Below are 72,089 nucleotides of genomic sequence, written 5' to 3' on the forward strand. Positions count from 1 at the left end.
AGATTACTCTATGGAAGAAATTGATGAAGTGCGTTCTGAATGGGCGGAATGCATACAAGTTTATATTTATGACTAGGTACGCAGAGTATTATTGTTTGAAAGTTGGGTTTTGGAGCTTGACTAGGTACCCTTAGTTTAAATAGAGTACTTTGAAGTTGCGACAACATGGGTGAACACCATAGATTAGCGAACCCATGGTCATTCATATCCAAGGCGAGAAGCCGCCAACAGTCTCATATTTCCAATCATTTAAACTTTTTTAACCCTTCTTGAGCTGTTCTATGGAACGAGGGTAAATTTTTGCTTGTGAATGGGGCAGCACTAGTTTGAAGTTCTTGAAGGATGTTTGAATCCGTGACCATGTCAGGCTGGGTTTGAGTGGTCATTTCGACAGTCATTACATCATTCTTGAGTTCAGAGCCCAATATCTTGACAGGAAATTCAGTGCAATTTGTTAAAGATCTATTCCCTTCAACGTTGTCTCGAGATTTCTCATTTTTTCGCAATGATTCTTTTGGAAGGTTTAATTTACACGGTTGGCTCCCATTTCATGGTATCCTGTTCGGAAAAATTCCATATACCTTGTTAATTTTCAGAACTTCTCTCTCCTTATCACTGATAGACGACTTAAAGTAGTAAAATAGAACTATTTTCAGGCTTACTTGCTTCGACTCGATGTTTCGGATAAGTTTGCTGGCAGTGATTTTCAAGAACTTGGCTTGAGAGGATATGTACAGCATGAATAATTAATGAGTCAAAGTATTTGTTCCAAAAGTTCAAAACAATTTTTAATAAAATAAATATCACCATTATTGATCTCCAAACCATAGCATATATCCTTGCATAACGGTGGCATTTTTTAATTGTTCGATCATTGCTAAAAAATTGATCTCCAAACCATAGCATATATCCTAGCATAACGGTGGCATTTTTTAATTGTTCGATCATTGCTAAAAAATTGATAATTTGTGCTAGTTGGTTATTAATGTAGTCTCTAGCAAATATGCACTTTATGTGAATTATTTAACATGCCAATTTATGTTTTAGGTGTCTGGACATTGTAATATTTGCTGATATGCCCTTTTTTGGACGTTAGACAGAGATGCAAGAAGGATTGGGCTTTGTTTCAAAATCGTCTTGCTAATGCGGAGAAGCCATATTGTGAACATCATGATCGAAAATATGTGATTTTATGGTTTGATACTACCAAGTTTGATCTGATGAGTGCAACTACTAATTTTTATTTTTTTTTTTTTGAAAATGAGTACAACTACTTTTGTATATCTTAGTTGGCATATTTTGGGTTTCATTTACATAGCTATATTATCTTCCAATTTAGACGCATGCAGTTAAATTTTAGAACTTGAAGATAACATTTCCAAGGATTGAATGTAGTAAATATTTTATTTTCGATTGGTTTGTTGATATTTAATTATTATCATAGATGTTATAAACAGACAACTCTTTTTTTTTTTTACAAAAAAATGATTTTTAACTATTGGAAAGATAAATTAAAGTCAAAGGTTTCGAAATATAGTGAAAAAAATTAATGACAATGGATTTTAACCGTTGTTTCCGTTGACAAATTTTTTTCTAACAATTGTTTTGAAACCATTGTGAAAGATAATTAACGACGATGGTTTTAAATTGTTCTTGAATCGACATCCAATGTTGAGGTCTTATGTAAGACAACGGTTTATAATTGTTGTAAAAATTAATTAAAAAAACAACAGTTTTAACATGTGGTCAAACAATGTATAAATTTTTGTGTTATGGTAAACCACAATGGATTTAAACTGTAGCAAAACTGTTGTCATATGCATAAAAAAACAATGGATTTAAAAGTGTTGTGTGCTTTAATTTTAGCATCGTCATCAGTTACAACAACGTTTGCTTCTTTTTTTTTTTTTTTTTTTTAATAGTGGAACAAAACAGTAATTGAAATTTATCAAGATTTAGACAAAGCATAGACAGAAGCCGAGAAAAGAAATGAAGATAAAAATTGTTTTCTGAAACGAGGACGACTTTATATATAGGAAAAAGAATTACCCTTTGAAACGTCAAGAATCGATCGACTTTCGAAATATTAAAAGGTTATTGGCCCTTTAAAAAACCGAAGGTCCGTGACTTTTCGAAATACCAAAGGTTATTGACCTTTCAGTACTAAGAAGTAACCGACATTTAAGAGAGCCAAAGGTTTAGTGATCTTTCATAAAGTCAGGGTTTTTTTTTCCTGTAAATAAAAAAATAAATTTCAAAAATACCGTAAAATTTAAAAAATGTCAGAAATAATGTATAATTTCAAATCTGACAGCGGGCGCTCAACCCACGTAGGCATAGGAACGGACGCTTCCCATTAGGTAGCGTCCTCCGCCACGAGGAGCGGACGCGGCCCAGTAGGCAGCGTCCTCCGCCACGAGACGCGGACGCTGCCTATTGAGCAGAGGACTCTGCCTACGTGGCCACGCGTTACTCATTTAATATTATTTTAAATTATTATAATATATATTTGGTGAGTATTAAATTATTTAAGCCATAAATGACTAAATAAAAACGTGTTGAGACGTAGTATTTACGCGTAAAATAAAATAATTTAACTCGTAAACAATTAAATAGAAATCTTATTCGGATATCACTTATAAAAATATATACTCTTTAAAATTTTCTCGTTCCTTTTATCTGTTTTTCATTTTTATTTAAAAAAATCATGTCGAGAATGGAAAACATCGATATATTTTTTCATTTTGGTGGTCATATTATTGTGGATAATGTATCGATTGTGTATAATATTCCTTATACTAGACCGATGCGAGTTCTACGTTCCATTACTTTGTCCGAGTTGGTTGAAGTTGTGCATCAAATATTGATGATTGATCCAACTATTTTTACTCTCAAATTGTCAACGAAATTGTGACGCCCGGGGCTGAGGAGGCAGGGAGTGATCGCCGGTGCCAAGAGGTTGCACGGACAATGAGCGGCTCCTGGTAGGCTTCTAGGCGGAGGGAGACATGAATGAACCGATTCCGTGCCGGAATGAGAGGGGATTCTGAGACTGTATAGGTATGGGACTACATAGTTGAAACGACCCTAACTTTATAATAAATAATTATGCGGAAAATTTTTTGTTTTTTTTTTATACTACTAAATAAAATATGTACATATATGCCCATACATATATGCACAGAATAAAATATTTAAAATAAATACATCTTTGAAATAAATAATTATCTGAGTCAACCCCTATAATTCAAAATATACTGCATAAATAAAATAAATAAAAATGTGCATGCACTAAAAATATTAAATAAAATATTCCAACACCTCAACCCTTAAAAATAATAAAAATGTTTCATAAGACATTAGCACGGTGACTCAGAAGCTGTCACGGTCACGGGGCTACTGCAGCGCTGCTCATACATCCTCACCACCGGTAGGAGTAACCTGTTCCTCTACGTACTCACCTGCACCATATCAGTGTAGTGAGCCTAGAGGCCCAACATGCATACTAACAAGGGTTTAAAATAATTTAAATCAATTTAATACTAATACATACATATACATGAATGAGCATGCTTAAAAATTACATAACTTAACTTGCATAAATAAACATACATAACATACATAATATCATACATACTAGAATTGTTGAGCATTTATTTTCTTAACATCGAATGGTCCTATCCGTAAGTGTGACCCATAGTGCGACTGATCAGTCTAAGAAACCATCGTACGAGGCTGGTGGCGAACCACCCATACATAAATGGCAGAAACTGCCCATACATAAATGGCCACACTACTTCAATTTCCACCTAAAATATTTTATTTGCTCAACCATAGAAAATTAAATCATAGCATAAAAATTGATTTCATGAATGCATGTACTCGAATAAATTGTGTGTCCTTCATTTATATTTAATTTAATTTCTAATATCATATAAATATTCAAATAACTTTTCATGCATAAAAATAATTAAATATAAACTTAGAACACATGCAATTTCTCATGGATGGTTCTGGACTGCTGGCCCTACACTCAAGCCCATTAACTTAAAACTGGCCCATTAACATATCAAAGCCCATTAAGACTAGCTTAGGCCCAATAACACTGTCCTTGGCCCAATGGGCCCAAAAGCCCATTAACAAGCCCAAAAATAAATAAAATAACCCAAAATAAATTAATGAAACCCAAATAAATTAAATGGTACTAATTAAATTTTTTGGAATTTAATTAGTTCATTTAAATTCCTAATTAACTTAAAAACTTAAAAATAAAAATACCCGAGCCCAAATAAAATAACCCGGACCCGGACCCACTTAACTTAACCCATATTATTTTAGACCCGACCCGGACCACTTGACCCGACCCGGATCCACCAACACCCAATCACCCGAAACCCTAGCCTTCCTTTTCCCTTGCCACGGCCGCCGCGTGCAGCAGTCCTTTAGGGACTGCTGCCGCCTCGCTCCGGCCGCCCCTGGCCGGAGCGCCGCCGCCCGGACGTAGCCCACGTCCGGGCGGACCGAACCTAGCCTAGCCCCTGTCCCCATGCAGCCTAGCCAAAGAAGCCGACGCCGCCTTCCACCAAGCCCTAAGCTGCGCAGAAAATCGGGCAGACATGGCATGGTTCGAACCAGACCAAACCTAGCCCGTTCCAGCCCGCGTCTGGCCCTACCCTTCGACCCTAGGGACCCCAAGGAACCCCTCTAACCATGGACCAGCAGCCCACCTAGCCATGGACATGAAAACGTGAGCATGCAATCACAAATATCAAAACCGAGAGCATTAGAGGAGGAAAAATCGAAAACTTGCTGTCAAATATGATCGATTCTAATGTTACACACCCACACGCATACATACACTGATATAGGTTTAAAAAGTGAATAGAAACATGCCTTAATACCGATTTGTAGAGTTAGAAGCGTGTACGACGGGTTTCGGGACGACGGGACGACGACGGAATGCCTTGGCTTGCTTGGAACCTTCGAAATAATGGCTATGGTGTTCTTGGAGATTGGTTTGGTGAAGAAGAAGATGGTGGTGACGGCTGATGGGGGAGGAGAGGATCGGCTAGTAGGGTTTGGTAGATTAGGTTTTATTTTTAGGTTAATTATAATATAGGTTAAATAATTAAATAAAAAGGTTTTAAATAATTAATATACAACTTAAACCCTTAATTAAACTTTAAAAATAAGATAACATAAAATAAATCTCGAATTATTAATTTAGGGGAATTTTAAAAATACTAAAAAGTCAATATTTTGACTAATTTTGGATAAAAATGACCCCTAAAATTAAATAAAATTAAATACTTAAAATTTTGGGATAATAAAACTCAAAATAATATTTTAAGGCTCCAAAAAGGCTCATAAAATAATTTGGCTAGAAAGTTGTCTTCTCGTCCGTCCACGGTCCCGTCTACGCGATTAAATAATAAAATACTAAAAATCATAAAAATCACTAATTATGGGTTAAATGCTTAAAAATAAATTAAATCATGCATAAATAATTCACATAATTATTTAACCCATAAATCATAAATTTAAATAATTAAATATCCTAATTATGCAGGCGGATTTAGGTAATTAAAAATACCGGGTGTTACAATTCTCCCCCCTTAAATTGAATTTCGTCCTCGAAATTAAAGTACTTACCCGAACAACTCCGGGTAGCGAGTCCTCATATCCTCCTCGGTCTCCCAAGTAGCTTCTTTCTCCGAGTGATTCAGCCACTGGACTCTGACCATCGGTATGACCCGCGTCCTAAGCCTCCGCTCCTCTCTAGCCAAGATCCGCACTGGTCTCTCCTCGTAAACAAGATCTGGCGGCAACTGTAAGGGCTCAAAATCCAACACATGCGACGGGTTGGAGACATATCTCCGAAGCATGGATACATGGAATACGTTGTGCACTGCCGCTAGCCCTGGAGGTAGAGCTAAACGATAGGCCAACGTGCCAACTCGCTCTAAGATCTCGAATGGCCCTATGTATCTCGGATTAAGCTTGCCTCTCCGCCCAAAACGCGCTACTCCCTTCATAGGTGACACCTTCAAAAATACGTGATCACCTACTGCAAACTCCAAATCGCGTCGTCTGGCATCCGCATAACTCTTCTGCCGACTCTGCGCTGTCCTCATCCTGTCTCGAATCTGCGTCACAATGTCAGCTGTCTGCTGCACAATATCCGGACCCAACAAAATCCGCTCACCAACCTCATCCCAATGCACCGGAGATCTGCATCTCCTCCCATACAGTGCTGCATATGGAGCCATACCTATAGACGACTGAAAGCTGTTGTTATAGGTAAACTCCACTAATGGCAGTCTAGTCTCCCAAGATCCTCGAAAATCGATGACACAAGCTCTCAGAAGATCCTTGAGAACCTGGATCACTCTCTCGGACTGACCATCTGTCTGGGGATGAAACGCTGTACTGAACAAAAGTCTAGTCCCCAAAGCTGTGTGCAGACTCTTCCAAAACGCTGAGGTGAACCTCGGATCTCTGTCTGACACGATAGACACTGGTATGCCATGCAGTCTAACAATCTCTCTGATGTAAAGCTCTGCATACTGTGTCAAAGTGTAAGTAGTCCTTACCGGCAAGAAATGAGCTGACTTGGTGAGTCTATCCACAATCACCCAAATCGCTGTACACCCTCTGGTACTCCTCGGTAAGCCAACTACAAAGTCCATCGTAATATTCTCCCACTTCCATTCCGGAATAGGGAGAGGTCTAAGAAGTCCCGCTGGACGCTGATGCTCTGCTTTGACTTGCTGACAAGTCAAGCACTCTGACACCACTCTCCCGATGTCACTCTTCATCCCGGGCCACCAATACAATAACTGTAAGTCTCGGTACATCTTTGTACTTCCGGGGTGAATGGAGTACGGAGATGCATGAGCCTCTGCTAAAATCTCGGATCTCAACTGATCAACGTTCGGTACCCACATCCTCCCATGGTACTGAACGATGCCATCCTCCACTGTATACAAGAGACTACCTCTGGCCTCATCTCTCTGTCTCCATCACTGTAGCTCCTCATCAGTGGACTGTCCCTCTCTAATCCGATCTCTCAAAACTGGCTGCACCGTCAACACTGAAAAACTCGGTGCATGGCCGCTCGGATAGCACTCCAAACCAAATCTCTGAATCTTGGTCTGTAGTGGTAACTGTACAGTCAAACATGATACCACTGACGACTTCCGACTCAAAGCATCTGCCACTACATTAGCCTTACCCGGATGGTAGCTAATGTCACAGTCATAGTCCTTAACAAGCTCAAGTCATCTGCGCTGCCTCATGTTCAACTCCTTCTGGGTGAAGAAGTACTTGAGGCTCTTGTGATCGGTGAAAATCTTGCACTTCTCGCCGTAAAGATAGTGCCTCCAGATTTTCAACGCAAAAACTACTGCTGCAAGCTCCAAATCATGCGTCGGATAGTTCTGCTCATGAATCTTCAACTGTCGCGACGCATAAGTGATAACTCTGCCACACTGCATAAGTACTGCGCCCAACCCAAGCTTGGACGCGTCGGTGTACACCACTAACTCCGCATGTGGCACTGTCATAGCTAACACCGGTGCTGAAGTAAGTGCATCCTTCAGCTGATCAAAGATCCTCTGACAATCTGGACTCCAACTATACTTCGCGTTCTTCTTGGTTAAGGAAGTCAAGGGTACTGCAATAGAGGAAAAACCCTTGATGAACTTCCTATAGTATCCTGCTAAACCCAAGAAGCTACGAATCTCCGAAAAGCATTCTTTGGAATCCCCCAATCCCTCACTGCCTGCACCTTGGACTGATCTACTGCAATCTCATCCCTAGAAATAATTTGGCCACCTGCTCCAACCAAAACTCACACTTACTGAACTTTGCAAACAGTCGATGCTCCCTCAAAGTCTGCAAGGCTGTATGCAATTGCTGTTTATGCTCCTCAATGCTCCTCGAGTAGATCAATATGTCATCAATGAATACAATGACAAACTGATCTAGATACGGCTGGAAGACACGATGCATGAGATCCATAAAAACTGCTGGAGCATTGGTCAACCCAAAGGGCATCACCAAGAACTCATAGTGTCCATATCGTGTCCTAAAGGCAGTCTTAGACACGTCTGAATCTCTGACCCTCAGCTGATGGTAACCAGATCGCAGATCGATCTTGGAGAATACCGAAGCTCCCTGCAACTGATCGAATAAATCCTCTATCCTCGGTAGCGGATACTTATTCTTCACTGTGACTCTGTTGAGCTCTCGGTAGTCAATGCACAATCTCATGCTGCCGTCCTTCTTCTTCACAAACAACACTGGAGCTCCCCATGGAGAAAAGCTAGGACGAACAAAACCCTTCTCCAACAGCTCCTGAATCTGCTCCTTCAACTCTCTCATCTCTGTAGGAGCAAGTCGATACGGTGCCTTAGAGATAGGCACAGTATCCGGCAACAACTCAATACTGAACTCCACCTCTCTCACTGGTGGAACTCCTGCAACATCGTCTGGAAAAACATCTGGGTAGTCACGTACCACCTCTATATCTGATAAAGATCTGCTAGAAACATCTGAGGTAATGACCACACTAGCAAGAAAACCCTGACATCCATTGCGCAACAGTTTCCTCGCACGAACAAGTGATATCATCTGAGGAATACTGCTAGACTGAGATGCAAAGAAAGTAAACATCTCACCTCCTGCTGGCTTCACTTTCACTGTCCTACGCCGGAAATCAATCGATGCTCCATTAACTGATAGCCAGTCCATACCCAAAATCAAGTCAAACCCAGTCAATGGCAGAACCACTAGATCTGCTCGAATGGAGTGTCCCTGCAACTCCAATTCCAGATCCCTGATAACACTAGTGGTAGTGATAACCTGTCCGGATGGCATGGTAACATCGTAACCACTGTCTACAACCTCCGGTGAAATGCCTATCCGTCTGATAAAGTCTCGGGAGATAAACGAGTGCGTGGCTCCTGAATCTAGCAACGCAAACGTGGAGTTGCCTCCAACTAGAATTCTCCCTGCACGCAGAAGATTCCCAACAATTCATACCACTATGCTCCCAAGGTTAAAACACTAAAATCCTTAATTCTAGTCACAAAGAAACAACATTCCTATTCTAGCATGCTGATAATTAAACTCATGTAACAGGCATTCAGATATGATCGCAATTAAACAAAAGCAAAGAATTGAAAAAGTTCTAGGGGTTAGATATACCGGTGATCAAGGAGGTATCTGGGTCTGCCTCCTCAGCCTGCATCACGCAAACTCGCCCACTGATATTCTGCCTCTGCGGGCAGTTGGCAATCTGATGCCCTGGCTCCTTGCAGCGATAACAGACTCCTGCTCCCAAAAGACACTGCCCGGAATGCATCTTCTGGCACTTCGGACACACTGGATATCTCCCTAGAGTAGGGGCCCCGCCCCTAGTCTGCTGCTGTGGCTTCCCCTGAGGCCTCTGCTGATTCGGGCCCTTAGATGGCCCTGTAGACTGCTTCTTCGCATGTGGCTGCGAAGATGGTCGCTGATACCCTGTCTGCGTAAACTGCCTCTTACCCTGCTGCTCTCTCTGTATCGCTCTCCGTCCCTCCTCGGAACGCAAAGCCCTGCTGACTGCAGACTCATATGTAAAGACGTCTGCCATACGCACGTCATGCCTGATCTCAGCCTTCAGGCCCTCAACAAACTGCCGCAGCTTCTCCTGCGGACTGTCAGCAATCATGGACACAAAACAACAGCCCCTCTCAAACTGGCTCACGTACTCCACAACAGACCTGTCCCCCTGACGGAGACTCATGAACTCTCGGATCATGCGACTGCGCACGTCCTCAGTGAAGTACTTGGCGTAGAAGATACGCCTGAACTCGGCCCACGTCAATGTAGGTAGATGGACTCCTCGAACTGCACCCTCCCACCAAAGGGCTGCATCGCCTCGCATCATATACGTAGCACAGCTCACCCTGTCGGCGTCTGTGATCCCCATATAGTCGAAAATGGACTCAAGAGAGCGAATCCATCCCTCAGCCACCAACGGATCGGTGGTCCCCAAAAACTCCTTAGGCCCCTTCTTCTGGAACCTCTCTGCGACGTCCTCCTCGTGGGACAGTCTGGGACGGGCCGCCTGCTGCTCCAGCAAGGCAGTAATACCCGCCATCATCGTGGTACTGGCCTGCTCCAGTGCTGTCATGGGGTGCTGCTGAGGTGGCGGTGGAGGTGGAGGTGGATGTGGAGGTCTCCCACGTCGATTCACTTGCCTGGGAGGCATTCTGCACCACCACATATTTATTTACGTAAATCGCCATGCATAAATAAGTGTTTTAAAATTAAGGCTAACTTAAATTCTAGAAATTAAATCATACTATAAACATTTAAAACTTACAGACCGGTAGCGTGGATTTCTGAGCTCGCATAGCAGTAGTGACCCCTCCAAGGACCGTGCTCTGATACCAACTGAAACGACCCTAACTCTATAATAAATAATTATGCGAAATTTTTTTTTTTATACTACTAAATAAAATAGGTACATATATGCCCATACATATATGCACAGAATAAAATATTTAAAATAAATACATCTTTGAAATAAATAATTATCTGAGTCAACCCCTATAATTCAAAATATACTGCATAAATAAAATAAATAAAAATGTGCATGCACTAAAAATATTAAATAAAATATTCCAACACCTCAACCCTTAAAAATAATAAAAATGTTTCATAAGACATTAGCACGGTGACTCAGAAGCTGTCACGGTCACGGGGCTACTGCAGCGCTGCTCATACATCCTCACCACCGGTAGGAGTAACCTGTTCCTCTACGTACTCACCTGCACCATATCAGTGTAGTGAGCCTAGAGGCCCAACATGCATACTAACAAGGGTTTAAAATAATTTAAATCAATTTAATACTAATACATACATATACATGAATGAGCATGCTTAAAAATTACATAACTTAACTTGCATAAATAAACATACATAACATACATAATATCATACATACTAGAATTGTTGAGCATTTATTTTCTTAACATCGAATGGTCCTATCCGTAAGTGTGACCCATAGTGCGACTGATCAGTCTAAGAAACCATCGTACGAAGCTGGTGGCGAACCACCCATACATAAATGGCAGAAACTGCCCATACATAAATGGCAGAAACTGCCCATACATAAATGGCCACACTACTTCAATTTCCACCTAAAATATTTTATTTGCTCAACCATAGAAAATTAAATCATAGCATAAAAATTGATTTCATGAATGCATGTACTTGAATAAATTGTGTGTCCTTCATTTATATTTAATTTAATTTCTAATATCATATAAATATTCAAATAACTTTTCATGCATAAAATAATTAAATATAAACTTAGGACACATGCAATTTCTCATGGATGGTTCTGGACTGCTGGCCCTACACTCAAGCCCATTAACTTAAAACTGGCCCATTAACATATCAAAGCCCATTAAGACTAGCTTAGGCCCAATAACACTGTCCCTGGCCCAATGGGCCCAAAAGCCCATTAACAAGCCCAAAAATAAATAAAATAACCCAAAATAAATTAATGGAACCCAAATAAATTAAATGGTACTAATTAAATTTTTGGGAATTTAATTAGTCCATTTAAATTCCTAATTAACTTAAAAACTTAAAAATAAAAATACCCGAGCCCAAATAAAATAACCCGGACCCGGACCCACTTAACTTAACCCATATTATTTTAGACCCGACCCGGACCACTTGACCCGACCCGGATCCACCAACACCCAATCACCCGAAACCCTAGCCTTCCTTTTCCCTTGCCACGGTCGCCGCGTGCAGCAGTCCTTTAGGGACTGCTGCCGCCTCGCTCCGGCCGCCCCTGGCCGGAGCGCCGCCGCCCGGACGTAGCCCACGTCCGGGCGGACCGAACCTAGCCTAGCCCCTGTCCCCATGCAGCCTAGCCAAAGAAGCCGACGCCGCCTTCCACCAAGCCCTAAGCTGCGCAGAAAATCGGGCAGACATGGCATGGTTCGAACCAGACCAAACCTAGCCCGTTCCAGCCCGCGTCTGGCCCTACCCTTCGACCCTAGGGACCCCAAAGAACCCCTCTAACCGTGGACCAGCAGCCCACCTAGCCATGGACATGAAAACGTGAGCATGCAATCACAAATGTCAATACCGAGAGCATTAGAGGAGGAAAAATCGAAAACTTGCTGTCAAATATGATCGATTCTAATGTTACACACCCACACGCATACATACACTGATATAGGTTTAAAAAGTGAATAGAAACATGCCTTAATACCGATTTGTAGAGTTAGAAGCGTGTACGACGGGTTTCGGGACGACGGGACGACGACGGAATGCCTTGGCTTGCTTGGAACCTTCGAAATAATGGCTATGGTGTTCTTGGAGATTGGTTTGGTGAAGAAGAAGATGGTGGTGACGGCTGATGGGGGAGGAGAGGATCGGCTAGTAGGGTTTGGTAGATTAGGTTTTATTTTTAGGTTAATTACAATATAGGTTAAATAATTAAATAAAAAGGTTTTAAATAATTAATATACAACTTAAACCCTTAATTAAACTTTAAAAATAAGATAACATAAAATAAATCTCGAATTATTAATTTAGGGGAATTTTAAAAATACTAAAAAGTCAATATTTTGACTAATTTTGGATAAAAATGACCCCTAAAATTAACTTAAAATTTTGGGATAATAAAACTCAAAATAATATTTTAAGGCTCCAAAAAGGCTCATAAAATAATTTGGCTAGAAAGTTGTCATCTCGTCCGTCCACGGTCCCGTCTACGCGATTAAATAATAAAATACTAAAAATCATAAAAATCACTAATTATGGGTTAAATGCTTAAAAATAAATTAAATCATGCATAAATAATTCACATAATTATTTAACCCATAAATCATAAATTTAAATAATTAAATATCCTAATTATGTAGGCGGATTTAGGTAATTAAAAATACCGGGTGTTACAATAGTTGAGGAGGGTTTAAAAGATTTCATATGTACTGCTCATATCAAAAAGGTGCATCTTCTTTTCGGGAGCTCATCACATAAGAACTCCAAAGTTAAGCGTGCTTGATTTGGGGCAATTATAGGATGGGTGACCCCCTGGGAAGTTTTCCAGGGTGCGTGTGAGTGAGGACATAAGCACGCTGAAAAGACACGTCTTGATACAGTGGGGCGTTACAAATGGTATCAGAGCCGACCTCTCTTAGTACGGTATGGTTCGGGGACGAACCAAGCGGAAGCTGGTGGGCATGTGACGCCCGGGGCTGAGGAGGCAGGGAGTGATCGCCGGTGCCAAGAGGTTGCACGGACAATGAGCGGCTCCTGGTAGGCTTCTAGGCGGAGGGAGACATGAATGAACCGATTCCGTGCCGGAATGAGAGGGGATTCTGAGACTGTGTAGGTATGGGACTACATAGTTGAGGAGGGTTTAAAACATTTCATATGTACTGCTCATATCAAGAAGATACATCTTCTTTTCGGGAGCTCATCAAATAAGAACTCCAAAGTTAAGCGTGCTTGACTTGGGGCAATTATAGGATGGGTGACCCCCTGGGAAGTTTTCCAGGGTGCGTGTGAGTGAGGACATAAGCACGTTGAAAAGACACGTCTTGATACAGTGGGGCGTTACAGAAATATTCTTTCATGGAAAATTCATCTTGACATGAAATTCAAGTCAATCTTGTCGATGACAACGCTTTAGAGTTTATAATGCAATCTCCCAATATACGTATATTGTATTTGTACGTGGAAGCAAACCAAATTGACCATCACGTTGGTCATGTCGACCAAGAATCGGATATTTTATACGTCACCGAAGGAATGGACAACATGTATCTTTATCCTGAAAGTGGATCGTGGGATCAATATATCGCCGACACATGCGAACCTGATCCTGAAAGTTGGCCGCAAAGTACGCGTGTTTGGGAACAAAATTGTGGTGAAGCAAATTGGAATCAGAAATTCAAAATTTTGTGCCATGTGTTGATGATCCTAGGAGTGAAAACAAAGATGTCCAAAGAAGCGATACAGAGTCAGAGATATCATACGAGGAGTCTGAGGAAGAAGATGATGCCGATGTTGAAGATGTGAATGATGATGTACATGTGAATATCCATGCAAATATTGATGAGGGAACATCATCTCGTCCACCACCTCGTCAGAAATTACAGATACAAGATGTTACATTCTTTTCTACCACTTCTGATACCATCTTTCTTCAATACATATTTTGGAGAAGATATTCCTGATTCTATTGGCGTACCTCATGACATGCGGACAAGATACTATAATGAGGAGAGAGGAAAACTATGTGTAAACATGGTTTTCAAGAATAAAAATGATCTGATTGCATCTGTGAAGGATTTTCGGTCAGAGTTTCTAGGCGTGAATATCTTGTTGTTGAGATCACATGCATTTTGTGGAAAATTCAATGCAAAAATGATTCTTCCACCGTCAGATGTCGTTGGTGTCTTCGCGCATCTTTCAAGGAGAAAACAGGTTATTGGAAAATAACCAGATATGGTGGGCCTCATACATGTATATCAACCAACGTCGGCGTAGATCATCACAACTTGAATAGCAATATGGTTGCACATACATTATTGGGCATTGTACGATGTGATCCTTCGTTTGAGATTAAATATATAACAGAGAGTGTGAAAGATAAATATGGATATCAAATCTCGTATACGAAGGCGTGGCGGAGTTTGAAACGTGCAGTGGAAATTGTTTATGAAAATTGGGAGAGCTCTGTTCAATTACTACCGAAATATATGCGTGCTCTTTGCAAATACAATCTTGGAACAATTGTCGACTGGAAGCATCTCAGAAACAATGAAGAAATAAAAACATTGAACTATTGTTTTTGGGCGTTCAAGCCGTGTACTAATGGTTTTCGACACTGTCGAAAAATCATTAGTGTCGATGGTACACATTTGTACACAAAGTTCAAACACAAAATGTTGATCGTTGTCACTTTGGATGCTAACAATCAAGTGCTACCACTGGCTTTTGCAATTGTGGATGAAGAAACGTCTGATTCCGGAAAATGGTTTTTGAAAAATGTTGGTCGGCATGTTATATGTGGTGAAAATGGTGTGTGTCTAATATATGATAGGCACAAGGGAATCGTGCGAGCCGTTGAAGATCTACCCTATTTCAAACCTCCACAAGGTATGCATCGTTTTTGTTTGAGGCGCGTGTGCTCAAATTTTAATTCCATGTTCAAAGATGTGCATTTGAAAGATTTATGCTGGGAAGCAGGGAGTCAACATCAAATTTGTAAATTTGATGCAACAAGAGACAATTAAAAACAAAAATATTTTGGCACACAGATATTTGGATGTAATATCAAAGGAATAATGGAGTATGGCCCATGGCAGAGGTTGGCGTCGTGGAGTGATGACGACCAACATGTCCGAGTGCTTAAACAGTGTGTTGAAGGGAGCTCGTAGACTGCCTATATCTGCAATAGTACACTTGACCCTTCTGAGATGTGTCCAATACTTCATTGAACGTGTGACGAAAGACCAACGTATGGTTCAGGAAAATCAACTGCGGTCGGATTATGCACGACGAAAGTATGAGGAATTGGCGAAGAAATCTAGTGAACACCGTGTTGTCAAATATGATGTACGATCACAAACTGCTCAGGTTGCGACCGGAGGAAGGCCAAGTCGCGGCCAACACATGCAAGTGGTGAGAATATCAACAATAGATTGTTCATGTGGTAAATGGACAATTTTCGGCATCCCGTGTTCTCATGTTATTTTCACCGCTAAATGACACTCGTTAGATCCCACGACACTTGTGCAGCCATGGTACAATATATATATCGGAGTACCTCACAACGTATGAAGGAAGATTTGAACCTCTTGCAGATGAAAGATATTGAAATTGTCCTACCTTTGAGTTGCAACACAACCCAGTTAGACGCAAAAGAAGAAAAGCAAGTAGGGATACAACGACTCGACTAAAAAACGAGATGGACAGGCCGATAGCGAGAGAGAGACAACAAGAAAAACGAACAGGTATAAACTTTGGAAATCTAATTTGTTGCTAAAAATATATTGTGTAATATATCTTAAATTGTATATGTCTATTTTTTGTATTTCAGGAGCATCAAATGAACGTGGACTATAGATTGCGTGACGAAAAATGTATAACAGATAAATGTTTGTAGGAAGCATATGCGTTTTATAATTTTGTCATATAACGTATGCATTTGAATAAGATATGTATTTGATATTGGTTTAAATGCATTTATCTATTACAATACTAGCATTCTTCTTCATATTGGTTTGAATCAACTTAATAAAGTATTTAAAATAATTGTGGTGTAATTAAACAAAACTCATATGGAAAGAAAAAAAACAAAAATCACATGCATAACTAATTATCAATTATTACAACACAAAAAAATATATCATGATTGTTCATGACAATTGCAGTTATACAAATGACCATCGGTACCATAAGCAGGTGGTCTACGTGACTACGTCTACGTTGTCCTCTACGCACAACAGGAGCATCAACAATTTCTTCACTCCTCTCTTGTTGCTCAATTGAATAACCAGGGAATATTACAGGTGACAGAACGTTTCTTTCAGGAGCCAGAGTATGCGTTGACCAGTATTAAAAAGATCTGTAAAACTTTGGATATTTTCACAAAGATTATTAAAATTATTACAAAATGAATTTGTAATTTATACAATGCTAATATTTTTCAAATATTACCGTGCACCATAAGGAGCATATGAAATATTTTTCTCGAATTCATTTTGAGGCACGATCAGAGATAATCCATTCATATCAAGATTAACAAATGTAATCCTGCTCCATACCCATACCTATCATCAGTAATAAAGTAAATTAGAAATTAATATAATGTGATTAGATGAACTTAAATTTATACCTGTAGGATAAATAGAGGCCCAGATATTATAGCTTTTTCTATCCGTGTTGCATTGCATAACTCACGATATAGGAATGCCAGAACTGCACTTCCCCAACTATAAGATCTGATGCGTTCAATATCCCGAAGTAGTTGCAAAAAAATTAATCTAACAGATTCTCCTTGATAATCTGGAACCATGATTCCTCCAATAATCATTAATGCTACACAATGGGTATATTTTACGACATCTATGTCTGGACTATTATCATCGATACGTGCAGCCATGCAATACTCATATAAAGCGGTTATCGATAAGTGACCACCTTTGAAATGCGACGTCAGTGGCGTAAATCCCAATAAATTCAAACATATATGCTGCCACTCTTCAACTCTGTGTGAAACATCTATACCAATTATAGGCTCACCATCAATAGGCAGACCCCAAATAATGGAAATATCCTGTAAAGTGATGGTTGCTTCACCACATCTAAAATGAAAGGTATGTGTTTCATGTCGCCATCGTTCAACCAAAGCAGTAATTAAATGATTATCATATCGTCGAGATCCACACATCAAAACACCATAAAACCCCATGTTATTTAAATATGCAATCACACGACTGTGCAGACCATGATCATTAAATAACTGCCAAATCAAATTATCTGATTGTTTGACTCGAACTATGTCATCAATTGTTTTTGTAGAAACTGCTGACGACATATGTGTTGCTTGTAAATATAGCACACTGAAATCTATTGACCCTCGATTTGTTGTCATCCTGACAAATATACTAACAATTATATAATGCAAACCAATAAACACATATTATAAAATTACAAAATAACAAAACATAAAAATAAAATAAAATATAATAAATTTTAATCTATGCATATAACAATATATGTCTATATGCATATATATCTAATATAATAACGATAACAATAAAGTATATATATATATATATATATATATATATTTCAATCTAATAATATATATTCTATATTTATATAGTATATCAATAATAAGGTAATATATATGCATATATATCTAATATAATAACAATAACAATAATAAAGTTTATATATATATATATAAAGTTTATATATATATATATATATATATATATATATATATATACTAGTGCACACCTATCATGCCACTACCATGCCCACCAATGATGTGGAACTATTCTATTGGATATGATAAAGATGTGGTCAAATAGAATAGTGCCACATCATTGGTGGGCATGGTAGTGGGCATGATAGGTGGGCACTTGAAAGAAACTCTATATATATATATATTAGTCTTTTAATATATATATATATAATTCTATATTTATATATATTATAAGATTAAAATAATAACAATACGTAACATAACTATCCTTTACAATACATAATACATTTAATTTTTATTATATTAATATAGTATATTTAATTATAAAAAAGAAGAAATTTGAAACATATACTAAAACATATTATTAAAATAAACCTAAAATTCAAAATAATGCTTAAAAAATAATTCTGAAAAATAATCCATACCTCCAAATGACTTTTTTTAGTATCTACAATCAATAATTAAACATATTTCAATTATAGGAACTCAATTGAACCAAAACACCCAAATTTCAAAACCTTAATCTCGAATTTACCTCCAAGTTTTGAAATAGAGCTTCAACCAACCTAAATATCTTCCTCCTAGCTTAAACAACGATCGGCTGCGGTGAACGACGGTGAAAAAACACGGTTGGTCGGACGATCTTTCCGAGAGGGCGAAAAAAACTCGAAAAATTTGTGTAAAAAAAACTCTCGTTGCAAGAATTCCGAAACTACTCTCGGATTTGCAATCTGACGAACGATGACGGAGAAATCTACGGTCAAAGAAACTAAAATGGAGAAGAAGAACGAATGCCGTGAAAGATAAATGGAGAAAGAAAAAGAAAGTTGTTTGTACATACACACATAAATTGAAGTAAACAAATAATAGAGCTGGGTGGGGCGGAACAAATAATACAGCCTCGCTCCTAATGGCAGCGGACGCTGCCGCAGAATCCGCTTCAAGTATAAGCAGACGTTGCCTACGTTTATATGAGCATTCGCCGTCAAATTTGAAGTTTTACGGTATTCCTGAAATTTTTTAAATTTTACTGTGTTTTTGAAATTTATTTTTTTATTTAGAGTAAAAATAAAAAAAAACCCATAAAGTCATGAAAGGTCAATGGTCACTTTATATATACACATATCTTGTTCATTTAAAAAATGATTTAGTCCAAAGCCACTACATGAGCTATTGCTTTTTCATTCACCTTAATTAGCCCACATTGAAATAATCAAAATTCAGAAAATATGTGGTGATTTTTTAAAACATTATGTGACATACGAAAAATGTCAGCATACGTGCCCGTCACATAAGATATTTCCGACCGACGGCTTGACTCTGATCCAGATATGCACAAATTAATGAAAAAAAATATAAGTTACAAGACTAAAAAATTCAAATTTATTTTTTTATTAGACAAATGATAAAAGTGCATATTATACGATCAAAAATGTAATTTTTCCAACAACAGATAGTTTGCAAAATGACTTTAGTCAAATATTTTTTTAAAATCTAAAGTGTATTTGAAACACTCTAAATACACTTGGTGAGGATTAGTTTTTAAAAACTAGTTTGACCAAGGTCATTTATTAAAAAATTTTTCCTACCTTACATACCTATTATTATATATATATATAGATTTTTTTATGACGTCAGAACGTGCAGTCGTTATTTTTTATGCGCACTGGTAAACCCTGAACCAATGCAATAGCCTACAAAAACTGCTAGTTAGGTAAATTGCACTAAAAAAACCCTATATGACAGACTAGTCCAAGAAAGTGTTAACAATAAGAATCAAACTCTTGACCTCTGATCAAGCGTTCATTTACTACTAGCAGCTTCAACACCCTCTAACTATATAGACTTTATGCATGTACGAGTGAACATTGAATTTTTCAAATAAATACAACGATCGAGACACATATATGTGATTTTTCAAACATTCCTATATAGGAATGGACACCAAATAGCCGAGGTTGAGACAAATGGTAGTTGGTCGCGCTACGTGATGGAAGCAGAGCTAGTATATATGAAAAACATGTGAGCTATGTAGAGCTGTCACCATAAATTTTTCGAAGAACTTTAATTTTGGTTTTTTATATTCGTGATTTAATTTGATTATATATTTATGTTATCAGATTTAATTTAATTTTGTTTGTTATCTTTGAATTTTTTGCATTTTTATGCTTTTTTGAATGTTACGTGGAGCAGATGACATATCGACGACATGTTGTTCAAGTATATTTATGTCGCATCAATAACAGGAGCGGCCCTAAGGTAAGGCGGGTCTGAAGACCAAGGCCGGCTCCAAGGGGAGGCGGCCTAGGCGGTTGCCTAGGGCCTCCCCTTAGCAGGGGCCTTTAAATTTTTTTTAGAAAATTTTTTAAATATTTTTTTATATTTAAAATATTATGTGAATCTATTTATTTTATTTAAAATTCGAAATCGTGGTCAATTTTTTTTTATATTTTTTCATCATTTTTTTAGTAAAAAAAAGTATCTTTCTATTTAAACAAAAATCTATTTTTTTCGTTAAATTAATCATCTCAGATGAGTTAGGGTATTCAAATTAGGTCAATCATCTTTTGTTTATTTATTAGATGAGATTTATTTTTGTCTATTTTTGTACAGTAGTTGATTTTTTTATTGATTTAATTTTTTTATCTCGATAAACTAAATTCTTGTAATTTTCTTATTCGACAGTGAGAATGATTTTTACTTAATTAGATTATAAATATTCCTTGTTTATGTTACTAATTAAATTATAATATTTTTTTGTCAGATTTATTGTAACAAAAATATATTATTTATACTTTTAATTTGGAGATTTTTATTCAACTTGTAGTATGTATTAATTCATATCTGACTCATTAAATTTGAGTATTCATTGAGTTTTTTTTTAGTTTTAGTTTTATTTTTTTTATATTTTGATTCAATTGTTGTTTATGTCATTATATTTAGTTACAAAAATTTGAAATTTTGATTTTTAGATGATGAAGTGATTGTATCGATATTTAATTAAAAATCCGAAAATCCTCAAATTAAATATTTCTGACCCGAAATTGAAATCTCTAATTTCCATAAATTCTTAAATTCATCTTTTTTTTATTCGGAATTTAAATCTTAAATTCCGTCATTAAGAACTTAATATTTTCAGGTCTTACATCAAGTATATCAATTGCAATCAATTTCAATCAAAATAGAGTGGTATATGACAAATGATAATCTTATTACTAATAAATATAATATTTGTAAGGAAAAAGTTTTAATCTTAGAGTAAATTATAATAATAATTTTTGTTTATAATATTTTACAAATATTATTAAAAAAAACATAACGACCAATTTTCTAAAATATGCAAAAATGAAAGGCAATTTCATAATTAAAAAACCACGCACGATATATTATTAATGATTTTATATAATTACTAATTATTGATTAATAAATCCACGATAATATATATATAATCAACTAATTTAATAAAAAATCATATATTTTCTTTTAAATAACTTAAAAATAATTTTAAAACAAAAGTACAAGCAAAGAAGCCAAGAAAAATTCTTCATCCCTACCAAGAATTATTATATATCACAAGCTATAACCTAGTCCTACATGACCATACATACATACATACATACAAACCTTGTATATTGGAGTCTTCCCTGTAAAAATAAAAATAAAAATAAAAAATTGAATGGAAGATAAAAAAAAAAGAAGAAAAAGGATGAGTCGTGAGAAGGAAAACAAAAGAAAAAGAAACAAATTTAAACCTAAAATGTTTTATTAAATTAAAAAAAAACCATAAAAATACCTTACACGACAAACGATAAGATTTGCAATTGATTATTTTCCATAATTAAGGCACAACACCCATTGCTGAGGCTACCGTGGGATCCTCCACAGTAGGGGATCCTTTCCCATAAAAATGAGACCCGAAGAAAAGTTAAAAATATATCTTTCATTAATTATGTGTGCATATATATATATACATATAATTTAAAAAACCTACACATTAAAATTTCATTTTTATCGCATTTTTTTGACATTTTATGATGAATAATTGTGCAAGAATGAAACTATTTAACTAAATTCATAAACAATATAAAATAGTATTAAATAATAAACTCAAAAACTAAAAAAAAATATACATATATAGGGGAGATAGTAAATTAGTGCAATATAAATATAGTAAAATAATGACGCACCAACCATTAGTAAATGAAAAAAAAAATTGAAAAGAAAAATGCTACCTTTTGTAAAATTACTCAATTTTATAATCCGTAGTCTGGGTAGTAAATATGATTTAATTGCATAATAAGTAAGAAAAACTTGACGTTATGTCTACCTATATATGATGCAATAAAGATTTGCGAAAAACTTTCATGCTCAGATTAAATCGGTTGCAGGGCCGCATGAGGAAATTATATATAATTTTAATAGAGTTAGTGAACCATTAGAGTCTGTGGTGATTTTAACTCATTTGGAGCAATAGTTTTTTCAATTTCTTTGTTTTGTTATATCATTTTTCATTAATTAAAATTATTTGGATAGTAATTTAAATACTAATTATTTTAAAATTATTTGGGTTCGTCTCAAGGTGGGGCCCTGGGAGTATGCAATAGTTTAGTTAAGACTTTTAGAGCAAGAATGTAATGCATGATTATTTTTCTTTGATGTACTCTGGCCAGAGATTCGTCACACTAATATCTCCTCAGATCGCATATGATATCCACACTCGCAAGTATGTGGTGAATCCTTGACAACAAAGCATCGACTCCTATATGTGTTGTAACTGTACCCAATCTCGACACCTGATGACCCCAATAGAGTCGGTAAACGAGTCAAAGCACAGTACTAGCATATAGAGTCTCAATGATGTTTCAAGTAGTAAGGACTAATGGTGTACAACCAAAACCGTGGACTTTATTCATTCGATAAGTGATAACCACTTGGAAAGTCCGAATAGGGTAGTTCGATCATTCATCATATGAATATCCATTTGCATGCTTTGAACATCTCTATGTTCCTTACCAATGAAACGTGGTACTCTGCATCGCAAATGCTAGTCTCAAACTCGAGCGATCCTTATCCTTATTATCGGACGACTCAATCAACTAGGAACAGTTTAGAATATACAGTGACTATAAAATGTGTTTCATGATAGACATCCCCATGTTCTACCACATCTTACATACACTATAGTATATTCAAGGTCTTTATCAAAACAACAATAGTATATCACAATATAACAATATGAAGAAAGTTAAAGTCATTGCCATTAATAAAAGTGTAAATTATATTAAACAAAAGATTGTTTATACAAAAGAGTCATCAAAGCCCTTAGCCACAAGTTGGCTCACCGGGCACCTACTCTTTCAATCTCCCACTTGCCCTACAATTATAAATTTTTACCTCCAATCTCGAAGCGAGATTATGGACACCAAAAGATTGCTCTGCTCTTGTTGTATATCCCTGGAACTGATGGACGAACTATTCTTCAATCAGGTCCACGAACGGATAATTAATCCCTCTGATAGATTGCACTAGAAAATCTATCAGAAATTTCTACGAAGAGATTAACGAATTTGATCCGTTAAACCAGACTGTAATTCAAAATTCACAGACTGGATTTTACCGGCAGAGGGGAAAAGGGGGCGGCCACTTCAGAGGAAAAAACTAGGGTTTTTCGAAAATTTTGTGACCTGTTGTCTCTAATTTCTGTACTGCAATAACTTATTTATAATGTAGGCCACTAACAGCTTAGGGCCCATTAGTCATAAGTTCAAGCCCGACAAGCAAAGCCCGCATGTTCAGAAATTAATATAAATTCATCATGACTCCGATTGATAAACCGATTTCACCAATGTGCACAGAAACCATTTCTGCACCTTTTAAAGTCAAGATAAATTTTTCTGAATCCGAATTCAGTAGTTTTCAAAAATGCCCATCCCTATGTCATTTTAGGATATCTCACTCCTCTACTCATAATTAAGAAGTCCAACTTCTTTGTTCATTAAATTTAACTCTTTAAATTTAACTATCTCAACGGGGATTAAAAATCCATTACTCTGTGTGACCCTCAATGGTTCAGGGATACAGCTAGCCGTGGGCTCACAACTCCTTGTGACTCGGAACAACAATTTCCGACTTTCCCATCGAATCATGGTAAGAGCGCCTAGCAACATCGCCCCATGATTCCCTAGAGCTAGAGCTATACATTCGTCCGTCGTCAGCCCGCTGATGTCGAATGCCCAGAGCTTGGGCACAGCTTCGCTACGACTTCTTGACACCTCTCCAAGGCCTCATTGCTTGACTAATATTACGGACACTGTCCGATATCAAAATAAAACTACCTACTCTAACTCTTTATAAAAGAGTCCCAAAAGCCCTTAAAATCAAGCCATTATGGGAGAGGAGATGTAGTGACCCTTACCGAGATCACCTACTAAACAGAACTTAGGCATGCAATTAACTTAATAAAACAGTAAAAAGAAATAAATTGCGGAAACCATAAACAATATACAATCCCAAGGAAAAGAATCTGTAAATACCCAAATAGTTATACAACCAAATCGAATGTTGTATCAACCCAACAACAAAAAAAATAAAAACCTAGGCAAAGCTCCTGCTGGCCAACCACTGCCTAGCCCCTCTTGGATCCACCCGCCTCATCCAATCGCAAACCTGCCCCCATTGAATAGGGTGTCCAGAAAAACAGAGTACGAGACGTGAGCATAAAATGCTCAGCACGAGAGTATGAGTATACATGAATGCAAGTGAACCACCTACTGACTGGAGAGCAGTTGTACGCCAAGTTGAGTAAGTGCGAATTTTGGATGGATCGCGTGGTCTTTCTTGGCCATATCATATCCAGGGAGGGAATTTCTGTTGATCCAAGCAAGATTGAGGTTGTTCTTAATTGGTCGCGTCCGACAACAATTGCTAAGATCCGTAGTTTTCTGGGTCTAGCAGGATATTATCGTCGTTTCATTCTCAACTTCTCTCAGTTAGCTCGACCTTTGATGCAGCTTACCCGCAAGGGTGTGGATTTCGAGTGGTCTTCTGAGTGCGAGGAGAATTTTTGTGAGCTTCGACGACGGTTGACTTTTGTGCCGGTGTTGGCATTACCGTCAGGATCTGGAGGGTATGTGGTGTACACTGATGCTTCTCTTCAGGGGTTAAGTTGTGTTCTGACTCAGAATGGGCATGTGATCGCATACGCTTCTAGACAGCTGAAGCTTCACGAGGACAACTATCCAGTCCATGATTTGGAGTTTGCATCCATTGTTTTTGCTTTGAAGATCTGGCGTCATTATCTGTATGGCGAGAAATTTGAGATCTTCACCGACCACAAGAGTCTTAAGTATTTGTTCACTCAGGCAGAGTTGAACATGAGACATAGACGTTGGATGGATTTGCTTAAGGACTATGATTGCGAGATTAAGTACCATCCGAGAGATGCTAATCTCACTGCTGATGCCTTGAGTCGCAAGGTGCGACTATCTGCACTTCAGACTTGTTTGATGTCTAGTGCTATCGAGGAGTGTTGTTCTTCAGGGTATACCTTCAAGCACAAGAAAGGTATGCAGAGTATCCAGATGTTTGCAATCTTATCTGAGCCAGCTTTGTATTCGCGGATTCGAGAGGCTCATATGTTAGACTCAAAGACCCAGCATTTAGCTCGCCTAGCTAACGAGGGTAGCTCTTCTGGATTTCACTATCAGTCAGATGGTTTTTTGTGTTTGTCTGGTAGGCTTGTGATTCCACAGGATGAAGAGTTGCGAGAGGAGATCTTGTCTCAGGCGCATCACACTAAGTTGAGTATTTATCCAGGGAGTAACAAGATGTACAAGGATCTACGTACTCGTTTTTGGTGGAAAGGAATGAAACACAGCGTGCATCAGTATGTTTCGAGATGCTTGGTTTGTCAGCAGGTCAAGGCAGAACACCGACGACCTGGAGGTTTGCTTCACAGTCTACCTATTCCTGAGTGGAAATGGGAGTTGATCACGATGGATTTTGTGACCCATTTGCCGATGACCTCGAGGAACTGTGATGATATCTGGGTGGTGATAGACCGACTCATGAAGTCAGCGCATTTCATTGCCTATAGCCGAGAGTATTCTGTAGATCGCATGGCGCGGTTGTACATTCAGGAGATCGTTCGACTTCATGGAGTGCCTGTGAGCATTGTCAGCGATCAAGACCCCAGGTTTACTTCCAGGTTCTGGGGGAGTGTTCAGCGTGCGATGGGCACTACTCTCAGTTTGAGTACTGCCTATCATCCGGAGACAGATAGTCAGTCAGAGCGCACTATCCGTACTTTGGAGGATATTCTTCGAGCATGCACTATGGACTTTGGTTCAGCCTGGCAGGATCATTTGTCGTTGATTGAGTTCGCGTACAACAACAACTATTATAATAGCATTGGTATGTCACCTTTTGAGGCGTTTTATGGACGACGTTGTCGTACTCCACTCTTTTGGGAAGAAGTGGGGGAGAGACAGGCTGAGAGACCGGAGTTAATCCAACATGCAGTAGATATTGTTGATTAGATCAAGAAACGGATTAAGGCTGCACAGGATCGTCAGACCATATATGCTAACACTAAGCGTAGGCCTCTGCAGTTTGATGTTGGGGAGAAAATGTTTCTTAGAGTTTCATCTTTCCGCAGGATTCTCAGATTTGGCCTTAAGGGCAAGTTATCTCCCAGATTTATCGGTCCGTTTGAGATTTTGGAGAGCGTTGGCGATTTGGCTTATCGTCTGGCCTTGCCACCGTATCTGTCCAGTATTCACAACGTGTTCCACGTATATCTGTTGCGACGGTATGTGGCAGATCCGTCTCATATTCTTCAGCGATCTGAGGTTCAGATGGATAAGGATTTGACCTATGTTGAGAGACCTATTCGTATCCTGGATCATAAGGATAAGGTCTTGCGAAATAAAGTCATTCCTCTAGTTTTAGTTCAGTGGCAGTGTCGAGGCACTGAGGAAGCTACTTGGGAGCTCGAAGACAGGATGCGTGCAAAACATCCTGAGTTATTTTGATTTCATTTTCGAGTTGTATTCAGTTGTAAACTCTGTAAACGTTTGATTTGAATAAAGAATGTTTCTGCATCTTGTTTTACATTCAGTACTTAAGATCTGATTTTGAGGACGAAATATCTTAAGTGGAGGAGAATGTAGTAGCGCCAACCTAGTTCTAGCGATTAACTGTTAATTAATCCAATAAACATGATTAAGGGGACTTCTAATGGATTAGCAAAGCCCGGTTTTAGACCCAGAATGATCATAAATAGTCCGGAGGGTCAGGCAGAACAGATTCAACGTTCAAGGGAACGGAAGCAACGTTCATGCCATCGGAAAAACGTCACTGCTTACGCACTTGATGGGACATCAGGCACAACAGAAGCAATGTTCGGGAATGGACGCAACGTTCGTGCCAGGAACGGACGCAACGATCGGGATCGGATGCAACGTTCGTTGTCTATAAATTGGGTGCCAAGGCTCACAAATTTTCAATATTATAAATCACTCAATATTCAAAATTTTTGAAAATTAAATCTAATATACAATATTTCAATTTCAATATTATTATAAATCATTCAAATATAACAAAAATCATTCAAATTTAACAAATAATCGAATTCTCCATGTTCATCTCGGTCATGTGCGCTATGCTTTCTGCCTCAAACCGGAGTCGACGATCAGACCAACTCTCAGAATGTTAAATCCATTTGGAGGACTAGGAATGCGCTGAACAAAAGCAACAAACATAAATAAAATTTCAAAGCCATGGTTATAAGTTGATGCATATGATCAGCAACAAAGAGATTAGCAAAAAAAACTTGATATCAAATTATCAACCAACCTCCCATGATCTCATTGATCTCTCGCTCTTCGCTGCCCATTAGGTACCCTTTGTACAGCTCATGGTTGATATCTGAATAGTTCATCCGCCACAAAGACCAAGCTTTAGCACATTTTATACCTAGAATCAAGACAAAAGTAGCACATTTTATACCATCAAGAAGGGCTATGCATTAATATCATTATCCACACGGCAGGCAGACACCATCAAATTCCTCACCGAAAGAATGCAACCTAAAGTATTAAGAATCATACTCGAACTATAACCTATATTTGGGGTTTAAAAGGTAAACCATTTCAATTCTTACTACAGTGTATGTTTTATTGTTCACTTTCAAATATTGTTCAAAGTATGAGAATTCTCCAACCTGATTCATTTTCTGTGGAAACAGGGAGCATAGATTTTTCCTTCCATGATCATCAAATATCTTTTCCAACGGTATGTCTTGAAGAGCAACCAACGTCGTCTCAAGCATGTCAAGATCGGCTTGGTTCGAAAAAGTAAAAACCGGCAATGCCTGCAAAAGTTTAGAAGTTCCAAGCTTAAATGAGACCAATCAAAACATATGCTATGCTCTTAACATGTATTATGAGACCGGATGCGCTTAAGAGCAAGTAGAGAAAGTTACCTTCACTGAGCAGCACATAATGGCATTCGAGTAATGCCAAAGATCTTTGAGAAGCAAGCTGTTACCTTCACCGCTAAATTTGAGCAGCTCAGTACCCATATAGTTTCTACCAAGATAAAGAAAATGGGAAAGTTAAACAGTTTCAATAAAAATACAACATGATTGTAAACAGATATTTGCTCCATTAATATGTTAGTTATAATAGCATAGACGGATACAGAAGCCACGACTTGAAAACAAACAATTTAAGTAGGCTGGGTACTTTTTCCATAAAAGAAAAAGTAGTTTCAATTTTTGGCTACAAATGTAACAGTAAGAATGTTTTTTTTTTGTTTTTTTTTCCAAATAATTTTTAGGGAAAATCTAAAACAGATATTTGCTCCATTAATATGTTAGTTATAATATGTATTTTTCTTTTTCAGAATATGTATTTTTCAAAATAAATTCAGCACATACATCTTATAAAAAAACTGAATTTGCTGACTCGTAATTACATTGGAAAGAAAATCTCTTACATCGTCATCGATTAAGGACTGAAGTACAGCTATTACACCACCATCCAGACATTAATGTTCATCCATCTCAGGAAAATCATTTTCAAGTCAGTCTAAGACATTCTGAACACCTTTCGAAACCATGTTCATCCCCATGGCATCACCTGTGTTGCAGCTAAATCTAATGCACATATAAAAAGGGGAAGGGGGGGGGGGGTGAAAGAACCCACATCATGTGGCAGTAGACAAAACAAAGCACAAATCAGGTTTTACAGAAACCCAAACACATCCTAAGTTGAAACAACAACGAACAACGATAGATCTGTAACAGTAGGCAACAAAAAATTTGTAAATTTCACATTTAATAGCAGTGTAATGCAACAAAAACATTTCGAAAGAAAAAGAAAAATACCTACACAATGAGAAGAGAAAAAAGGAAAACCCAATGAAATCACAAAAACCAAGCAGAAGTTCGTAAGCATGAGAATATATACAAAACAAGATTTTAAGTGATTGAAAATCTGGTCAACTTTATTATTTGTACCTTCTTATGCTTAATATGAGTGAAGGTATCTTTGTGCCCCTCCAATATCCTGCACATGAAGCCATGAGATGCTAAGTGAACATGAAACAGTAACTAATAATCATATTAAATGCTGAAATGAGAGACAGGGTGGTAATTAACTAACTAGGAGATCGAATACATTCTTAAAGAATTAATATGGATCATTATTTATGTTGTGATGCTAAATAATTAAAATGCAAAATAAGGTTTTGCCGTTTTGGTCTCTCCCAGAAGCCAATTTCCACTACTGTAACATATATATATATATATTTCATGAAAATTAAATAGCTTGTGTATAAAATTAAAATGGGAGTGTTTGCATGTGCTTGGTTGATCATCAAAACTCAAGCTTTGGCTCTTCAATTTTCATCAACGAACTCGCTCTAGCTAGCTTAAATAATAATGTTTTGGTGATGGAAAACTAGAAAGGGATAAATTAAATGAAGATGATACCTCATTCCAGAGCAGTACTAGTCTGAAAAAATGATCATCTCTTGATTTATTTCTGGTTTCAATAGTTGCAGTAGCAAGAATATCATGGAGTTGGATTTCTGAAGATTCATTCATTTTGCACATGGTTGTCTACCTAGCTGTCGCATTGCTTACACAGATCAACCAACAAAATTAAATCTGCAATTGAACTACAATACAAACTCACTAAGATAAAATTTGCAAGTTGTGATGGAATGCCCCCGGTAAGGTAATTGTTATTAAGTTAACTATAACATTAAAACATATTGGTCTCATTAAAGACAGCCTAGATAATTGAAATTAGCAAAATCAACGCAATAGTCAAACAAATTAGTGTTAAATTAGCAAAGCATACAGATTACGAAGTGCTGGGAAGCATCCTTCAATACGAATAAGTTCTCTTATAGTCCCAATCAACTGGTTGTTACCAACATCCCTATAAATAATCAAAAAAAGAATAGGTAAATGGAGAAAACAGCAACAAATAGCACATCTTAAGTCATTAGCACGTAATATTACAGTTGGCGTAGCTTCGGCAAAGTTCCCAATTCAGGTGGGATCCTCCCAATTATCAAACGATTCTCATGTAGTAGAAGATAACAAAGCTCAGGAAGATTTGCAAGTTCCTTCGGGATTTCACCTTTGAAATTATTAAAACTCAAATAGCTGCACACGACTCATATATTAGTCTTTCAAACGCGCAAAAATAAGCTTTATGCGAAAGTAGTACCCACATATTTGAAATGTCTAAAAAAATATATCACTTACAGATGTGTTAGCTGCTTTAGTTCACCAATTTCAGGAGGAATAGCATCTTGAAATTTATTCCACCTCAAATTCCTAGTGAAAATAGGAAAAAACCACAAAATAAAAAAGTAATTCAGGAAAGAGAGAACATTTTACTCATGAAAAAAAGAAAAAGAAGAGAAGAAACCCAACTGGACTCTCTTAGTGCTTCTTAACTGGGTCATCTTTCATGGAACTAATTTAGACTTGCAATTTTTTGAACACTTAACGAAAGGAAAAAAATCAACGATGTAAAAGAACAAGTGATCAATGCCACAATCCATATCATTACGCAAATAAAATCAAAAAGCGTTATATATATCACTTAAATAGAGTTGCCATACTTTGATATGAACATCTCAACTTGAGAATCTCTTGCGCATATTTTAAATTTCACACGCCTACACATTTGCATCATTTAATCTATGTACCAGACAAAATGTACTATTCTTATGTCACACGGCCAAACACTAAAAACATAAAGCTTACTGAATTAGAAAGTAAAAGAATTTACAGGATCTTGAGATGCTTCAACCGCCCGATTTGTGATGGAATTGGCCCAGTCAATTTGTTGTTATGTAGATCCCTGCCACAAGCAATGCGGATTCAGAATGCAAAGAGGTGAAAATTGGAAAATCCAAAGTAAATGTAACTCTAAATTTCTTGTAATGTCGTGATGTCTTCAGAAGTTCATTATTTAGTTCAGTTTATTGTAAGTTAGATCATTTTACATGAGGTCGTTGAAAATGGTTTTCGTTTTTTGAATACAATTCATTCAAAGCCAAGAAGAAGTAAACTCAAAATATCAGTTTCAGGGGGAGAAAAAGGAGTATCATACAGCCTCGTAAGATCCACAAGATTTGTAACTGCAATTGGAAAAGGACCAACCAAGGAAACAACATAAACTTCCCTGCCAGTTAGCAGAAAACACCACATGAGACGGTAAAATTAAACAATAAATGAAATAATTTTACTATTTGAAGCTACTGTGAAATAACATGTTCTTGAGAAAACAGTATAGGGACCATAAACTCACAATTCAGTAACAACTCTATAGTCACTCCCACTAACAACGAAACATGTGACACCAGACCATGGAGGCAAATTGTCATCTCCACAAGGGTCATCACCAACCCAAGCGTAAACTGCCCTCCATCCAAGTGATGCTTTTATTTCATTCAATGCCTTCACTGCAATCAATAAACATTAGATTAGAAAACATACACGCACATTGACCAGCATTCGCATTCAGTCACACTGTAATTGAACTACAATACAAAGTAGTGTTAGTACCCAAACAGACCCAAATTATAAAATTTTACTTTGTAAATATTCATAAAAAACATGATGTTTGTATCGATTTGGGCCGCGTGCAATCTTCGCCCACTGTTCGATGAAGTGGAGAGCACTCGGCCCATCCACCATGACATGGAGACTCCTAGGATCACTCACGGATCGGTTACACTGCAAGATATCATACATAAAAGAACTAAATTTCACACTACAGGTTAAATCAAACTCTTAAACATCCTAACTCAAAATACAACAATATGGAATAGAGCAGATGGCTATACACAACGGAAAAATTCAAATCGTTGTCGGAAATCGCTAAAAAAAGGTTGGGTAGGTTCAAAACTCTCCTAATCTCGAACACCACATCTCACGACTGAGTATCCCTAATTATCCACCTGAAATCAGTCATAAATTTGAAGATTTCCTCACTGAATTTACGAAAAAACTGGTCACGAAAATGGCTTTGAAACGAGATTCAAAAACATAGATTCATGGTGCAATGCGAAGCTAAAAGTATCAGGAACAAAACACCTCAAAACACTACGAGCCCACCTGTTTTGGACTGCGGACTCGAAACACTAGACTACACAATCTTCAAATTAGACGTGGTGTGGCGCTCGTCTGGCGGTGAGCCCTGTCGTACACGCCGGAGCACGACAACGTAGCCGACGGAACAAGTGACCGACCTTACAGCCACTGCGAAGAAGATGTCCCTCGTCAAGGTCTTCGTCAAGCTCAGTAACCACAAGAGCATCAGAAATCGAAAAAGAGCATTGCGACAAGGGTTTGGGGATTTTGGGTTTATTTTTTAACGTGAAGGGTTATTTTAAGTTTTATTTATTTAATTTAATTTTTTTTAAAAAAATAGGTTTATCTACAACGCTTTTTAAAAAGTGTTGTTGTACATCGAAAAAAGACGCTCACACACAACACTTTTTTAAAAGCGTTGTCTTTGACCTAAAAAAAATGTTTATAGACAACGCTTTTTATAAAAAGCGTTGTATTTGATAAAAATAAAATATATATAGACAACGCTTTTCATTAAAAGCGTTGTCTTTTTAAAAAAGACAACACTTTTAGTAAAAAACGTTGTCTTTTAAGTGTTGTGGTTGAGCATTTTTGTTGTAGTGTCTTCTCTCTCGATTCCTTAGCCTTCTAACTCAGATCTAGGGAATTCTAGGCGTCCCATCGGGAATTCAAAAGCGGCATAGCGATCCAGGCGTCGTAGCGGAGCTGTGGCCTAGTTTTGAGGCAATCGACAGCAAAGGGCTAACGACGGACGGAGGTATAGCTTTTGTTTCCTAAAAATATTTAGGAGTATGCAATAGCCTAGTTACGGCTTTTAGAGCACTTTAATGATAGTAGTATCATTTGGCAGTGTAGTGCGGACTGTAGGCGTGGACTAGAGCCGGTTAGAGCTTGCCTAGTATTTGAGGTACGAAAGTACTGTTCGAGATATCCTGACTGAGTATGCATGTATTATGTGACTGCATGATTTATATGTCATTGATTTATGCTGCATTCATTTGAATATTGAGCTATCTCCTTCAAGATTTCTATTAGTAGGGTTGTACCCTATCCTGTTAGTGGATGAACTTCCATCGATTTGGGTCCGGCGTATCCACTGGTATTTTGGTATGGGAGCCACCTGATAGGTGTGTTTTAGTTGCATATTTTAATGAAGTTTTAATGTCGTTTAGCATGCATTTATTTAGTTGATTTAAGTATTTTGTTTATATTTCATGCATCATGTCTACATAACATTCTCCCGGATTTATTGTGTAGGAAACAACATTTTATGAAGAAAGTTTGGAGTGCAAAAGAATTGAAGAAAAGAAGCAAATAAAGAAGATGAAAAAGTAGAGCGGTTCGTTACCCAATAGCTCTAACGAAGCGCCCTTGAAGGAGTGCTATCGCTCTAACGAAGGGCTCTAACTGTACACAAGAGAGAAGATTTGAAGCGCTATCGCGCTTGTGGAGAGAGCTACTGCGCTTTGATGAAGAAGAAGGATGATGCGCTGTTAAAGAGGTGAGCTGCGCGATAGCGCTGAAGAGCAAGGGAACCGCACTACTTTAGCACCGAAGAGCAACGCAATCGCGCAAGGAAGAGATGAAGGGCGCTGCTTTGGTGTGAGTACAGATTTGTGAGAGAAATTATCGCGCTCGATCCTACAAACTAACGCAATCAAGCGGGCCACTTGAGATTTGCGGGACAGAAAGTTGGTGAAATTTGCTCGCTCGATCGGGCCAATTCATCCGATCGAGCGAACTATTGTGCAGAATAAAAAATAGAATTTTGAGATTTTAAAATTTTATTTTGCGGGCTTTATTTTGTGGGCTTTTCAAGAAATATAAAAAGAAATCTTTAGACTCATAAAAAGGAGAGTAGAACGCAGAGAGAGAGGGAGACGGCTGAAGCAGAGGAAACTCTTCAAGGCGGCTAGGTTTTATCTTTCTTGTTCTTATATTTTAATTCTTCTTGTTTTTATTCTTGGTTGAGGAAGACGAACCCTTGAATTTATTTATCTTGTGAGATTCATATTTTTATTGTTTGATTTTAATTGAGTATCAAAAGTTGTTCTGGATTATTTTATGCTTGTATGTGAGATTATAGGCCTGTGATTTCTCTATACAATTTACTGCTAAATTAGAATTCAAATCCGTAATTGTTTGAACCATCTAATTTGTGAAGCAACTACGTTTTATATTTTCTGCTGTTGAATTTATTAATTCGTACGAACAACAATTGACTAGGCTAAATACATCCGCTGGTGCATGTGTTGTCTAGATTCATGAGTTTCACTCATATGAATGCTACCGTGGATTTAAATCTAGATTGATGTTATCGGGTTAATATATGGGGTAAGGGTTAATCTAGAACGCTAGTTTCTAATTAACTAAAATTAAGGTGAAACTAGAATTAAATTTCCAATGATGAATATTCAATGTGAATTAATTATTTTAGGAAATCGATGATCAAATGAATATTTTCAAGGGTGTAGTCGATCGATACCAAGTCTCGTTATTTTATTGATTTTCTTATTTTAATTCTTGCATAGTAGTTATTTCTAAAATTCCCAAATCCTCTTTTATTTATTTCCAGTATTTTAAGAACACAAATAAATTTCACTTTCCTCATGGAAACGATCCCTACTCTCGCTACTACATGTTTAATTGTTTAATCTGAGTTGGGTTAATTTGGGCGTGACACGACTAAGCGCTACCAAATTTTGGCGCCGTTGCCGGGGAAAGGCGTTTCATTTATTTGTGTTTTTGTTTTTTTTATTGTTATTATTCCACCTAGTTCTACTCTGGTTTGTTCGTGCGTGAAGGTGAATCTTCGGAAGAAGAAGAATTTCCATACGACCCAGAGATAGAAAGAACTTTGCATAGGCGAAGGAGGATTCTTATGGTGTAATACTTTGAGATGTCAAGTCAACAAATATTAGCAAGTTTTATCCAGCAACACGAAGAGCCATTCTACGCAGCATGGAAGAGATTCAAAGATTTGGAAACCATCTTCCGGTATCATGATTTTTCTAACTATTCTCTCCTTACATATTTTCTTGATGGTTTGGATGCAGTGACAAGAAGATGGGTAATTGATGGAGCATTCACAACCGGTATTTCAATATTTTGCCAAGATGAGGATACCATGAGACACCTGTTAGATGATATGACAGAGTTTGACTATTACCGGTATTCACAATCTCAATACCCAGATTTTACAGACCAACCATTTGAGCTTCAAAAGGAGGAGGGAAGTTGTTCGCAATTGATCTTACATTTGCTGGAGGATATCATGAGCAAGTTTGTGGCATCGACTGTGAAAACCGTAGAAGATCTAAAAAATTCTAGATATCACCTTGTGGAGCACATAGAGGATATCAAGAGATCAATCTGCCATGAACACAGAGAACAAGAAGTGAAGCAAGATACTCAAGCAGTGACTAACCCAATTTGGTTTGATGATGATGACTCAGAGAACCAGGATGGGGAGTGCAAATTAAATCTTGCTGAATATTTTGAGGTGCTTGAGTCTTCTCTTCTTATTGAATCTCAGTCGGAAGATGTTCTAGAAGAAATAGGGTATGACAGAATTTTATTGCCACTCGAGTTTGAGGATGATGGTGTTCAAGAGTCTATCGATATGAGCTCATCGATAGTATTATCATACACACATCCCCAAGATCCTTTTCTTCCATCAGTACCAGTTTCAAAAGATGTTGGCGTCCGAGAGCCAACGGAGGTGTTCTCTTCCCATGTTTACCAGCCGCTATGGAGTGTTGCTGAGGTGACGAGCTTTAACTGTTTACATATAGCCAAGCTTGAGGGCTTATGGAACCAAGACCCATTTGTGGTGTCATATGACACTTATTTTGGGCGTCAGCCGCTCTTTGAGCAGTGCTTCTGAGAGTCAAGCCGATGACTGAAAATCAAGCGCTGGATGGGAGGCAACCCAGTGTCTTTTTCCTTTCTTTCATTTTTTTTTTGTTTTTGTTTTTGTTTTGTTTTGTTTGTTTTTTGTTTTATTTTCTTTTTTTTTAGGAGCCTAGCCGTCCCATCTGCCGTCCAATTTTAAATAGGAGTCTTCCATTATTCAGCTTGAGGCCAAAGAGGACGAAAACGCCAACACTTGAACCAGGGGAGTTCTGTTTTAATTTTGCATCTCGTTATCATTTTGTTATTTGTGTTGTGTGTTGTGTTTTTAGTGCTAGAACATTGAGGGCAATGCTTTAGATAACTGTGGGGGGGGGGGGAGGGGTGCATTCAATATTTGGTATTTTGTCTTGCATTTGTTTTTGTTTCGTATCTGCATATAGTTCGTAAATTATTTCATGTGTGTTTTGTGTGCATAAGTAAAGGATGATTTCTAGCCATTCTAGCCTATGAAGATGAAGTTGAAAATATTTTGAAATTTTTTAAAAAAATTGTACTCTTGATTGGACATGAGAAACCATAGGTTGATTGTTGAATATTCTTAAGCACGCATGTTTAACCAGTGAAGTGTAGCGATGTATTAGATATCGTGGATGTATGTTGGACCATTGCACGACAATAGGTGTTTGTGGAACTTGATAGTGCTTGAATCTTGATGATTTCTTTGATATGACATACACTCTCTTGGGCACACCTAGAAAAAAAAATTTATACAACTCCATCCGGGCCTAGAAAGGATTGAAATCCTAATCCTAAAAGATCAAATTCAAGGCTAAGCATGCGGATTTAATGGGGTTGATGCTCCATCCGGGCTATATACGAGGGGATTAAAATTCTAAAATCATGTTTTAGTTATAGCTAAGTATGCGGGTAATTATTGGGGCTAAAGCAATGTCGGGTGCAAAATCCGATGGTGCGTAATTAATCTCAAGAAAATTGTGTTGTGTTGAAGGATTGTTGGGGGACGGGTTCTTGATGGTGAGGCTTGCACTGAATTGTTAGGTCGGCGAACAGTCTTGAAGCTTTCTCTTTTGAAGTTTCATGTAGCTGGGGTAACATTTCACACACGCGCGTTCGCATTCGACTGAATGTGTATCATTGATAATCGAGAGTCATTGTTAGTTTATTTTTTGGGGGAAAACTTCTCTGAGGCTATGTTGTGTATGATTCATCCTTACTTATGTTTTTGTTGTGTTTTTATTTTGTTTTTGCATACTTGCTCGAGGGCGAGCAAGGTTTAAGTATGGGGGTATTTGATAGGTGTGTTTTAGTTGCATATTTTAATGAAGTTTTACTGTCGTTTAGCATGCATTTATTTAGTTGATTTAGTATTTTGTTTATATTTCATGCTTCATGTCTACATAAATTCTCCCGGATTTATTGTGTAGGAAACAACATTTTATGAAGAAGTTTGGAGTGCAAAAGAATTGAAGAATAGAAGCAAATAAAGAATATGAAAAAGTAGAGCGGTTCGTTAGAGCGGTTTACCCAACAGCTCTAATGAAGCGCCCTTGAAGGAGTGGTATCGCTCTAACGAAGGGCTCTAACTGTACACAAGAGAGAAGATTTGAAGCGCTATCGCGCTTGTGGAGAGAGCTACTGCGCTTTGATGAAGAAGAAGGATGATGCGCTGTTAAAGAGGTGAGCTGCGCGATAGCGCTGAAGAGCAAGGGAACCGCCCTACTTTTGCGCCGAAGAGCAACACAATCGCTCAAGGAAGAGATGAAGGGCGCTGCTGTGGTGTGCGTACAGATTTGTGAGAGAAATTATCGCGCTCGATCCTACAAACTAACGCGATCGAGCGGGCCACGTGAGATTTGCGGGACAGAAATTTAGTGAAATTTGCTCGCTCGATCAGGCCAATTCATCCGATCGAGCGAGCTATCGTACATAATAAAAAAAATAAAATTTTGAGATTTTAAAATTTTATTTTGCGGGCTTTATTTTGTGGGCTTTTCAAGCAATATAAAAAGAAATCTTTAGACGCATAAAAAGGAGAGTAGAACGCAGAGAGAGGGAGACGGCTGAAGCAGAGAAAACTCTTCAAGGCGACTAGGTTTTATCTTTCTTGTTCTTAGATTTTAATTCTTCTTGTTTTTATTCTTGGTTGAGGAAGACGAACCCTTGAATTTATTTATCTTGTGAGATTCAAATTTTTATTGTTTTATTTTAATTGAGTATCAAAAGTTGTTCTGGATTATTTTATGCTTGTATGTGAGATTATAGGCCTGTGATTTCGCTATACAATCTACTGCTAAATTAGAATTCAAATCCGTAATTGTTTGAACCATCTAATTTGTGAAGCAACTACGTTTGATATTTTCTGCTGTTAAATTTATTAATTCGTACGAACAACAATTGACTAGGCTAAATACATCCGCTGGTGCATGTGTTGTCTAGATTCATCAGTTTCACTCATATGAATGCTACCGTGGATTTAAATCTAGATTGCTGTTATCGGGTTAATATATGGGGTAAGGGTTAATCTAGAATGCTGGTTTCTAATTAACTAAAATTAAGGTGAAACTGGAATTAAATTTCCAATGATCAATATTCAATGTGAATTAATTATTTTAGGAAATCGATGATCGAATGAATATTTTCAAGGGTATAGTCGACCAATACCAAGTCTCGTTATTTTATTGATTTTCTTATTTTAATTCTTGCATAGTAGTTATTTCTAAAATTCCCAAATCCCCTTTTATTTATTTCCAGTATTTTAAGAACACAAATAAATTTCACTTTCCTCGTGGGAACGATCCCTACTCTCGCTACTACATGTTTAATTGTTTAATCTGAGTTGGGTTAATTTGGGCGACACAACTAAGCGCTACCACCACTTCCTACAGCGACGGCACATCGTGCTACATACCAGGGTCGGTCTGTCTCTGTTATTTGTTCTTTTGACCTCGAGTTATAGGGAGTTCACTTTGCATGCATGTATACTCATACTCTCGTGCTGAGCGTTTTATGCTCACGTCTCATACTCTGTGTTTTTGGACACCATATTCCATGCGGTAGGTTTGCGATTGGACGAGGCAGGTGGTTCCAAGAGAGGCTAGGCAGTGGTTGGCCAGTTGGAGCTTCGTCTAGGTTTTATTTCTATTGTTATTGGGTTGATACAGCTTTCGATTTGGTTGTATAATCTATTGGATTATTACAGATTTCTTGTCTTGGGATTGTAGTATTTGTAATGTTTTCGCATTTTATTCTGATATCCTGTTTATTAAGTTAATTGCATGTCTAAATTCTGTTTAGTAGGTGATCCGAGTAAGGATCACTACACACAGTGGCGTTTTACGGGCTTTAATGGCCATCCTGAGTCTCCACAACGTTTTCACTCTTGGAACCTGCTTAAACCGCTCTGCTATCTGAATGATTTTCCATGGCTTGTGATGGGTAACTTCAATGAAATTTACCCCGCGGCCTGTCGGAGAAAGAAGGCGGTGTTGACAGAACCAACTCTCATATGCTATTTTTTTCTTATGCTTTAGATTTTTGTGGGCTTCGTGATATATGTGAAGTACAAATGATCTCCTTTCACCTAGAATAATCGACGTTTGCCTCCTGCCCATATCCAAGAACTTCTTGATCGAGATGTTGCAACAAGCACTTGGGTTGATGATACATTCCCAGTGTCGGTTGTATGGCACCTGGATTATTTTGGATCCGACCATTGGATGTTGAAACTTGAAGTGGAGCAAAGTATCGTAAACAAATTAAAACAATAGTGCAGAATCACGGCTTTAAATTGGAACCGATTAAATTCTGAATTCAAGGATGTTATCGAAAATTTTGGAATGAAAGTACCCAAATCAGATTTGAGGTAAGGTATGGGAGAGTATGAAATAAGCAATTCTCAACATTTTCTTGACAAAATTTTGAAATTTTGTCAAGTTTTGTTTGGGCGCCTGATCTTACAGAGTTCTATCTTAGATCTCAATAATCAACACTCATCCTCTGTATCACGTTTGGATATCCAATTTCAGGAATCCCATCTGAATCATTTATTGAACCTACAAGAACATTACTGGAAACAAAGGGCTCCGGAAAAAATGGCTGGCATCTGGAGATCGAAAACCTCACACTTTCACCGCCGAGCGTCCAGAAGAAAGCAGAAGAATCATATTCCTGGAATTTTTACTGCTGGTAAGCAGTGGATATCTGATCCCATTGAGCTAGCAAGAGTGATAAAAAAATTACTTTCAAAATCTCTTACCCACCACGACAGAAACTGTAGGTTGAAGAATGCATTGCATTTTGTTGAATGAGTCAATGAAAAGATACCTGTACAAGTGCGCGCACACACACACGTGCTAACTAGTAAAAGTCACGGTTCATTCGATCCTACCCATGGGTAATGTGGCAGGATTTGATTGGTTTAAATCATGGGACCCCATGTCAATCATGTGGGGTCCACATGATTTAAACCAATGGGTAATTCGGGTTCGTTCGACCCTATCCCATGGGATAGGTGGCAGCATGTGAGTGGTTCAATCATGTGGGGCCCACATCAATTGGACCAATCACATGCCTCCACGTACCCCATGGGGTAGGACCGAACTTTCCGGTAATTCGATACCACCGCAGTTGTGTGGCCATCATGTGGGCTCCACGTGAAATTGGTCAATCAATGGCCTTGATCCTGTAGATGGGGTATTACCCCATCTGTAGGATCGAACTACCCTTAAACCAATCATATGTTTCCACATCAGGACCGAATTATCCTAAAAGTCACCATCAGCAGCTGAAAGACGAAGTTTTGGATCCATAGGCATAGTACAAGGCTTCCCTGCAACCATTTGGGTATTTTTAATTTTAGTTAATTAAGATTTTAAGTTATAAATAATGGGCTTAGGTTAGATTTAAATAATTATTTGGGCTATTTAATTTTTATATTTTGGGATTAAATAATTATTTAAGTAAGCCGATTAATTTTCATGGGCTTGAGGTCCGTGGAAATTATTGGGCCAGATCATGATAAATTGAGCTTATTGAATTTTCTGGATCACAGAGGCGCTGGAGCGCCGATCCTTGGGCGCTGGGGCGCTACCCCTTATTCTGCAACACTGGAACAATGCAATGGAAGCTCAAAGATGCTACTGTTTCAACTTTTTACAGGCCGAATTTGAAAAAGTGATAAACATCAAAGTTGTTTTTTTTTTGTTGGCTTTCCAATACCACCGACCTCATCTTAATTGAAATTTTTAGTGAAAAGTTATGCTCATTCTACCAAGATGTGTCGGTGCAAAAATTTACAAAACAATCGACACACTTCGAGTTGATTTTGACCAAACATTCAAACGAAAACCCGGAATGACAGCCATATTTTGTTATAATGTATGTAAATCATAATATATTGATTATTATTGTGTATTTAATTACTTCGTTAAAAAATAAAATTAAAAATTATTTTTTATTAATAAATAATTATTACATGATTTTTTTTTGGGTCCAACTCGATCTGACCCAAACCCAAAAATCTCAAGTAATCCGATATTTTCTGATCAAGTCGGATCATGTTAAATTTTGGCGCCCCTAAAATTGTACAGTAAATAATAAAATAAAACATAATTTTTTTATTTAAAAAAATTAAGCAAGACAAAAAATTATAGGTTGAAAAGAAATGATTTTAAAGGATTTTGAAAAACTTTCTTAATTTAATGCTTGCTGCATGTAAACCTTTATATAATCCTTTATGTACATATAAGGATATAACACTATCCTCACTTATTTAATGTCTTTTCATTTGCAACAATTCTTGTATATGCAATTTATTACGTGAGAATACGATAAAAATAAATAAAGTTTAAAGTTTTATTGTACATTTTCTCCACTATTTAAGATTTTGTGTGTGTATATATATATATTCAAATTAGAAATAAAAGTCTATATATTTTCAGTTTTCTGAAACTTCAATGAATTAAATGCGTTGAAATTAAGGATGACAATGCGATAGATCTGGTGTCAGTTGGCTAACCAGAACTCATTTCGCCAACAACTGACTCATCTTTTTATTTTTTAGACTTCCCTCTCTTGCAGACGCAATATTCAACCTACAAACATGTTAAAATTTTGAAAATACTTTTTTAAGTCTAGTAATTATATAATAAAAGTTCAAAAACGAATAAATACATAAAAAATACACCCAAACAATAATATTTAACGTCAATGTTGTGAATTATGATTGTTTATTAAGATATTTATTATTTAATATATAATAAATATATTATTATTAATATATATGTTGGGACGAGTCTATTAAATATAGTTCATCTCAAACTCTCGTTTAACCGGATCTAAATTTATCTAGAACTAATGAGTTAAATACGAGGTTGAGTTTAAACTCAACTCATTACCTTAAGTTATTAGTCATTAGTCTCTCCTTGGATCAGACTCAACTCATTACCTTAAGTTATTAGTCATTAGTCTCTCCTTGGGTCAGTTTAAAATCTTTAGATACAACGCATGCTTAAGTTAAAAAAAATTTGATCAAACTATTTTAAATTTTTTTGTTAAAAAACATAGATAATTTCCTGTCTTAGGTAGAATAAAATAATGAAACTATTTATTATTATTATTATTATTATTATTATTATTATTTATTTATTTATTTATTTTAAAAAAAAATAAGGAAAATTGGTGATATCCCGGGAAGATACCGGGCTCGGGTTATCTTTTGAGATTGAAGTTTGGGTCATCTTATAGATGTGAGATAGGGTGATAGAAGCTTGGGTTGGGATGGAGTGAAGGAGCCCGGGTTACCACCGGCAAGGTAAGAGATACCACCAGCAGAATAAGAGAGCTCGGGTTACTACTTGTGAAATTGGGAATATTTAGTCAAAGTTGACCCAGTCAGTATCTATTTTTCACGAGCTTGATCTCTCCACGTTTTCACGATGTCATGACCCCGAGCATCCCGACTTGATCATCCACAATGCAGAATCGTGGTCAATACCCGAAAATATGAGAGCAATCCTCTCACTTCAAGGCCTATAAATAACCTCTATGAGGAATCACAATTTTTACATTCACTTGCCTAAAATCATCATATTAATCTCATATTTCCTTAAGCCCACTCTCTATCCTGGTGTGACTTAATTATCAGAGTGGTCTCGTCGAAAAATCTTTCAGCGCCCCACTAACAAGCTTTCTTGCTTTTCATTGTCTGCAGATCTCCTCACAGGTGGAAAGGTGATAGCTCAGAATATTTTTTGTCATACCCACATAATCCCGGCCTTGATCAATAGCCTACCTTAAATATTTTATCGACCCGGGCATACGATTTATCAAAATCACGCCAATAATTTCTAAAAGCCAGTACAAAATATTTACTCATGGCTCATTCCAATCTACACATCCAAAGCCTCGTCGAGTTTTTCGATATGAGCCCGTTTGGTATCAAAAGCCAAATTAAAAGAGCATTTTTTTTTAAAAAAATACTTTTGTAATTTATAATGTGTTTGGATGAATATTTTGGTAGTTAAAAAAAAAAAAATACTTTTTCAAGCTAAATTTAAATTTTTTTTTTTTAAAAAAAAACCAAAATTAGAGCTCAAAGAGCGCTTCTTTTTAAAAATTCACTACCAATACCCATTTTCTTGTCGAGCACTTCTAGTGATCTTAGTCGAACATGGGGAGAAAATTCATCGTCGGGGGCAACTGGAAATGCGTTAGTTTCCGAATCTGATTCACTGATTTAACGTTAACCGTGTTGAATGATGGATCTTCGAGATCCGAAATCGATTATTTTATGAGTTCAATTAGTTGTTAATCCAGATATTTGAGTTTCACTCGCGTATTTTTCAATCTTTTTTGCAGAGGTAATTTGTCATGTTTTAGCTGATTGTTGGTTTTGATGCAATAATTGATGCGTGTATATGTCTGTGTGAGCATGCTCATGCGTATAATCGTATAGATATACATAGATGCCTCGAATTTCCTCACTCTGCAAATTTTGTTGATTCCATCTACGAACTTGCATATTCTCGGAAAATTTATACAATTTATTATTTATTTCGTATGAGGGTTGCAATTGGCGAGTCGCTCATATGGCTTAGCCCTTCTGTATATGTACATGTTTTGTGTACTAAAATTTGGAAATGATAGTGTTATTTAAAGATTGAAATTCTTTGTAGAATGGAACTATCGAAGAAGTGACGAAGATAGTTTCAACGCTAAATGCTGCTGAAGTTCCATCTGAAGATGTCGTGGGTCAGTATATGTGCACAGCTACTCTCTCTTTAACCGTACTTCATGGGGGCTCGCAGTTGGCTATATGACGGAATTTATTCAGGATGTAGAAGAAATTTGATGAAAGCTTAAGTAACAGCAATTTATGACATGACCTTGCATGAGTATTCTGTTCCCTACGTTCTTCTAAGTCTTAATGTTGAGGATTCAAGCTCCATAAACCTTGCATGTTTATCTCTGAAAGCAAGAGATTAATATTTTTCTGTTGAGAAACTTGTATAGTGTATACAACAAAGACCAAGAATCGTGTTCTGTTGTGCCCTTGAACTACCTAAAGTTTCCATTCTTGATTTTGAATACAAGTTCCTGTATATGAGCTTGGGCCACTCATATTTGAATTTAAAATTGTTTCGTGGAACTATTCCTAGAGATTGAACCAGCATATGATTAGTTTAATAATAAAATTCCAATAATATTAGGACGTCCATTTCTAGCAACTTCAAATGCTTTTTTTTTGGTTTTTTAGCTTAAGCACTTTCTGTTATGCAATCATGCAAATTAGATTTTCATGTTATTACTTGCTGGAGTCACATTGATGTTTTGCCCTACAGAGGTGGTTGTAAGCCCTCCTTTTGTTTTTCTTCATGTCGTAAAAAATCTCCTTCGACATGATTTTCAAGTCGCTGCTCAGAACTGTTGGGTTAAGAAAGGGGGTGCTTACACTGGTGAGGTTAGGTATGTCATCTTTAATATGTTTTATTAATTTTTATTGTTGCATGTCTGCAAGATCAATGGGTTTAGGTGTTTAGCACATAGGTATTAGAAGCCATCCACACCTAGGCTCAAGGCGCAGTAATTCAGCGATTTTTATGCAAAGCATGTGCCATGGCCGATGGCTGTGAAGCGCATGCCTATATGCAGTTTAAAGGCTGAAGTCAAAAGTTTTAAATACAAGATGAAATAAATTGTCGTGGTCATTGATTTTTTGTTTGAGACCAATAAATCATATGTATTTTTCAATTGTTTTAAAAGTACATTTGGATGATATGTGGCCTAATTTATTTAATATATCTAAATTTAAGAACATTACTCTTTAGTAACCCTTGCTTCAGTAAGTTGCATGCATCGCGCTCAGTTTGTTCTTTGGCTTCAGACACACACAGCCTTGTAGTTTAATTACTAGAGTTTAGAAAGTTTTGGATTTATGTTTTCTATACCGTTTGACATTTGAAATAATTTTCCTAGTAAATAATATATTTACGCAGTACTTGTCTAGAGACCTCATTTTCTTATTCCCTGTAGTTTGAAAATGGTTGCTTTCTGTTAGTTTATTCAATTTTAATTTTGGACATCCATTCCCACTCGGAATGTATGTAATAGCATTTTTTATGAGTTTACTTTGACAGTGGTTCATAAATCATGTGTTCTTTTGTCTAGTGCCGATATGCTCGTCAATCTGAAAATACCGTGGGTAATTCTTGGTCACTCTGAAAGGAGAGCTTTGTTTGCAGAATCAAAAGAGGTATTTCATCCCAGTGATTTATAATAAATGAAATTGAATTATATATTAGTTATTGGATCTTACTCTGTTTTTACTTAAAATTTATATATTTTTGTGCTGCCTTCTCATTTCAGTTTGTTGGAAGTAAAGTTGCGTATGCACTTAGTCAAGGTTTGAAGGTAATTGCTTGTGTTGGAGAGACCCTTGAAGAGAGAGAAGCAGGATCAACTCTTGATGTTGTTGCTGCACAGACGAAGGCTATTGCAGGTACTTGAGTCGTCTCAAAGAACTGTTCCGTGACTCTGTTTAAGTTTGTTTTTCCTGGTTAACTATCTTGAACTTTACTCTATTTCCATTTTTTTCCTCATAAAAAAAATCTATACGTCGAAGGTGCATAAATCTTCAGTTCTTGGGATTTTAATTTTTGCTATTTTCTTGTCGGTAAAATATGAAACTGGTTATGAAGCATCTCTTTATGAATTCGAGGAAATGAAGTGAACAGTTTGAACTAGAATCTCTGAAACTTCATGTTAAATGTTTCTGTACATCCTCGTTTGTCTCAACACATGTTTTCTGTGTAACTGAGAGACAGAGTTGCGTAATGTATGTTTCTGTGATGTTCACTCCACCTCCTCACTTTTTTCTAGATTACCAGCATTGGATTTATTTCTTTTCAAAAGCTCAAGGGAAATAGTTAGTCGTAGTCTGAACGCCGCTAAATATACAACTGATGTGGCAGTTCCATCTTTGTTTGGGTTGTTTTTTAACTTTATATTGTACTTGCCTTGTTATTTTAGCTACCCATTCGGCTACATGAAGTGCTTCCTTTGAGTGCTCGGAGCAAATGTTCATGAATTGTCGTCTCACTTGTCCGTTGTGACACTTTTCATGTTCTTTTCGTTTAATTGTTTAGTAGGATTTCAAGAGTTTTTTTTTTGCTTCCACAAACTTTGCACTCTAAATCTGAAGTGGTTAGTTACATGAAAATTTATTGTGTACTTGAAGCACTTGGTCAGTTCGACTGGGGAGACTTTCTGATTTTAGCATCATGTTTCCAGTTTCATATGTGGTCCTCTTGACCTATATAGGGAATTATTCTCATCCTTCTGGTTTAAACATGTTTCTTCACCCCTAAATGAGAATAGTAATTCTTGTTTCTTTTCCCAAAGCCGGGTGAGATATTGTAAATTGAGCCGGGAAATAACAGTATGCTAAGTTAACTGATGACCTTGTATGGGCATGCATGGAAATTTTGCTTCTTGTTCAGGATTCAGAATAATCTTTTTGTTTGCATTGCTTTGAGGTTGCATTTGGTTTGAAGTCACTTGAAATCCACGAGTCAAATTTATTTTCATTGTTAAATAAGTTAAATAGAGAAAACTCAAATACATCTGCATTTTTTTTACGTTATAGTTGTACCAATCACAATGGCTTTCAAATGTTTCCAATATTCTAAGGATTTGAAATTCATTTTAATTAGAATAATTATAGTGTGAAGACATAGAGAGATGAATTTGATTTTTTTATGAAGTTATCTAAACAATGCAAATGTATTCAAATTCATGGATTTTAAATAATTTAATCCAAACATGACCTGACTACATTCACAACATAAAATCATTTTGATTTTCATGTACAGAACAAATAGCTGATTGGACTAATGTCGTCTTGGCGTATGAACCTTTTTGGGCTATCGGAACTGGGAAGGTTGCCGCTCCTGACCAGGCTCAGGAAGTATGTTGACTTCAACAATTCCATATTTACATAATAAACACACACGATTATTGCCAAAATCAATTTATCTATATCCTGGCCCACTGCTGCCCCCACTCCCGGGTCAGACAGATAAAATTTTGTACTGGTTCTGGCACTCCTTGAACTTGAATATTGTGAGCTCAATTTATGTAATGATGTCCAGGTACATTGTGAATTGAGAAAATGGCTTCAAGCAAATGTTAGCTCTGAGGTTGCAGCCTCGATCAGGATTATGTATGGAGGTAATGTCCAATGTCTAGCCAATTTATGGAACAACACTTTTATGCAAATTTAAGAAACAGTACTCTATTTGCTTTTAGAACTAGCATGACATATCCATGACACATTTGTCTTCCATACACTACCTCTCTCTCTTTTTGCGCGAGAAGACTAATGTTGCAACCACAACATTTATGTTTACTTTCATTACTCAAACATAGTTCTAGTTCGACTACCTCAATCCAAACTGGCGGATGCCATTTTGCAAATGACTTGCTACCAAATGCTACTGAATTACAGGTTCTGTAAATGGTGGCAACTGTAAGGAATTGGCTGCGAAACCTGATGTTGATGGTTTTCTAGTTGGTGACGCATCACTTAAGGTAAATCACGACCCTTTCTTCCTCTTTCTACGTTGGTAAGGTTGCTTTTAATTCTAACTATGCTAAGAAAATGATTATTTTTAATGATACAATGGAATATAAAATCATATTCCTCGTTTCTCACGTGTAGCCGGAATTCATCGACATCATCAAGTCTGAAGGAAAGATGGGAAGCATATTGGGTGCGGTTAAAAGTTACTCCCCTGATAGTCCTTCAAAAAGTGTGAGTTGTTTTGGTTCACAAGTAATTAAATCTGTGTATGAAGAGGAACACCCCAATCTTTTCCTTTAACACAAAATTGTCTTTATATTTGCAAGTCTGGCAAGTCTGGCAATGATGGATCTGATCATTCGAGCAGTAAGAGCCAAGACTTTCCTTCATCTTCATACTATCGATCCACGTATGAAGAATTGAGGAAAATCGGTAAGTTTTCTAGAAACAGACCCATGTAAAAGCTCCACTTTTTTTGTCATTCTCGTGAAATATGAAATTCAGATATGTCTCAGTATCCGGTTCAGATCACAACATTAAAACGGATGTATCCATCAGCAATATGGGGCTTTTGTTCAGTCAGGCCACCCTATTGGGAGTTATATTTGGTTACCTTAAACAGCAAATTTTGAACAGTGAAAAGTGAGAGATTATTGACTGGGTTGTGTGACCTGGTTCTGACCAGATTATCATCTTGGACATTACTCATTAGCCTCCTAACTTTCCCATAGCCTATGCAGTATTCTTTCTGCTGGTTTTAGCTATGTTGATCCTGTGTTTGCTTTTAATATGTAATAGGTAATAACATTATCTGGCAGGTTTATATTATACCAATTCTTATTAGTTTCTTGATTGTTTAACTTTTGAAATGGTTCCCTTGTCATAAACAAACATTTCTTGACATGCATATATGCAGGTGAATGGGTTGTAGCACATAACTAGCTTGTATATACTTAACTCAGAACCTACTTCAATCCGGTTTTATGCACCTATCAATGATGAGTTGATCTTTTTTGTTGTAACAGGAAAAGGTGGATTTGGCCGTGTCTTTGAATGTAGACACAAAATTGATGGGATGACATATGCTGTGAAAAAGATTCGATTCTACGAAGATAAAGAAGATGAGGTGATCCGGTGAGTTCTTCCCTTTCTTTGCATGTGAAATTTTTAAACGTTTGTTTGTTGTCATTAATTTTGTTTTGAAATGCATAATGCTTAGGGAGGTGAAGATTATGGCGGGTTTAAATCATCCCAACGTTGTCCGCTACAATCAAGTAACTTTGCGGTTTTTTTAAGCAACTCGTTATTATCATGACCTGCGTCATTCAAAAAATATTGATAATTCGTTTTCTTTAATAATCTTGTGTAGGCTTGGATTGAGGATAATCATGGAGTAGTTTCTACAGATGAGGAGTCTTCTGGAACGGATATTTCTGGTTCATCACCACGACCAGCAAAGAAGCTATACTTAGCGATGGAATATTGCCACGGGTGAAAGTCAATTTATTTGCTATAGAGTGAATGATATTTTTTTCGAATCAATTATGATATATTGTTGATTGATTTGTAGGACATTGGAACAAGTAATAGAAAACCCACCGCAGCAAACACTGATTGAAAAATATTTCACACAGATGCTCCAAGGTCTCAAATACATTCACGAAAAAGGCATAGTCCACCGAGACTTGTCGAAGCAGAACATTTTGCTGGATTTTGATGGAAACGTCAAAATTGGAGATTTCGGTTTAGGTAAGTTCAATTTATATAGTTATTTAATCTGTTTTAATTTTTAAATTTAATTTCTCTTTCCAATTCTTTCTTTCAGCTATAGTCTTTGACAGAGCATCAGCTGATTGTTCTATGATGACATCTGGACCGGTAGGAAATGTTTCCTACCGTGCTCCAGAAATGACTAGATCTCCATGCTATATAAATGAAAAAACCGATGTTTTCTCGCTCGGATTAATTTTTTTTGAGATGATTTATCACATGGACACCCAATCCGAAAGAGCACACATGTTCGAAAAAATACGGAACGGATCGTTGGACTGGAGCCCAATAAATCTGGGATCCCATGATTTCATCCGTAACCTACTGGAAATCGATCCTTGTATGCGTAATTCTGCCGAAGAGGCCATGCCTTTTGCAGAAGAGTAATTTTTCGTGAATGTAAGCGTTAACATTGTGTTGTTCGATCAAGTTTTTATTTTTGTTCTTATATATTTGGCAATCGTTTTTTTAGTACCAGTACTTGTAAATTTTGTTATTTGATATGGGATTGATTTTGCTGGATGAAATCTTCCGTGTTTGCTTTATATTCTGTGATCTTTTGACTAGTGTTATTGGAATAAATTTAAACACTCTTTAAGAGTATATTAAGAATATAGATGATCATGCAAGAGTTTTTCAATCTTTCTGTGAGAAAGGTGTAGTCTTTGGGTATTGAAAAAAGTTTACTGATGAAGTACATATAGCTTAGATTTATGGTTTGCTGGAAGTAGCCTGGACTGCCCGCTGTGGTTGTAAATGAGATGGTGGTTCAAAATTCAATGCTTTAAAAGGGCGAAATTTGGTTGATTTTCTTTTTGTGAGACTGCCCGCCGTGGTTGAGATGAAAATGATGGTTGCTGTGTTTAAACTCCATGCTTTAAAAGGGCTAAATTTGGTTGATTTTCATTCTATGGGACTCTAGTGTTGCTATTATGATTGTCATTGCTGGGCTTGGATTAACTTTCTATTGATTTTGATTGATAAAATGATTGGCTTGGGTAAACATTGGATGTTTAATTGTGTTCAGGATGGGCTTTTGCCAGAATAGCCACTTTATTGTTTGTATGTATATAGTAGCCATATTGGGGTGTTGACTACACTAAATTTGTTGTTTTTTGAGAGTTAAAGATGCTGATATTTTTTGTTTTTTGCTAAAGTTCGATTTCCTGTGTTTGATACAGATGGATAATGGATAGTCGTGATGAATATACCACGGAGCGACTTGATGCTGTAAATGATGAGTTCAAGCTGTATCGATGCCATCCATTTTGAATTGTGCTAAAGCTTGCCCAAAAGGACTGAATCCAGGAATGCAAATCCAGAACATCAAGAAACTTGAGCGTCTAACCGCTTAAAACATCTATCTTGGAAAATTAAAATGGGTTGAGTGCGAATTTTTTAAATTTTTTTGAAGGAATGATTATCAGTCTTTTGGAATAATGTAAGCAGCACTGATCATGATTGTTTTAAATCCTCTAAACTTTCTTTTTAGTGAAGTTCTCTTTAAAATAAACACATCTCCAGACCTTTCTTTTGGAGAATCTCGATCGGTGCACTTTGCATTTGGCAAATGAATTACAATAGCAAATGAAATGTGGAATATATCGAGATCACGTGGTTAAAAATTTTATTATTATAAATTATTATTATTATTTTTTTCTTTCAATATTTTAAATGAGAATTTGTTTGTTTTAATTTTATATATTTAATGTACTTATTATGTTTTTTTGTTGCTATATTTTAAATGAGAATTTGTATGGTTTAAATTTTATGCATTTAATTGTGAACTAAATGAAAAAAAAAATAAAATAAATCACAAAATATAAAATAATGAAAAGAAAATAATTAATATTAAAAAGTTTTAAAAATAGTGATCCAAACACCTTTTTAATTATTTTTAACTTTAAAATTATTTTTTTAAAATAGTTATCCAAACACATTTTTAACTATAAAAACATTTTTTATAAAATAGTTGTCAAACACATATTTATTCTTAAAAAATCTTTCAAAACATTTTATAAAAACGTTTTTTAAAACACTTTTTTAAAACGTTTTTTTGAAAAATGTCGGTTTCTTATTTTGTCTGGTATCCTTTTATCCATTCTTTTGTTTACACTTTGTGTTGTTCGATCAACTGTACTATAATTCTTGCTTCTTCCTCTCCATCCTTCTTTTGAGAATTGCGATTCATTCTCTTTGAAAATTATCATAGATGTAAGGATGGTGCCCTTTGATGCTTTTATGCTTTTCTAGGTTTCAAGGATTGTGATTTCATCTAAATTTTCTAAGTTTTGAGAATTGTGATTCCTCATCTTTCAAGATTATCAATAATGCGAGATAGAAGGCTCTTTAAGTTTTGGTTGTAGATGTTGTTGCTTTTCATGTACATATGAATTGTCTAAAGTTGTGTTATTCCTTGATCGCGTGCTTTGGTATATTCTGACAATGTTTTTATACACCTTCGTGTGGTTATAGGCATACAGTTTAGTTGTTTGATACTCAAGTTGGCTTTTATTGCGTTTGGTGTCTTGGATGGATTCTAAAATCCGAGTACATCTAGTTCTGTCTTCTTTCTATTGGCAAAAAGTTGCAGTTTTCAATTTCATGTGTTCTGTCTTCATTGCTTATTGGTTCGAATTTTTTTTAAAGTTATTTATCTTTTAGTTATATTGAAGTTTTACATTTGCCTTTTGTTGTTTAAAGGATAAAATTTTTAATATATATAATCTAATATGATTGAGCAAATGATTTTTAAAAATAGTAAACAAAAAAAATTCAAATTGTTAAACTTTCACAACTCCAAGGACTTCCAAATATGATCAACCCCAAATAATAAGAAAGAAACTTTTAGAATTATAAATTTTCTTGGCCGATACATATTTATTATACAATTAGATATGTGATATGTCTAAGATTAAATAAGAAATAGTTTATAATGTCAAGCTAATTTTACGTGATATCGACAATAAAATAGATGACAATTTGCCACTAATTTCCATTAAAGTTTGAAATTGGCATAAATTCTATTCAAGAATAGTTAATTAGACCTGTCAAATTAAAGGGTTTGGATTTGTTCAATAAGCATTAATTAAGCTATTCCAGCATATTAAAGACTTCTAAGAATGGTCTCCTGAATGACTATTAATTTCTAATGGTTTGTTTCAAAATTTGTTGGGCCCTATAATATAAGTTAGACTTTGTAAGCATTTTAAAAAAAATGACAATATAATCCCTGTATTTTAAAAAAGATTTGTCTTTAATAGTTATATGTTTGGGCTTAAGTTGGAAATCTCTTCTCAGGTCCAAGTAGACATGTCAATTCGGGTTGAATCCGTCGAACCAATTCGCCCTGTCATTAAAAAATAGCGGGTTGGGTTGAAGAATTGACAACTCTTTTAGAAGCGTGTCGGGGCTAGTCGACCCTCCAATTTTTTTTTTTAAAAAATTTATATTATAATTAATATTCTAAATATTTTATGTATGATTGATTGAAATATTTTATATATGATTATAAGTTCTAAATGACTTGTATAATTTATGTTTAATTGATTAATTTAAAAATTTTATATTATTCATAATGGTTTATTTATTTTTAATTAGTTTTTAAATATGTATATCATTTATAATTGTCTATGTATGATTTTTTAAATTTATTTTTATTTTTTAAATTTTTATTTTTATTTTTTATTTTTTGGCAGGTTGGTCCGCCCAACTCACAACCCATGACAAATTAGATTGGGTTGGGATATTCCCAACCCGCATCAATTTGGGCCGACCTGTTCCTTCTGATGGCGAACCAAAGCAGGTCGAGGGGTCTGGGGTGGACCGGGCCGAATTGATATGTATAGGTTCGGGGCCTAATTTTACCAATAGTTCAATTAATCGATCTTAATAATTCAAGACATGTCTACATAATTATTGATTAAAAAAAGTGCAAATTGCTCAAAAATCCCCAATGCAAACATGTTTTGCTCTGTACTTCCTAGCCACTTTTTTGTACCACAATTTTTGTTAATTTGTATCACATTTTGTATGGTTTTGTACCACATCTTGTATGGTTTTGTACCACATTTTATGACTAGGGATCCCAAAGCAAAACATGTTTGCATTTGGGGAGTTTTTAGCAAATTGCCCTTAAAAAAACATGTTAATGAAACATTTTTTTTGTTTTTTCTTTTTTCATAACAATCCTCCATTAAAAACATTTCTTCACTATTACCATTGTTTATAGAAAGAATACTACCATATTCAAATATTTGTATTACTTTTTTTCGTTTGTTCAAAATTGAATTAATCATAGTATATGATATATAATAAAATTTCATATTATCGATATTATTTTGCATTATAACTATTATGAACAAGAGTAATCTCATGTGCAACAATATTTTATATATATATATATATATACATAAATATAAAAAACAATACTTTTAATATAAAAAACTATATTTTACTCTATTGATCATATATTCACTCAAATTATACATGATATTTAATAATAACAAAACTAATGATATTTTGTAGTGAAAAATAATATATTAAACAAACAAAAGTCTTTTTTAAAAGGAGAAGGGGCCTCCAAACCAAAAATAAATTTTATTTTTTGGTTAAATATTATATTTTCATAATAAAAAACAAACTTCTCTTTGCACAGTTATTTATAAATATTTTATAGAAATGGTTTTTTTCAAAATAATTTAAAATTTACTCAATGAATAAATGGTGCCCAAAAATTATTTTAGAAAAACTTTTTATAATTAAAAAGTAGTGTAATTTGTTTTTCGTCATTACTTTTAACTCTAAAAATATTTTAAAACAAATATGAGTTACTCTTTAAAAATTATATTCGAAGATTATTCTTTAAAAAAATATTTTTTTTACAATATAACAATTTTTTTTATCCAAACACATAATTTTTACTTTTTCAACTTATAATACACTAAAAATATTCTTATAATACGTATGCAAATACATGCAATTTTGTTAGACAGATGTATATATGATGATGTCGAAATTTTACGTCGGGTTTGGTCTGGTAGAATGGATACACCAATTTTTCTTCAAATCAGGTCGGATCGGTTACCAATAGGTTCTGCACAAGCAACAACTAGGTCAGAGGACGCCTAAAGTGTTTTCGGCGTGACCCCTACAATGCCTAAATCAGTGTACTGAAGGCGAAGGGTGTGATGAATGCAAAAAATGAAAAACTTGTGAATGAATGAGTGCGTAGTGAATAATATGTAATGAATGAATAAAATCATAACGGTACATGTATTAATGGGGTGAATGGAGTAATTTACCTAGTCGAAATTAGAGGTGTCAAAACGGGCTGGCGGGACGGGCCGGCCCACAACCCGTCGCAACCCACCATTAGACGGGCCGGCCCATCTTTAAGGCGGGTTGGAAAAATCCCAACCCAACCCACCTATTTTAAGTGGTGGGGCGGGCCAACCCAGTAGGCTTACGTGTAAATTTGCGGGTTTTGGCGGGCCAACTCTCAACCCACCCCAGCTCACGATTAGGCGGAGCGGTGTGGGTCGACCCATCTTTAAGGAAGGTTGGGAAATTAACAACCCAGCCCACCTATTTTGTATGGTGGGACGGGCCAATCCGACGGGCCTAGCCCATTTTGACACCTCTAGTCGAAATATAAAATGTCTTAGAGTATGACTCTTCATTCATTGGACCACCATTAAGTTTATCCCTATCTTGTGAATATCTATAAATGGTCAAGTTCATCTTGAATGCATCTGAGTCCTACTTGAACTAGAAAAATACGCACATCCCATTGGGCCCAGCTTGGGTCGGCCCATTAACGGCAGCTCAGGTCAAGACAAGACCTAATATGTGAAAAACTGGTCCACACCGTATCTCCTAATAATGGTACTATAACCTTTGGGCCAGCAAATATAAACCCACCATGAATGGGTTCGGGTTAAAATATTTGCACGGGGTATCAATAGTACCTCCCTGATCGGTCTAAAAAAAAAATGAGTTTAAACCTAGTATAAACAGAAGACCGAGCCCATTTGTGTTTCTTTTGGATGGCTCAGATCAAGATCCGCGTGATATGCTTTCAACGAACGACCCAGATGTCTTCTGACGGTCTCTTCCCGAGACTGGATTGCCCTGACATCTCCCGCCCCGAGCCATTGATCAAAACTACAATAAACGGCCTGGATTAATTCACAACTTCTATAAATAAGCGGTAAAAAAATTTATATTCACCTTTTATCCTTGCACTGTTACACTGCCAAAATTGCGAGAGCGCCTCGGCCCGGACTGCATACTGTTAGTGTTAATCTCGAGCTCCAACATCACAACTCTCCTTTTTGTAAGTCTTACCTTCTTCTTGTAAAATTAATGTCTTCCCCCGACGAGTCATTCCTTAGGGAAATAGTAGAATACATTGAGGCATCCCCTTCTCCCACTAAGGATCCTGAGCCCTCAAATTCTGATAATCCAGAAACAAACCTTGATACATGTGAAACTCGAGAGGAAAAATTAAGACGTTTTCATAGACTTATGTCTGACGAATCCCGATTAGCTGCTAAGGGCAAACAATGGTACGAGTTATTCACCTTTTTTTTGATTGCCTCGCGCCCGCGCGAGGTCATAACCTCGCGCGCGTGCAGGCTACGCGGACAGAGGGCTCGCGAAAGGCTCGCGCCCGCGCCCGCGCGAGAGAAGGGCGCGCGTGCGCGCAGGCCCAAATTTCCAAGCCCTCCAGGCTCGCTCGCGCGCGTGCGAGGACGGGCCTCGCTCGCGCGCAGGCCAAACGGGCAGAAAACTGGAAACGCTGGAGAAATCAACTAAGAGCAACTCCAATCAAATCTAACTCCATTAAACATGCATATCGATCATTAGCACAAGCAATATTCTAAGTTCTGCCCAAAATACAATAACAAGTTCGACAATAGGGTTCGTTTGACTAAACAAAATAGTACAAAACCAAAAGGTACGACCCTACGATACACGGTGTCTCACTTCTATCATCTTACCCGAGCTAACCCAAATGACTCGGTCCAACTCCTGGTCCTCCTGTTTCCAAGTACACATACAAACAAAGACAACAGCCGGATAAACCGGTTAGAAATATAATTTCTAAGTAAAAGAGACAAGCATACAATCAAATAAACATTTCATAATGAAATGTAAAAATCAATAAAAATTCAAACGAGGATGAATGTATGCATGACTTCAAAACTCGGGACTATCAAATCAGATAATCAAAATATCAATCGGTATTTGGTTGGGATCCCGGAGTCAAGTCGCTACAACAACACACATACATACCCATTCGGGGTGGATGTTGCACGACTCAAACCCCTAGACTTCAGAGCAACTGTTAGAACCTAATGGGGGGGGGGGGATTTAGGTTCTATTGGCAACTTTAGCAATTTAAAGCGATTATGCAAGTACGCAAGCGGAAAACTTAAGCAATCAAATAATAAGTGCGGTAAATAAATGCGTAATGTAAATAAAGCAGTAAAAGGGATAAGAGATGTTTATGGAAGTTCGACGATAAATCGTCTACGTCTCCCCTTATTGGTTAAGTCGATTAACCAAGGATCCACTAGCACTTCGAACGTCTTGGCCTTGATGGCTCCAAGGATAGCCTTACAACTTGACATGATCACCGCGCCGATACAACTCAACACTCTTGGCCTTAAGGGCTCCAAGGATAGCCTCAACACTCGTAAAATACACTTGGCTTCACACACAAATGTTTACAAAACCAAGCAACCAACTCACAAACAAATAACCCTCGATTTTACAACCCCGTATACAACTCGATATGTGAATATATTTTGAACACTCAAAAGGGGTTACAAATTGCTCAACAAATGGCTTGAATAATGCTTGAGAGGATTGAGAGACTTGAAGATGTTGGGATCTATTGAATGGCCTCGGAATGCCTCCTTTTATAGCTGAAAATTCGGCATCGATCGGAACTTCCGATCCCTGCATCGGAGCTTTCAAAATTTGAATTCTGAGACACGCGGGTGTACTGGATCGGAACGTCCGATCCACTTCAGAGCTTCCGATCGGCGCAATAAATGTGTTGTCGAGCAAAAGTCTTCCGGACAAGATTATCAGGTGGCCGTTCAAGATCGGAACGTCCGATCACGTTCGGTGATTCCGATCTGCTTCACTTCGTTGCCTCCGATCTGCTTCCAAACAATATAATATTCTTAGAAAATGATCGGACCTTCCGATCATAGATCGGAGCTTCCGAACTTGTTCTTCGTAGCTTCCGTTCTTCATTCCGAACAATATAAAACTCCCTGAAATAGATCGGAGCTTCCGATCTACCCTTAGCTTCCGAAGACGCTTCTGATCATGATCGGAGGTTCCGATCTCCAATCGGAGCTTCCGATCCCGTAGCAGTATACTTCTTCGAATTTTGTTTCTGATCTTGAGTATGAATTTAGTCTTAATTCATCTTGAAAATTTTAACTCTATAATAAGCTCAATGTAAATATTAGTAACATTTTAACCTAGTTTTGTTAATCATCAAAACATAGAGAAATAAGATTTGTTAATGCATTAAAAACATTAATCTCATAATTCGAGATTTATATGCGTTTAAGGCGTAGCAATCTCCCCCTTTTTGATGATCACAAAACTTGGTTAAAAATAGGAGATAAAATATACGATAATCATAAACAATTTTTATAAACAACAGAGTTTAACGGATAAACAAATTTTATCCGATAAACAAATTTTATCCCAATTAATATTTTAACCATTAATTCTCCCCCTTTGTGATAAGCAAAAAGTAATGAAACATATAATTAAAAAAAATACGCAACAATTTCATTACAATAATAATTTTTAATACAAAGCAAGAGAAAAAATACAAATAAAAATAAAATAAAAATCTAAGAATCATCATCATTCTGCGGAGGAGGATAGCGAGCGACGAAGTCATCAAATCGAGTCTCCAGAGAGGCAACTCTAGCAGTCAACTCGATAAAATGAGTGTGCATACTCGTCTCAATGCGATGAAGAGTCTCGAAGAGTCGGTCTCTAGGAAATTGGTTTATTGGTGTAGGAGGAACCTCAGGAGCTTGGAAAGGAAGATCACCAATGGTAGATGCAAAGGCCTCAAAACTGGAAGAGGATGGAATATCAGTGTTGGGCGGACCAGTCGGAAAACCTTTGGTTTGGATAGAGTGAGGAAGAGAGGAAAAGTCTCGATGAAAATCAGTAATAGGAGAAAATCTAGAAAAAGCTCGACTAGGATCATCAACCCATCGAGAATACACAGGATTCCAAGATAAATCCATCCTGATAATAGACTGATGGTTGATGATATGACTCGACTGGATTTCAAGATAAGGGATCCCCTCAAAATCAATATCAAAACGACTCAAAATCCGGTTAATAAACCGGGAAAAAGGAAAGGAAATCTTTTTAGCCGTCGTTGCCGTGTGATGCATAGTCTGCATAACAAGGCGCGGAAGGTTAAAAGGTCGAGAGGAGATGATATGAAAAAGGATATACAAATCCAGATATTTGCAAGTGGAGAGGTCTCCACTGCGGGGAACTATGGATGTGGTAATGAGTTTTTGAATGATTTGGAAGTCAGGACAAGGACTCTTGAGATGAATTCGATCGTCAGCACCAGTGGCTTGTCGACCAAGAATAGTACTAAGAAAGAGATTACGATCAAAATTTGGATCATTTTGTGGCCATGTTTGGGAAAAGTATTCACCGGGTCCATTCCTGGGAAGATCAAACCAGGAGGACAGATCAGCAGAAGAAAAGATGATATGCCTTCCTTGAACGATCGTGGCAATGGTGATATCACCATGCCCTAATTCGAGTTCAAGGTTTGCATAGAACTCGTGAATCAGTGGAGGAAAGATTCGGTCGGGGACAGATGGCTGAAAAAAGGATTCTCAATGTTGAGCATTGATTAAGTTCAACAGTAGGAGATGGGATTGGACCAAGTAGGTAGTATCTAAGATACGACCCGGATGAATAGGACGATGCAAATAATCATCAGGAATGGGCCTAGAAACAGCTGGTTGGGTAGGATCACGGATAATAATAGGGCGACTAGAACTCGCTTGATCGCGATGGCGTTTGACAGGCATTTTTATAGGTTGGAATCGGATGAAATAGAGAAAAGAGATGAAATTTAGGTGCAAGAAATCGAACTGAGCGATCTGATATTTATAGGCGTTGGAACGATCGGAAGCTCCGATCCTGATCGGTCGTTCCGATCGTGCGGTCCACTGAGGTAAGGCCACGTGTCGATCGGAAGCTCCAAACAGGATTCGAACGTTCCGATCCTGAGGCGGTAATTAATGATAAGGCGGTGAAAAGTAATTTGAAAAGACGGATCAGATGGGGATCGGACTTTTCGATCGTGATCGGTGGTTCCGATCCTCATCTTGGAGGGAAAATTTACCGCGCAAGTTGAAAAGTGGCGGGATACAGATCGGAAGTTCCGATCTGGATCGGTGGTTCCGATCTGCCTTAGGAAGAAAGCATGATTTCGACTCTTTAAAATTTATTTTATTTAGCTTTTAAGCAAATAATTCACATAAAAATGTGAGCTTCTTAATTTTGAATAAATACAATTGATTTGTATTATCCAAAATTAATTTGCTTGAATTTAATATTAAGCTCCCCCTTAATATGACGTTAAATTTAATTTATGCCTACAAGTGATTACAACTCAATCATGCCAAGTTCACCACGCAAACGAATAAAAATATTTTCATCTAGTGGTTTTGTAAAAATATCGGCAATTTTATTTGACATGTCAACATATTGAAGTTCAACTTCATTTCTTTCGATGTGGTCACGAATAAAATGATGACGAATGTCAATATGTTTGGTGCGCGAATGTTGAATCGGATTCTTTGTAAGACATATGGCGCTAGTGTTGTCACAGAAAATAATTTTTGAAAAAGATACACCATAGACGAGCAATTGATGCTTCATCCAAAGAATTTGCGCACAACAACTACCGACAGCCATATATTCGGCTTCGGTCGTTGATAACGCAACACAGTTTTGCTTTTTGGAAAACCAAGAAACTAAACAGTTTCCTAAAAAGAAACAAGTTCCATTAGTGTTTTTTCAGTCCACCTTATATCCACCAAATTCGGCATCGCAATAAGCTTTTAAATCAAAGAAAGAATTTTTCGAATGCCACAAGACGAGATTTGGAGTATTTGAAAATGCGTTTTAAGGCGAACAAATGTGATTCCTTTGGACATGATTGAAATCGTGCACACAAGCAAACACTAAACATAATGTTTGGCCTACTGGCAGTAGTATATAATAAGGAGCCAATCATAATATGAAAGGAAGATTGATCTACAGTTTTACCATTTTTATCCTTGTCGAGTCTGATTGCTGTGCTCATCGGTGTGGATGATGATTTTGTGTTCTCCATCCCAAACTTCTTTAGAATCTCCTTAATGTATTTGCTTTGGTTCACAAAGAACCCATCTTTACACTGTTTGATTTGCAATCCGAGGAAATAGTTAAGTTCCCCTATCATGCTCATCTCAAAGTGTTCCTGCATAAGCTTGGAGAAATCCTGACAAAGAGTTTCGTCAGTAGAACCAAAAATTATATCATCAACATAAATTTGCACAATCAAAAGATTATTTTTGACATTCTTGGTAAATAAGGTAATGTCGATCTTTCCTCTTGAAAAACCATTTGAAAGCAAGAAAGTAGACAGTTTATCATACCAATGTGACGCCCCGTTTTTATCTTAAATGAGTTTATTTGAGTTAATCGGAGATTGCAGAGTTCACGAGCCGACTTGATTTTGATCAGGGTCCTTTTTGCAAATTTTGTAAATTTCAGGGACTAAAACGCAAATTTTGAGTTTAATATATTATCTACACTTGGAAAAGACTTGACTTAGTCTTCACTTCTCCTCCTTCTTCCTCTCCATCGATTCCTTCCATTAAAGCTTGAGGAAACGCTTCTTTAAGCTTTCCAAATCCAGTCCGAGCTCGATCCGTCCGTTGGAATTTATTTCTGAAGGAAGATTATCGATCACAGCAGTGAGCGCTCTGTTATATCGTAAGTTTTTCTACGATCGAATACATTCTAGTTTTTGGATGTTGTTAGAATCGTTCTAGATTCGAGTATGTTGTTCTCTACAGAGTTCTGATCGTTTATTATCTATCAGTTTTGAAATAGAGCGACGTTCGGATTTGTTATGATTTTTGGAAGCCATTTTCGAAAATCATGGTTTTGAGATTTGTTGGGTTTGTCTTGTTGTTGTTGTATTAGCATTGAATTGAGTTGTTATCAGTATTGAACTGCTGTCTGCGTTGCCGGTTTGTTCAGTTATAGCCGTTATGCCGTCGGTTTGAGTTTTTGAAGATTTTGAACCGTTTTTGAGTCTGAACTTGGCTTGTAAGTTGATCGTGGTTATTGATCAATCATCTCTTGCATCTGAACAGATTCGTTTGGAGTTGTCAAGCCCAGAGTTAGCAGCTGTTTGATCGTTTTAGATAATTGGACGAAGAACGGTATAAAGAGTTTTCCTTGAACCGTTGCCTTGTTGTTGTTAGATTGTGTAGTTGTTTATACAATCTCTTTTGTAGCTTATCCAGAGTTGGAGCTACTGCATTGAAAGGTAAAAGCAGTCATCGTAGCGGGATAGCATACTCGGGACTGTGGTTCTCGAGTTTTCCCTTTTGAAATCACATACTTGCATCTACACTTGTTCTAGCATGAGGAACTTGTGTATTGTTTGATTGTATTGGGTTTTGTTAAAAGGATTATGTTTTAAGTTTCTATTATGCATTCATCTTGAGCCAATCTTGTTTCAGCGGGCAGTACCGCCCTTTTTGTTTAGACGTTTGGGAACTATGATTGAGTGGACCAGGTCGTAGTCATTTCGTCTGGTGCGAGCATACTCATTATAGTTGCTCAAAGTCTAGAGGAGTGAGATACGTGGCACCACCTCGATTGGGAGAGTCGGTGAGTTGTTACGTGATCTTATCCTCGGGATCCCAAAGGCACAGCAACAATCCCTCGTTATCAGATTTGATATCCTATTTAAAGACATGCATTTCATTACGATGTTATTGATTTCGTTATTGTATTCAAAGCATGTTTGTTACTTGTATTACTTGTTATGTTGATTTTACTGGGAATGTCGTTCTCACCGGTTATCCGGCTGTTGCTTTGTTTTGTATGCGTACTTGGCAACAGGTGGGGCAGAAACAAGTCAGAAGAGGCATGGTTAGCTTCGAGGGCAAGTAGTAGAAGTGAGACTCGGTTTAGAAGTCGAAGTAGCATGTTTATCTAGTTTAAGATTGAAGCATGTTAGAACTCAAACTTGATATGTTTTGTTATTCGAATTAGTGTATTCGGATTGTAATCTGAAATCGAAGTATGTTGTTGTTGTATCGATTTAGACTTCTGGTTGTTTTTAGGCCTTCTGAAATCATGACTTGTTATGGCATGTTTCCCTACACCCTGTTATTGCATATGAATTTGAAGGCATGTCGGACCAAGCGCGGAATCCTTTCTTTATTTTCTGCAGCCTGAACATTTTCTGCCCAGGCCTTGCGCGCGCGGGCTAGGCGTTCCTCGCGCGCGCGCGAGGCCTCCGTTGGGCCTCTGAATTGTTTGCCCACGCGCGCGCAAGCTTGGTACCTCGCGTGGACGCGAGCCTTTAATTGGTCTCGGTTGTTGAAGCCCGCGCACGCGCGAGCTTGGTTCCTCGCGCGGGCGAGCGACGTTTAAAAAAAAAAAAACTTTGAATCGTTTTACTCTTAGATTCTTGTTCGCTTAATTATTTTTTAATCCGAGATTAGTGGTTTAGAATCGAGGTCTCACATTAAGTGGTATCAGAGACGTTAAGATTCTTGGTCAAACTAGAGTGAGCGGGGTAGATCGAGTCTGTGTGCAATGACTCCTCGCATGTGTTTGAATTATTTAATTGTGTACTTAATTCCATGCGAGCATGCTTTATTGTTTGAGTATTATTTGAATTACATGGTTGTGTGATTTAAATTAATAAAGCATGATCTACTTGAGATATAACTGTTTCTGTTCTCGACTGGTATTCGGTATTCCAAGCGGTTGTAAGGGCACTGATGGTAGCGATTGAGATATCTCGTGTGCTAACCTTTGATTATCAGATGGGTCCTCATTGAGTGATAAACAGAAACACACCACCAGTTATCCCTGTGACTGAGCAAGCTAGCACTGAGGTTGATCAGTTGGATGCTTCAGCGACTTCTATGGAAACCTTGCTGAAGAGGTTTCAGTCGTTCAATCCTCCATTGTTGATGGGTTCAGAAAATCCAGTTGATTGTGAGAGTTGGTTGGATGATATGGATCAGTTGTTTGATTCCATTGACTACACACATGACCGCCGAATCAGGTTAGTAATTCATCAGCTGCGTGGTGGTGCTAAGAGCTGGTGGATCATGACAAAGAAAGCATTTGAGAGTAGAGGTACAGAGGTTACTTGGACTCTTTTTAAATCTGAGTTTTATAAGCGGTTTTTCCCTATCTCGTATCGTAAGGATAAGGGAGCAGAGTTTGCAAATCTGAGGCAAGGGAATCTGAACATTGAAGAGTACGTGGCTAAGTTCGATAGTCTGTTGCGTTTTGCACCGCTAATTGCCGGAGATGAAGAAGCTAAGGCAGATCAGTTCATCAACGGGTTGAACCCTGATGTCTTCACGTTGGTTAACACCAACAGGCCTAGCAACTTTGCGGATGCCATGAATTACGCAAAGGGAGCAGAAGCAGGCTTGTGGAGGCAAAGAGGTAATCAGGGGGCACCTCAGCAGCAGAGGCAGTATCAGAACCAAACATCTCAGTACCAAAATCAGCCACCTCAACATCAGAACCAGCAGCAGAGGTATGAAGGTGGAAACAGTGGGGGAAACAGAAAGGATCAGTACAAGGCAAGAGGTAAACAGTTCAAGAGACAGGGGAACAATTCGTCCAGTTCCAGTGGTTCGAAGCAATTCGGTTCAGGACCGAGTTCTGGGTCATCATCCTTGTACTGCAGCAAGTGTGGAGGAAGACACTCACCGGATCAGTGTGTGGGAGTCTTCGGAAATTGTAACACATGTCAGCAACCGGGACACTTCTCTAAAGTGTGCCCTCAACGTAATAGAGATAGAGCTCCGAGTGGGAGTTCGTCTAGACCTGCAGCTCAGCCGGAGAGGCAGTCGTCTGCAGTGCACTCTCTCCAACCCCAGCAACAGCAGAACAGACAGGGAGGTAGCTCTAGTGCAAATTAGCCTCCGAGACAGCAAGCACGAGTCTTTGCATTGACAGAGGATCAGGCTCAGGCAGCACCTGACGATGTCATAGCAGGTAACTATTCGATTTTCGGTCATTCTGCTCATGTCTTGATAGATACAGGTGCTTCCCATTCCTTTATCTCTGAGAAATATGTGTTATTGCATGCTTTGCCAACTGAATTGTTGCCTACAGTAGTAGCTGTTACTTCACCTTTGGGTGGAGGAATTGTTTCTGTCCGACTAGTCAGGAACTGTGAACTTTGTTTCGAGGGGAACTTGTTAGAATTCGACTGTATTGTGCTTGGGTTGTCAGATTTTGATTGTATTGTCGGTATAGATGCTTTGACCAAGTACATGGCAACAATTGATTGTTTTCTGAAAGTTGTCAGGTTCAGACCTGAAATGGCAGACGTGTGGAAATTCTTTGGTAAGGGTTCTCGATCTAGAATTCCTTTGATTTCAGTGTTATCTATGACTCGTTTGTTACAGAGAGGTGCAGAAGGATTTTTGGTTTATGCGATTGATGTACTGAAATCTAGCCCAGCTTTGGTTGACTTACCAGTGGTTAGAGATTTTGCTGATGTGTTTCCGGAAGATGTTCCTGAATTGCCACCCATTCGAGAGGTTGAATACAGCATTGACTTAGTGCCAGGTACTCAACCTATTTCAAAAGCTCCTTATCGTATGGCACTTGTTGAATTGAGAGAGTTGAAGGAGCAGCTTGAGGATTTGATTGCCAAGGGATACATCAGACCTAGTGTATCGCCTTGGGGTGCTCCTGTTCTATTCGTTCGGAAGAAGGATGGTTCTATGAGGCTCTGTATCGACTACCGTCAATTGAATCAGGCTACAGTTAAGAACAGATATCCTTTACCCAGAATAGATGACTTGTTCGATCAACTGCAGGGTTCTTCTGTCTACTCTAAGATTGATCTGAGGTCAGGCTACCATCAGCTGAGAGTGCGAGAGGAAGATGTTCCTAAGACCGAATTCAGAACGAGGTATGGTCACTTTGAGTTTATAGTCATGCCGTTTGGTTTGACTAACGCTCCAGCTGTTTTTATGGGTTTGATGAACCGTATCTTTCAGCGTTATTTAGATGAGTTCGTCATTATTTTCATCGATGATATTCTTATCTACTCGAAGAACCGTACTGACCATGCAGAGCACTTGAGAATCGTCTTGCAGATTTTGCGAGTTGAGCAGTTGTTTGCCAAGCTATCGAAATGCGAATTCTGGTTAGATCGAGTTGTCTTTCTCGGTCATATTATTTCTGAAGATGGGATTTCTGTCGATCCCAGCAAAATCGAAGCGGTTATGAATTGGCCTAGACCGACATCAGTATTTAAGATCCAAAGCTTCATGGGTTTAGCTGGTTATTACCGTCGTTTCATCGAGGGTTTCTCGTCTATTGCCAAGCCTATTACCCAGCTGACTCAGAAGAATGCGCCTTTTTTCTGGACTACAGATTGTGAGGCTAGCTTTGTTGATCTGAAGAGGAGACTGACCAGTGCTCCAATTCTTTCTATTCCGAATGGTACTGGAGGTTTCACAGTGTATTGTGATGCTTCTAACCGAGGTTTGGGTTGTGTTCTTATGCAGTATAAGCATGTGATAGCGTATGCATCAAGGCAGCTGAAACCGCACGAGACTCGTTATCCTGTTCATGATCTTGAACTTGCAGCGATTGTATTTGCTTTGAAGATCTGGCGTCACTATCTTTATGGTGAGTCTTTCGAGATCTTTTCTGATCATAAGAGTCTTAAGTACTTGTTTTCACAGGCAGAGCTGAATATGAGACAGAGAAGATGGTTAGATCTGTTGAAGGATTTCGACTGTGAGATCAAGTATTATCCAGGGAAGTCGAATGCAGTTGCAGATGCCTTGAGCCGAAAGCTTTGTTCTTTATCTCTTTCAACTATCGGTGTTTCTCAGTTGGTCGATGATTGTTGCACTTCTAGTTTAGAGTTTGAAACAGATAGGGAGACTATCAGAGTGTTTGCTATTCAAGCCGAGCCGGAGTTGTTTGTTGCAATCAGAGAAGCACAGGAGTCTGAGCCGAGCATTCAGGTTTCAGTAGAGAAAGTCAGAACTGGGCATCAGTCAGAATTCCAGGTTAGAGATGACGTTTTGTTTGTGAATAACCGTATTGTTGTGCCTGATATTTTGGAGTTGAGACAGCGTATTCTCCGAGAGGCTCATTGCAGTCGGTTTAGCATTCATCCTGGAGGTCGTAAGATGTACAATGATCTAAAGAGTCAGTTCTGGTGGAAGAGAATGAAGAGCAACATCGCAAGGTTTGTGTCACGGTGTTTGAACTGTCAGCAAGTGAAAGCAGAGCGAAAGCGACCAGGTGGTCTATTGCACAGCTTATCTGTTCCTGATTGGAAATGGGATCACATTTCTATGGATTTCGTCACGAAGCTACCACGATCCGTTCGAGGATGCGATGCCATTTGGGTAGTAATCGACCGATTGACGAAGTCAGCTTGCTTTATTCCTTACAGGATGACGTATCGTCATGATCAGATGGCTGAGCTTTATGTTAGCAATGTTGTGAGATTGCATGGGGTGCCGAAGTCGATCGTTTCAGACAGAGACCCGAGATTCACTTCGCACTTCTGGCATAGTTTGCAAGAGGCGCTTGGTACTCGATTGCATCTGAGTACAGCTTATCATCCTCAGACAGATGGACAGTCAGAGCGGACTATCCAGACGTTGGAGGATATGCTGCGAGCGGTAGTGCTAGACTTTGGCACTAGTTGGCAGGATTCTTTGCCTCTTGTCGAGTTTTCTTACAAAAACAGCTTCCAAGCGAGTATCGGTATGGCGCCTTTTGAGGCATTGTATGGTAAGAAATGCCGATCTCCGTTGTTTTGGGATGATTTATCTGAGTCACAAGATTTGGGGCCGGATATGCTTCGAGTTATGGCAGAACAGGTTAAGGTCATTCAGACCAGAATGAAGACAGCTCAAGATAGACAAGAAAAGTATGCGAATGTCAGACGTCGACCTCTGAGTTTTGAGCAGGGAGACCGTGTATTCCTTAAGATTTCTCCGTTCAGAGGCACCTTCATATTCGGTAAGAGAGGAAAGTTATCTCCGAGATTCATCGGTCCGTACGAGATTCTCGAGAAGATAGGCGATCTTGCCTACAGACTTGCACTTCCTCCGTCTTTATCTGGTATTCACGACGTTTTTCACGTCTCTATGCTGCGAAAGTATCATCCAGATCCTTCTCATATCCTTCAGCCTGACGAAGCCAAGTTAGACGAGACTCTGAGCTATTTTGAGCGACCGATTCAGATCCTTGATCGAAAAGAAAAGCAACTCAGGACCAAGTTGATTCCGTTAGTGAAGGTGTAGTGGAGCCGTCACGGTGTTGAGGAAGCGACTTGGGAGACAGAGTCTGACATGAGACAGCGTTTTCCAGATCTATTCGGACGACGTGAGTTCTTCTTACTGTCTTTAGTTCTTTATTCTATCTTTGAGTTGTGGTTCTCGTTGATTTCGAGGACGAAATCTCTTCTTAGTGGGGGAGAATTGTGACGCCCCGTTTTTATCTTAAATGAGTTTATTTGAGTTAATCGGAGATTGCAGAGTTCACGAGCCGACTTGATTTTGATTAGGGTCCTTTTTGCAAATTTTGGAAATTTCAGGGACTAAAACGCAAATTTTGAGTTTAATATATTATCTACACTTGGAAAAGACTTGACTTAGTCTTCACTTCTCCTCCTTCTTCCTCTCCATCTATTCCTTCCATTAAAGCTTGAGGAAACGCTTCTTTAAGCTTTCCAAATCCAGTCCGAGCTCGATTCGTCCATTGGAATTTATTTCTGAAGGCAGATTATCGATCACAGCAGTGAGAGATCTGTTATATCGTAAGTTTTTCTACGATCGGATACATTCTAGTTTTTGGATGTTGTTAGAATCGTTCTAGATTCGAGTATGTTGTTCTCTACAGAGTTCTGATCGTTTATTATCTGTCAGTTTTGAAATAGAGCGACGTTCGGATTTGTTATGATTTTTGGAAGCCATTTTCGAAAATCATGGTTTTGAGATTTGTTGGGTTTGTCTTGTTGTTGTTGTATTAGCATTGAATTGAGTTGTTATCAGTATTGAACTGCTGTCTGCGTTGCCGGTTTGTTCAGTTATAGCCGTTATGCCGTCGGTTTGAGTTTTTGGAGATTTTGAACCGTTTTTGAGTTTGAACTTGGCTTGTAAGTTGATCGTGGTTATTGATCAATCATCTTTTGTATCTGAACAGATTCGTTTGGAGTTGTCAAGCCCAGAGTTAACAGCTGTTTGATCGTTTCAGAGAATTGGACGAAGAACGGTATAAAGAGTTTTCCTTGAACCGTTGCCTTGTTGTTGTTAGATTGTGTAGTTGTTTATACAATATCTTTTGTAGCTTATCCAGAGTTGGAGCTACTGCATTGAAAGGTAAAAGCACGTAGCGGGATAGCATACTCGGGACTGTGGTTCTCGAGTTTTTCTCTTTTGAAATCACATACTTGCATCTACACTTGTTCTAGCATGAGGAACTTGTGTATTGTTTGATTGTATTGGGTTTTGTTAAAAGGATTATGTTTTATGTTTCTGTTATGCATTCATCTTGAGCCAATATTGTTTCAGCGGGCAGAACCGCCCTTTTTGTTTAGACGTTTGGGAACTATGATTGAGTGGACCAGGTCGTAGTCGTTTCGTCTGGTGCGAGCATACTCATTATAGTTGCTCAAAGTCTAGAGGAGTGAGATACGTGGCACCACCTCGATTGGGAGAGTCGGTGAGTTGTTACGTGATCTTATCCTCGGGATCCCAAAGGCACAGCAGCAATCCCTCGTTATCAGATTTGATATCCCTGTTTAAAGACATGCATTTCATTACGATGTTATTGATTTCGTTATTGTATTCAAAGCATGTTTGTTACTTGTATTACTTGTTATGTTGCTTTTACTAGGAATGTCGTTCTCACCAGTTATCCGGCTGTTGCTTTGTTTTGTATGTGTACTTGGAAACAGGTGGGGCAGGAACAAGTCAGAAGAGGCATGGTTAGCTTCGAGGGCAAGTAGTAGAAGTAAGAATCGGTTTAGAAGTCGAAGTAGCATGTTTATCTAGTTTAAGATTGAAGCATGTTAGAACTCGAACTTGATATGTTTTGTTATTCAAATTAGTGTATTCGGATTGTAATATGAAATCAAAGTATGTTGTTGTTGTATCGATTTAGACTTCTGGTTGTTTTTAGGCCTTCTGAAAGCATGACTTGTTATGGCATGTTTCCCTACACCCTGTTATTGCATATGCATTTGAAGGCATGTCGGACCAAGCGCGGAATCCTTTCTTTATTTTCTGCAGCCTGAACATTTTCTGCCCAGGCCTTCCGTGCGCGGGCGAGGCGTTCCTCACGCGTGCGCGAGGCCTCTGTTGGGCCTCTGAATTGTTTGCCCGCGCGCGCGCGAGCTTGGTACCTCGCGCGCGCGCGAGCCTCTGGTTGGTCTCGGTTGTTGAAGCCCGCGCACGCGCGAGCTTGGTTCCTCGCGCGGGCGAGCGGCGTTTAAAAAAACAAAAAAACTTTGAATCGTTTTACTCTTAGATTCTTGTTCGCTTAATTGTTGTTTAATATGAGATTAGTGGTTTAAAATCGAGGTCTCACACCAAGCTCGAGGAGCTTGTTTCAAACCATACAATGCTTTGTTTAGTCTAAACACATGATCAGGCAAAGAAAGATCAACAAAGCCATCAGGTTGCTCAATATAAACCTCTTCTTTCAATTCACCATTAAGAAAGACACTTTTTACATCCATTTGAAATAACTTAAAATTTCTAGAGCAAGCAAAAGCAAGTAGCATGCGAATAGATTCTAGTCTAGCAACAGGCGCATAAGTTTCATCATAATCTATGCCTCTTCTTGACTATATTCTTTAGCAACAAGCCTAGCTTTATTTCTAGTGATAGTGCCATGCTCGTCAAGTTTATTCCTAAACACCCATTTAGTACCAATGATAGATCTATCATGCTGCCTAGGAACAAGAAACCAAACATCATTGCGTTTAAACTCATTCAACTCATCTTGCATCGCAATTATCCATGCATCATCTAATAAAGCATCATCTATGCATTTAGGTTCAACATGCGAAACAAAGGCAAGATGATTACAAATATTATTAAGAGAGGATCGAGTAGTTACTCCCTTCGAAGGACTTCCAATGATAAGATCCATAGGATGATCTTTGTGAAGCGTCCAATCCTTCGGAAGTGATGTTTCCTCAACAAAAACATTTAGATCATTTAGACTTAAGGAGGCCAACTCTTCTTCTAGTAATTCTACATCATCAATGTTAGTGCGAACAATAGTAGACATAGATTCATCAAAAATCACATCCATAGATTCTTCAACAAGTAAAGTACGTTTATTAAAAACTCTAAAGGCCTTACTTGAGGTAGAATATCCGAGAA

At 37.6% G+C, this 72,089-nt stretch overlaps 3 protein-coding genes and 1 pseudogene across 14 annotated transcripts in view; 2 read left to right on the top strand and 2 right to left on the bottom strand.

The window, feature by feature from the left end:
* The window catches only part of LOC140891105 (uncharacterized), an 11,581-nt gene extending 10,196 nt beyond the window's left edge, over positions 1 to 1,385 (top strand). For 5 of the 10 annotated variants that reach the window (XM_073299400.1, XM_073299401.1, XM_073299403.1 and 2 more), the window contains 2 exons: positions 3 to 76; positions 1,097 to 1,385. In XM_073299400.1, coding sequence (XP_073155501.1) covers positions 3 to 76; positions 1,097 to 1,289 — 267 coding nt within the window. In that variant the 3' untranslated portion in view covers positions 1,290 to 1,385. Of the gene's footprint in view, positions 77 to 1,047 lie in introns of all 10 variants that reach the window. The other 5 variants (XM_073299404.1, XM_073299405.1, XM_073299407.1 and 2 more) reach the window with 5 other exon arrangements.
* Positions 1,386 to 16,742: 15,357 nt separating this feature from the next.
* Positions 16,743 to 17,500, bottom strand: LOC140888444 (protein MAINTENANCE OF MERISTEMS-like). The gene is made up of 2 exons (XM_073296120.1): positions 16,925 to 17,500; positions 16,743 to 16,859 (listed from the first exon to the last, which is right to left on the bottom strand). Exons 1-2 carry the CDS (start codon positions 17,498 to 17,500, stop codon positions 16,743 to 16,745), a joined length of 693 nt encoding a protein of 230 aa, XP_073152221.1.
* A 10,181-nt stretch (positions 17,501 to 27,681) lies between these two features.
* On the bottom strand, positions 27,682 to 32,246 carry LOC140888447 (uncharacterized; annotated as a pseudogene).
* An 11,903-nt stretch (positions 32,247 to 44,149) lies between these two features.
* LOC140887499 (triosephosphate isomerase, cytosolic-like) lies at positions 44,150 to 51,858 on the top strand. Of its 3 annotated transcripts, none has more exons than XM_073294757.1 (16): positions 44,150 to 44,226; positions 44,693 to 44,768; positions 45,359 to 45,482; positions 46,185 to 46,269; positions 46,383 to 46,515; positions 47,888 to 47,982; positions 48,167 to 48,245; positions 48,523 to 48,605; positions 48,736 to 48,828; positions 48,924 to 49,029; positions 49,623 to 49,731; positions 49,817 to 49,871; positions 49,967 to 50,088; positions 50,168 to 50,346; positions 50,423 to 50,766; positions 51,549 to 51,858. In XM_073294757.1, the coding sequence occupies exons 1-15, from the start codon at positions 44,188 to 44,190 to the stop codon at positions 50,752 to 50,754; spliced, it is 1,710 nt and encodes a 569-aa protein (XP_073150858.1). In that variant the 5' UTR covers positions 44,150 to 44,187; the 3' UTR covers positions 50,755 to 50,766; positions 51,549 to 51,858. The 3 variants fall into 3 exon arrangements, with proteins under 3 accessions (XP_073150858.1, XP_073150860.1, XP_073150859.1); XM_073294758.1 differs by lacking the exon at positions 44,150 to 44,226 and adding an exon at positions 44,305 to 44,377; XM_073294759.1 differs by lacking the exon at positions 50,423 to 50,766.
* Positions 51,859 to 72,089: the final 20,231 nt, after the last annotated feature.

The sequence above is a fragment of the Henckelia pumila genome, chromosome 3, assembly GCF_033568475.1.
Source record: "Henckelia pumila isolate YLH828 chromosome 3, ASM3356847v2, whole genome shotgun sequence".
Classification (NCBI taxonomy): Eukaryota; Viridiplantae; Streptophyta; class Magnoliopsida; order Lamiales; family Gesneriaceae; genus Henckelia; species Henckelia pumila.

Coding starts and splice junctions, on each gene's coding strand:
- LOC140888444 (XM_073296120.1), bottom strand. CDS start 17,500: ATGGGGTTTTATGGTGTTTTGATGTGTGGATCTCGACGATATGATAAT. Junction 16,860..16,924: donor GGCCTCTATTTATCCTACAG/GTATAAATTTAA, acceptor TACTGATGATAG/GTATGGGTATGGAGCAGGAT.
- LOC140887499 (XM_073294757.1), top strand. CDS start 44,188: ATGGGGAGAAAATTCATCGTCGGGGGCAACTGGAAATGC. Junction 46,516..47,887: donor ACAGACGAAGGCTATTGCAG/GTACTTGAGTCG, acceptor TTTCATGTACAG/AACAAATAGCTGATTGGACT. Junction 49,872..49,966: donor ACGTTGTCCGCTACAATCAA/GTAACTTTGCGG, acceptor AATCTTGTGTAG/GCTTGGATTGAGGATAATCA.